Below are 71,771 nucleotides of genomic sequence, written 5' to 3'. Positions count from 1 at the left end.
TCAGTGGCCTCGCCCACCGCACAACCCTCTGGCTCTCCTCCACGGACTCGTCGTCGCTTACGACGGTTGGGCGAGACTTCAACCATAGGGGAGTCCTCGGGCCAGGCGACTGCGGCTGAGGAAGTGCCGGCCGGCCACCCGACCATCAAGACTACCCTTCGATTCCCATCGGAGGAATATTTATTGTCTTCCGATCGGTCATCAAGCCCCATTCATGAAATAACCTTGACGGGTCCGCTCGCCAAACTTTTCGAGGACGCCCAGATTCGGGTGGCCCTCATGACGCCCAAGCAGCTCGGCGATAACCACATGCAGCAGGCCACTCAGGTAGGTTCATTTTTCTTTCGGTGCCATGCTACTGTTTGGTTCCTGACTTTATTATTTCCCTTACAGCATTGGGCCGAGCAAATCGCCACTAGCCATCGGCTAGCCGAGCTGGAGGATCTCATGGAAAAACTCCAAGTCTCGGGGGGTCCATCGGCCGAGCGGGAGAAACAAGCCCGCGAGGCCGAACAGAAGAAGGCCGCCGACCTGGCTACAGAGGTGGCTCGACTTGAAGGATTGGTGAAGAAAAGCGACGCAGACGTGAAGCGCGCTAGTAGCCGGAAGAAGCGGGCGATCGCTGATCTGGACAAGATGAAAGTTGAAGTCCGAGCCCTAGATCAGCAATCTAAGGATCTGGAAGCCCAATTAACTGCCGAATGGGATGGGCGCTCAGCTGAACGCACTAAAGCGGAGGTGGACCAAAAAGTTCTCCAAGATTCACTAATTGCCTCCCAAGCGGCGCTCAGAAAGTACAAGGAGGGAGAGCCGAGTCGCCTAGCAGCAGCACGCCAAGAATACCTCCGTTCGGAGCGGTTCGGCACAAAATTTGGTGGCAACGTCTCCTCAACTTTCGCCGAGGCGGTCAAGGTCACCACGGCGTACTGGAAGAAGGGAGGGCACCTTCCTGCTGACCTGAGCATTCCCTCTTCAGATCTGGCGGCTATGATTGACGATATCCCAAACGCCTTTTTTAATTTTGAGGACCCGGAGTGAGGCGAGTTCTTCCAAGTACTTTCTGTATTTGATCCGCTTTGCGGATGTAAAATTTTTGTACGCGCCGTTCGGCATAGTTGTGTTCCTTTGCTTGTATTTTTGTTTGCCCTTCATTGCCCCTTTTTTTTTTGTCTGTTTGGTGCTTATCCGTAGAGTCAGTATTGGCAAACTGATGGCTGATCGGACTTAATCAATTTAGTACTTGCGAACGCTCGTTATTTGGCGTCCTTAGTTTCGTCCAGTAAGCTCACAGTCGCGGGTTCGACTCTCGATCTTTAACGTCGGAGCTCGACGGCGCGGATATTTATAGTCGGTCGGCGCGACTCTCGATCTTTAACGACGGAGCTCGTCGGCGCGGATATTTATAGCCGGTCAGCGCGGCTCTCGATCTTTAACGACGGAGCTCGTCGGCGCGGATATTTATAGCCGGTCGGCGCGGCTCTCGATCTTTAACGACGGAGCTCGTCGGTCTTCTGCTCGGGGATTTATAAACGCCGGACCGTCTCTCGGTTTCCCGGCTGGAGGGTTTATAGACGCCGGACCGTCTCTCGATCTTTAACGTCGGAGCTCGACGGCGCGGATATTTATACCCGGTCGGCGCGGCTCTCGATCTTTAACGACGGAGCTCGTCGGCGCGGATATTTATAGCCGGTCGGCGCGGCTCTCGATCTTTAACGACGGAGCTCGTCGGGCTTCTGCTCGGGGATTTATAGACGCCGGCCCGTCTCCCGGTTTCCCGACCGGAGGGTTTATAGACGCCGGACCGTCTCTCGATCTTTAACGTCGGAGCTCGACGGGCTTCTGCTCGGGGATTTATAGACGCCGGTCCGTCTCCCGGTTTCCCGACCGGAGGGTTTATAGATGCCGGACCGTCTCTCGATCTTTAACGTCGGAGCTCGACGGGCTTCTGCTCGGGGATTTATAGACGTCGGCCCGTCTCCCGGTTTCCCGGCCGGAGGGTTTATAGACGCCGGACCGTCTCTCGATCTTTAACGTCGGAGTTCGTCGGCGCGAATATTTATAGCCGGTCGGCGCGGCTCTCGATCTTTAACGACGGAGCTCGTCGGCGTGGATATTTATAGCTGGTCGGCGCGACTCTCGATCTTTAACGACGGAGCTCGTCGGCGCAGATATTTATAGCCGGTCGGCGCGGCTCTCGATTTTTAACGACGGAGCTCGTCGGCGCGGATATTTATAGCCGGTCGGCGCGGCTCTCGATCTTTAACAACGGAGCTTGTCGGGCTTCTGCTCGGGGATTTATAGACGTCGGCCCGTCTCCCGGTTTCCCGGCCGGAGGGTTTATAGACGCCGGACCGTCTCTCGATCTTTAACGTCGGAGCTCGACGGCGTGGATATTTATAGCCGGTCGGCGCGGCTCTCGATCTTTAACGACGGAGCTCGTCGGCGCGGATATTTATAGCCGGTCGGCGCGGCTCTCGATCTTTAACGTCGGACCTCGACAGGCTTTTAAGCCTAATTTGGACAACGTTTACCTGGCCGAACGGCACAGGGTCTTCGGAATCGAGCCTTTGGCTCGTACAATATACCTCCGGCTGAGCAGCTCGGGGCCTTCGTCGTCGAGTGCTTAACTCCGATAATTTACCTCCGGCCGAGCGGCACGGGGCCTTCGAAGAACTAACCGTTCGGCTATGAACACAGAATGCCTTGCGAATAATTTGTTTCCTGCGATAAAAGGAGTACAGCTATTTTGAATTTACACAAAATAGAGCAAAAGTGCACCTCTCACCCAGCTCTATATGGCTGAAGGTGATTTGCACTCCATGGCCGATCCAGCATCCGACCTTCCGCATCCTTGAGGTAATAAGCGCTCGAACGGAGCTTCTCCACCACTTCAAAGGGTCCTGCCCAGGGAGTTTCCAACTTGCCGACATCTCCGACTGGCTTGACTTTCTTCCAAACTAGATCGCCTACTTGAAAGGCTCTGGGGATCACGCGTCGGTTGTAGTTCTGTTTCATATGTTGCCGGTACGCCATCAGCCGGACGGACGCTTTAACTCTTTCCTCTTCGACGAAGTCTAGCTCCATGTTCCTCCGTTCGGCGTTATTTTCATCATAATTTTGTACCCGACCGGACTCCACCCCAACTTCAATCGGGATGACTGTTTCGCCTCCATATACCAAGTGAAATGGAGTGACGCCCGTTGCCTCCTTTGGTGTCGTGCGGAGAGCTCATAGGACGCCTGGCAACTCGTCTACCCAGCTGCCTCCTTCATGGTCGAGCCGAGCCCGTAAAATTCTGAGAATCTCCCGGTTGGTTACCTCGGCTTGACCGTTACTCTGGGGGTATGCCACCGATGTGAAGTGCTGCTCGATGCCATAACTTTCGCACCACTTCCCGAGCAGCTTCCCAGTGAATTGACGTCCGTTGTCGGAGAAGAGTCGTCTTGGGATGCCAAAGCGGCAGATGATATTTTGCCATATGAACTTTTTAACCATCTGCTCGGATATTTTTGCAAGTGGCTCAGCTTCTACCCATTTTGAGAAGTAGTCGACCGCCACCAATAAGAACTTCCGCTGCCCGGTAGCCATGGGGAAGGGTCCCACGATGTCCATCCCCCATTGGTCGAACGGGCAGGCCACAGTTGATGCTTTCATCTCCTCTGCCGGTCGGTGGGACATGCTGTGATACTTCTGACAGGATAGACAATTTGCAACGGTCCGGGCGGCATCCTTTTGAAGTGTTGGCCAAAAATACCTGGCTAGCAAAATCTTCCTGGTTAAGGACAGTCCGCCTGGATGTCCACCGCACGAACCTTGGTGCACTTCTCGAATGATGTACTCGGCATCTTCCCAGCTGACGCATTTTAGGAGCGGACGAGAGAAGGCCTTCTTGTAGAGCTGATCTCCTACGAGGGTGAACCGACTAGCCCTTCTCTTCAGCAAATGAGCTTCCTCCCGGTCGGAGGGGGTAGCTCCCGAGCGCAAAAACTCCACAATAGTTGTCCTCCAGTCGCTCGGGTATGTGATGCCCTCCATCCGATCGACATGTGCTACTAAGGATACTTGCTCGATCGGCTTCTGATAGCCGACCGTGTCTAGTGGGCGATCCATCCACGAACACTTTCCACACAACTTCGGGTTCCGGGTCTTGCACCTCCGTCACAAAATCGGCTAAGGCTTGTGCCTTGATGGCCGAGCGGGGCTGATATTGGATATCAAATTCGCTTAGCTCGGTTGTCCATTTGATGAGCCGTCCGGAAGCTTCTGGATTTAAAAGCACTCGTCCCAACGGGCTATTGGTCTTGACGATAATCGTGTGCGCCAAGAAATAAGGACGAAGTCTCCGAGCGGCAAGTATCAGAGCAAAGGCCAACTTCTCGAGTCCGGTGTAGCGGGTTTCAACATCTTTCAAGATATGACTAAGGAAATATACAGGTTGCTCCTCACTTCCCGACCGGACTAACACTGATCCCACTGCCTGCTCAGTTGAGGATAAATAAATGTACAACGATTCGCCGACAGCTGGCTTGGCCAGCACAGGTAGGGAGTTTAAGTACGTCTTCAATTCTTCAAAAGCCCGATCGCAATCTTCATTCCATTGGAACTTTGCAGCTTTGCGGAGGATTTTGAAGAACGGAAGACTCCGGTCGGCAGTCTTGGAGATGAAGCGTGATAGCGCTGTAATCCGACCGGTCAGTCTCTGTACTTCCCTTGTGTTTCTGGGCGGTGGCATGTCCTGAAGAGCCTTCACCTTGCTAGGATTAGCTTCAATACCCCGTTCGGTCACAATATAGCCCAAGAAACTGTTGGTGCGGGTAGCACAAACGGTCTAACCCAGGTTTTGATGAATGACAAATAGGTTAAGTTAGTTGTGTTGTTGTCTGACACTTTGATCAAGTGTGCAGGAAAAGTCCAGCTAGGTCGACGGGCTGACCGGATAGCTGGCAAGAAGTCCAAGCGGGTCGACGGGCTGACCGGACGCTTGGCGAGAAGTCCAGCTAGGTCGACGGGCCGGATAGTGGCGAGAAGTCCAATGGTCGACGGACGCTTGGCGAGATAGGTGGCGGAAGAAGTCAGACGGGAAGGGCTGACCGGACGTCTGGCGGTAAGTAAGGTAAGTCACCGGAGGGGAGTGATTGCGAGGACGCTTCCGGGAAGGGAACATTAGGCGTCGATCCGGCTTAGATCCATTTCGGATATCTAAGTCGAGATCGTGACTAGATTCCGGTCTCGGAAAGACGGAATCTAAGTCATACTCTTTGCTATTACGTTGTTGAACTTTAATTGTGCTAACAATCTGTTTTACAGGATATATATTTGCCTCCGGACTAACGTTTGTCTTGCAGGACGGAAAAATAGGTCCAGGCGCCCAGAGGGATCCGAGCGCCCGGAGGATCCGGCGCCCGGGAGGCAAACTTTATCCTGACGCGGCGTCGCCACGTGGAGCTCACTGGTTGGACCTGCCACGTCTCACCAGGGATCCGGGGCGCCCTGAGCTTCATATAAAAGAAGGGGCAAGGGTGGAGCTATATATCAACTAAGAATCCAAGATCTGCTGCTCTGTGCTCTTGCGACGCTACGAAAAGCTCTCCGACTCAGTGCTGGTTTTGTTTCAATTCTATTGTCGGTATTTTCTTTATATGTCAATTCTTGTACTTAACTCTGTAATATTCGAATTGATAGTGATTGCCCAACGAAAATGGTCAAGGACCACGGGCCTTCGAGTAGGAGTCGTCACAGGCTCCGAACGAAGTAAAAAACAACTGTGTTCGTTTACTTTTCCGCTGCGTTTAAACTCTTGTTTTTTCGAATCGATATTCACCCCCCCTCTATCGAATCTAACGGTCCTACAAGTGGTATCAGAGCCGGTACCGCCCTGATTTGGTGCAACCACCAATCAGGCAAAGGGGAGACTTTTTGAAAGAAAAATTAAATATCGTTTTTTCCCTCCAAAACTGTTTTTGAAAAATACATCGTCATCTTTTCACTATTATTTAGTATCGACAAAATATTACATTTTCAAAAATTTGAGATAATATTTTTTATTAATATTTTAATAATATTTTATTTTTTAAAAAAAAATAGTGAAATATTATTTTTTCCAGCACTGCTAATCCAAGACCAAGTCTTGGGATTTTGTCTTTGTTTCATTGTGTGCAAGAACAATGTCTTTTCAAGAAGGATGGAACCCCAATGAACCACCACCGTACGATGAAGATTTCAACTACTGGAGGCGAAGAATGGAATGCTTCTTAGGAAGCGTAGATATCGATTATATGCTAATATTGAAAAAACCTTCTCAACTCGGAACTGAATAAAACGTAAGTAAAATTATTTGTAATATTTTACCTAACAATATCATATGCAGACTAGAAAAATACAAGAATGCATATGAGTTTGGACCCAGTTGATCAAGCTTCACGAGACGCCAATGGAGCTAGAAGATCAAGTTAAAGTTGAATCCGAACTCGAGTCAAATCCAACGGAGAAGCCTGCTAAATAAGGGGTTACGCTCAAGGTTAGTAATATTTACCAAAACACCCGTGCTAGTAGTATTTTAAAATATGTGCATGTTAATGTGGATATATCTGAAAGTATATGTGAAAATAGTGTACATGACAATACTTACGAAAATACCCCTAGGACATTTTCTGATAAAACAAATATAATTAATTCAGAAAATACAGAAAATACCCCTAGGATATTTTCGGATAAAACAAATATAATTAATTTAGAAAATACAGAAAATCTGAAAATAATTAATAAATCTAAAAATTCAAATTTAAACCTAAACAAATTTGAAAATTCAAACAAAAAGGATGACAAGGTCAATATCAATCTAGACACAATTAATAAATTGTTTAATAATCTAGACAATATCAATCTAGAAAATTCTATCCAAACCCAAGATAACTTAATTAACAAAAAATTAAATTTTAATGATAAGACTTATTTAATAAATTCCACTAATTATATCAACTTAAAAGGTAAAGAAAATATAAGGATAAAATCAAACACTTTGATAAAATCAAAACGGAAGTTAACAAACTTAAAATTAAATGTTAAAGATAACATATTAAACAAAAATAATCTAGAAAATTCAAAATTAACAATTAATAAAAAGTTAAAAGATAAACCCTTAAAGAAATATAATTCAAACAATTTAATTAACTCAAAATTAAATAAAAACTTAAACTTTAAAAATAAGCTACTAAAGAAAGATAAGTCAATTAACCCAATAAAATTAAAATTGAAAGAAAATTTAAATATTAAATATACTCTTTTAAAGAAAGATAATTTGACCAATTTAATTAATTCAAAATTAAAAACTTAAATTTAAATTACAAATTAAACATTAAAACTTAACTAAAACTAACTCTAATTATACAAGAAATCTTAAAAATAAAAATCAACAATTTAGGGGGAGGCTCCAGAATAGCTGGCACCTCCAAAAATAACTTACCCGGTAGGGTACCCAAAAACCAACCTACCTGGCAGGGTAGTTAGGAATAGAATAAACAGGGACAAAAAGTTTAACTTGACAAGTAGTACTGGTGAAGTTTTGGATGATAATACGTTGGGGAAGCTTGGGCATCGCATGTCTAGAAAGATATGGCTTCGATCTAGTGCATTTGGCCAAGTGGAACTGACCGAAGCTACCCCTTATGGATCCTAACTAGGTAGACCAAGGTTTGGTACTAAGCTCCGTGGATAGGACTATTCGGAAAACCTCGAAGGGTTGGTTACTTCTAATGATGTCCAGGTGACTCACCAAGCTTAGAAGTTTATCCGAAGAATGCCTATTTGTTGAGACCAAAGCTAAACCTGAATCTAACACAAGTTAAACCAAACTCTATAATTAAATCTAATTCATCTCACAAAATTATAGGATTCCCTGATTGATAATCTAGATCGGGTGAGATGAATAAGGATTAAATTAAATAATTTTCAAATTAAAATTAATTTTCAAATTTCAAATTAAATTAAAATTAATTAAAATTAAATTTCGAATTTCAAATTAAATTAAAATTAATTTTCAAATTTCAAATTAAATTAAAATTAAATTTCGAATTTCAAATTAAATTAAAATTAATTTTCAAATTTCAAATTAAATTAAAATTAAATTTCGAATTTCAAATTAAATTAAAATTAATTTTCAAATTTCAAATTAAATTAAATTTAATTAAAATTAAATTTCAAATTTCAAATTCAAATTATAATAACTTTAAAAACCATTTTAAAAATTTTTTAAAAACTATTTTTAAAAATTCTTTAAAATCTATTTTAAAAATTCTTTAAAAAAAACTATTTTAAAAATTCTTTAAAAACTATATTTAAAAATTATTTTCAAAATTCTTTAAAATCTATTTTAAAAATTCTTTAAAAACTATTTTAAAAATTCTTTAAAAAAGTATATTTAAAAATTATTTTCAAAATTCTTTAAAATCTATTTTAAAAATTCTTTAAAAACTATTTTAAAAATTCTTTAAAAACTATTTTTAAAATTCTTTAAAAACGATTTTTAAAATTCTTTAAGAATTATTTGAAAAATTCTTTAAAAAACTATTTGTAAAATTCTTTAAAAACTATTTTTTAAAATTCTTTAAAAAACTTTTTAAAAATTCTTTAAAAACTCTTTAAAAAATTCTTTTAAAAATTATTTTAAAACATTTTAAAAATTATTTTAAAAACTCTTTTAAAAATCATTTTAAACTTTAAAAAATTATTATTTTAAAACATTTTAAAAATTATTTTAAAAACTCTTTTAAAAATCATTTTAAACTTTAAAAAATTATTTTAAAAATTATTTTAAAACATTTTAAAAACTATTTTTAAAATCATTTAAAAAAAAAATTTAAAATTATTTTAAAACATTTTTAAAAATTATTTTAAAAACTCTTTTAAAAATCATTTAAAAAAAAAATTTAAAAATTCTTTTAAAAAATTCTTTTAAAACCTTTTAAAAATTATTGTTATTTTAAAAATTATTTTAACTTAAAAATTATTTTAACTTAAAGATTATTTCAAAAATTATTTAAAAAAAAAAACTTTTAAAAATCATTTAAAAAATATTTTAAAAAATCATTTTAAAACTATTTTAAAAATTATGTATGATTTTGAAAAATTCTTCTTATTTTTTCACTATAATAAAATTCTTTTAACTAAAAAAATTAGTAATAATAAATTATCTCTATAGACTATTTTCACATTAAAAATTATTATTTTGACCTTAAACTTATTTTTAATCTTAAACATCATTTTAACCTTAAAACATTTTTTTTACTTACTGAAAACTAGATCTTAAATTAAAACTCATTAAAACTTAATTTAAACATTACTTTTCAACTTAATTTAACCTAACTGAAAATTAAAACTTAAATTAAAACTTAAAAATTTAACTTAAACTTAAAACTTAAACCTAAATTAATCACTGATATTAATTTTAATCTAAAATCAAAACTGAATTGAACGTATATTAATTGTCATTATAAAAATCATTTTAAAATCCTGTTAAAAATCCCTTAAAAATAATAATAATTATAATTCTTTTAAATTCATTTAAAACTTAGACACCTAACTTAAAAACTTAAATTCCGTTAACTTTAACTTTAAACTTAATTATGTAATTAATAAGTAGAACTTAACTATTTAAGTTTAAAGAACTAAGCTTGATTTGATCAGAACCTAGGTTTAACCTTAGCAAAAATATTAAAATTACTCTAAGTCATTTTTCTTAATCAACCTTTAAAATATTAATTATTTTTATTAAAATATAATTAAAGTTGGACTTAAATTGAACCTTACTTTAACTATGTTTAATAACTTTAATAAATTGTACTTGAAATCACTACTAACTTTAAACTAAGTTAATCCAACTTAAAAGGAAGTAAATGAAAAAATCGAATTATAACTAATACTTTTATTAACCAATTCAATTAATTAATACAAAGGTTAACTCATTTTAAATAAATATTAAATTATTAAATCATGTAAAAATTAATCAATAAATTATTGATAATGGTTAACTGTTATTAATAAATTCACTGTTATTGAATTAATAAATTCTTTTCATATTTAACCTTAAGCTTAAAAGTCTGAATCTAAAATTAATTATTGATTAATCAAACTCAAATAAACAATTATGGGGGATAATAAAATAAGGAGGATTAATATATTAAAGGAGTATCAAATTCAGGGGGAGGTTTAATTATCTCCTGAAGTGTTATTTTTTAATCTTCTCTTTAAAATCTCTCTAGAAAATTCTACCTCAATTTAAAAAAAAATAAATATATATCTACTTTGAATATTTTTAGCAAATATTTTCAAATTGTATGTCAGGTTCAGGGGGAGGAATTAATTAAAAATTTTCCTTTATATAAAATATTTTAAATTTTGTTTGAAAAATGTTCTCTTAAAAATTTCTTAAACCTACTTTTGAAAACTAACTCTTATAAAACTAAGTTGTTTTTAAAAATTGGGTTTTTACTTTTTATTGAAAATTGATTTTGAAAATTAGATTTAACTTAGTTTTGAAAATTTTGGAAATTAGATTTTTTAAAACTTAAGTTTACAAACTAAAGTTTCTCAAAATCATTTTTCTTAATTTTGAAAATCAAAGTTTAAAAATCAATTTTCAAAATCAACTTGCTTAAAATTGTGAAAATTTTTTAAATCAACTCAAAATTGTTTCTTTTAAATCACAAACTTTTTATCCATTTTTCTTAGTTTTTGAAAACTCAACTTTTCAAATATTTTAAACAATGGTTTTGAAACTAGTACTTTTGAACTTTAAAATTTTGATTTTTGAAAATTAGATTTAATTATTTTACTTTATCAAAATTAATTCTACCAAACTCCTTTGAAAACTAAAAGTAAAGTTCAAAATCAATATTTACAAACTGAAATTTGATTTGCAAAAACTCAAGTGTTAAAAATTATGAAAGTTAGATTTTTTCAAACTTAGTGTTGAAAAATAAATTAGTGTTGAAAAATAAATTTTCAAACTTAGTTTTGGAATTCTGGTTTTGAAAACTTGTGTTTGAAAATGAAAACTTAGCTAGCTTTCTAAAACTAAAAGCTAATGCTTTAAACAAATTTTCAAAGGCTTAAACTCCCCAAGTCAACTTGACTATTTTTTTGCTGTTAATTTTATCAATATCTTTGAATTTTTTTAACCAAACTTTTTTATTACTCTACACTATGCTTGTTTACCCCTGCTTATTTTTTTATGAATGCCAAAGGGGGAGAAGGGTTAGGTGGTTAAGTTAGCTAAACCAATTTGAAAACACGAACTGACTTTAAAACCACACAAATGCATGTTGTTTCGTACATATGCTTTCACTAACTTAACCAGGTTGTCATTCCATCAAAAAGGGGGAGATTGTTGGTGCGGGTAGCACTAACGGTCTAACCCAGGTTTTGATGAATGACAAATACGTTAAGTTAGTTGTGTTGTTGTCTGACACTTTGATCAAGTGTGCAGGAAAAGTCCAGCTAGGTCGACGGACTGACCGGATAGCTGGCGAGAAGTCCAAGCGGGTCGACGGGCGAACGCTGGCGAGAAGTCCTAGGTCGACGGCTGACCGGATAGTGGCGAGAAGTCCAAGCGGTCGACGGGGCCGGACGCTTGGCGAGAAGTCCACTAGGTCGACGGTGGCCGGATAGGCGGCAAGAAGTCCAGACGGTCAAGGGCGGACCGGACGTCTGGCGGGTAAGTAAGGTAAGTCCTAGAGAGGATTCAGGACGCGTTCGGGAAGGGAACATTAGGCGTCGATCCGGCTTAGATCCATTTCGGATATCTAAGTCGAGATCGTGACTAGATTCCGGTCTCGGAAAGACGGAATCTAAGTCATACTCTTTGCTATTACGTTGTTGAACTTTAATTGTGCTAACAATCTGTTTTACAGGATATATATTTGCCTCCGGACTAACGTTTGTCTTGCAGGACGGATTCTGCGGAAAAACAGGGTCCGGGCGCCCGGAAGGAATCCAGGCGCCCGGAGGCAAACTTTATCCTGATTGCGCGTCGCCACGTGGAGCTCACTGGTTGGACCTGCCACGTCTGACCAGGGCGCCTGGAAGGGATCCGGGGCGCCCTGAGCTTCATATAAAAGAAGGGGCAAGGGTGGAGCTATATATCAACTAAGAATCCAAGATCTGCTGCTCTGTGCTCTTGCGACGCTACGAAAAGCTCTCCGACTCAGTGCTGGTTTTGTTTCAATTCTATTGTCAGTATTTTCTTTATATGTCAATTCTTGTACTTAACTCTGTAATATTCGAATTGATAGTGATTGCCCAACGAAAGTGGTCAAGGACCACGGGCCTTCGAGTAGGAGTCGTCACAGGCTCCGAACGAAGTAAAAAACAACTGTGTTCATTTACTTTTCCGCTGCGTTTAAACTCTTGTTTTTTCGAATCGATATTCACCCCCCCTCTATCGAATCTAACGGTCCTACAGAAACGTCCTCCTTTGGCGCCGAACAAACACTTATGAGGATTTAGCTTGACCCCATATTTTCTGAGTGTACGAAAGGTTTCTTCCATATCTTTGCATAAAGTGGCCGCTCGGAAGGATTTGATGAGGATGTCATCTACATAGACCTCCAGGTTGTGTCCGATTTGCTCGCGGAAGACCCTATTCATCAATCTTTGATATGTTGCTCCGGCATTCTTCAGCCCGAACGACATCACCGTATAGCAATACATCCCGTCCGGTGTAACGAAGCTAACTTTTTCCTGATCCTCCAGAGCGAGCGACACTTGATGATAGCCTTGGTAGGCGTCCAGCATACATATAAGCTCGCATCCGACTGTAGAATCTACGAGCTGGTCGATTCGGGGCAAAGGGTAGAAATCCTTCGGGCAAGCTTTGTTCAGATCTCTGAAGTCGATGCACACCCTCCATTTGTTTCCCGGCTTGGAGACGAGCACCACATTTGCTAACCAGCTTGGGAATTGAACCTCTCGTATGTTACCGGCCTCTAAGAGTCTTTCTACCTCCGCTCGAATGATAATATTCTGCTCGGCGCTGAAACTCTTCTCCTTTGTTTTACTGGCCGAGCATCCGACCGGACGTGAAGCTTATGTTGGGCTATGCTGGGGGAGACACCGGGCAGTTCATGCGTCGACCAGGCGAAGACGTCATGATTCATCCGGAGGCATTTGACCACTTCTTCTTTCTGTTCGTCCTCCAGGTCGGCGGCAATAAAGGTTGTAGCCTCCGATCGGCTCGGATGGATCTGAACCTTCTTCTTTTCATCATAAATTAAAGCAGGAGGTTTCTCGGTTATGGCGTGTACCTCGATCCGTGGAGCCTTTCGCGCTACGCTGGATTCGGCTCGGACCATTTCCACATAGCATTTCCGAGCGGCCAACTGATCTCCTCGTACTTCACCGATCTTGTCCTCGACCGGGAATTTGATCTTCTGGTAGAACGTCGACACAACAGCTCGGAATTCGCTTAACGCCGGTCGCCCCAGTATCACGTTGTAGGATGAAGGGGAGTCGACCACTACAAAGTTTATTGTCCTTGTTCTTCGGAGCGGTTCTTCCCCTAAGGAGATAGCCAGTCTTACCTGTCCGACCGGGAGAACCTCGTTGCCCGTAAACCCGTAGAGGGGGGTTGTCATGGGCAGCAGCTCGGCTTGATCGATTTGTAGTTGATCAAAGGTCTTTCTGAAGATGATGTTGACCGAGCTGCCAGTATCAATGAAGATACGATGGATGGTGTAGTTGGCTATCACCGCTTTGATGATAAGGGCATCATCATGCGGCACTTCAACTCCCTCAAGATCCTTGGGCCCGAAACTGATCTCGGGCCCGTTCGCCTTTTCTTGACTGCAACCCACCTCATGGATTCTGAGCTGCCGAGCGCTTGCCTTTCTTGCCCTGTGTGAATCTCCTCCAGTCGGCCCACACGCAATAATATTGATTTCTCCCCGGGAGGTGTTGTTTCTGTTCTCCTCTTCCCGAGCGGACTGCCTAGGTCGCTCATTGGACCGAGAACGATCTTCATGCCTTGGAGGGAAGCGCTGTTCGGGAGATCTCCTATATGTTCGCCGACCGGACTCTTGATGCCGCTGCCGGCGGTCGGGCGAAGGCGGTCGACGCGGGCCACCCCGTCGTACGGGATGGGTGATTGAAGGCAGGCCCCGACAGTCGCGGGTGTTGTGGGAGTCAGTATTATGGAAAGAGCAAAACATGGGGGTCCATACCCTCTTTTTCTTCATCTTTGACCGCTCGGCCGCTACCTCTTGGACCACCGGGGACTTCGCATGATGTGCCCGGGATGCCTCAACTCTTGGTCCTCTTGGTGGCTGATGGGCAGCGGGCTGCTTCCGTTCGGCATGGGCCGGACGTTCGGCATGAGTTCCCTTCCGTCGGGCAGCCTCCGCCTCTTCCACGTTTATATACTCATTCGCCCGGTGTAGCATGTGGTCGTAGTCTCTGGGCGGTTTGCGAATGAGCGCGCGGAAGAAGTCCCCTTCCACGAGGCCTTGCGTGAATGCGTTTACCATTGTCTCCGAGGTGGCTGTGGGGATATCCACCGCTACCTGATTAAATCTCTGTATATACGCCCGGAGAGATTCTCTTGGTTCTTGTTTGATGGTGAACAGGCTGACGGTTGTCCTTTGATAACGTCGGCTGCTCGCAAAGTGATGAAGAAATGCCGTTCGGAACTCCTGGAAACTAGTGATAGAGCCGTCCGGCAACCTCCGAAACCACCTATGTGCAGATTCCGATAGAGTGGTGAGAAATACCCGGCACTTTACGCCATCGGAGTACTGATGCAAGGTGGCGATGCTATCGAACTTCCCCAAATGATCGTCGGTCGTCCCATTGTAAGCTCCGATCGGCGGTGGTGTATAGTATTTTGGTAACGGATCCCGATGTATGGCTTCAGAGAACTGTCAGTGAACCTGCTCGGGTGGTGCGTTCGCTCGGGGAGCTTTGCCCTTCCTATGATCCCGAACGGGAGGCTCATCGGATGAAGATCCTTGCTCCCCGTGAGCGGGCGCGATTTCTGGGGGAGTACGGAAGAGTGCCTGAGGGAACCCTCCTGTTGAAACATATTCCGGGCGGTCTGCTTGCGCCGCCCGACCTGCTGAAGCCGAGGTTTGCTGTTGCGCTCGCTCAGCCTGTGCTCTCTCCTTTTGCTGCGCCACTATCTTAGCTGCTCTCGCCTCGACTATAGCGTCCAACTCTTCTTTTGAGAGTGCCACGGTATGTATTCTTCCAGCCTCGTCCATTGCCTCTGCTCGGATGCAGGTGCATTCCCACAGACGGCGCCAAATTGATCCTGTCTGAACCGGGAGTCAACGGACGCTGGGGATGTGGCGCTCCCTGCTGGATCCTCGAGTGCTCCGGCGAACCTGCAACAAAACCGAGCCGGGAGGGGTGTCCCGGCGACGGCCCTCCGACGCTCAAGTCAGGCGAGGAATAACAAAGAGGTGGCTTCAGAGATTCAGACCAGCGTCCCTCCGGTGAAGAAATGGAGACCTTATATAGACCTCTCGAAGGAGCCTGGGCGCGCCAATCAAAGCAATCACCTGCTTTCAACCATGCCCAGGTATGGGTCTGTCAGAAGGGCATCCATAAGGTCATACCGCTACTGTATCAACCTCTCCATGATGTGACGGCAAGACCCTCTATCGTGAAATCTTGTGTACGGCATAATCATCAGACATGCCTTTGCTGACATCCCATATCCCGAGCCGAACGAATAGGCCGCTCGGCTAACCTTTGTATCCTCGCCCTTATCCTGGCCGAACGGACCACCCGCTCGGCCCTTCGGTTCCAGCCGGGTAGACACCCGCTCGGCCATTCAGTCCTCCCACCTTAGCGTCGGAAACCCAAGCCTATGGCTAGGTTATCTCTGGCTCCGCTCGGACCTGCTCAACTGCTTGACGCGGCCATTACCCACTTAGTCAACCCTCCATCCGTCCTCAGGCTGGGACCCTTCAGGAAGTGGGTCCCCCATTCTCACCGCCGGATCAAGGTGCATTATTAGCTTTGTCATGATTTAGTTGAACACATCTAGGAAACATGTTGTCCTGATAAGTGAATGAATAATTTATCAATCTATGAAATATTTAGTGATTTCAATTTCATATACTATTTCTTTTAAAATTTGTACATTTCTATTTAAATAAAATATTAATATTAAATTAATTATTTTGAATAATTATATGTGGATAAATATTAAGTAAAAAATATTCAGACAAAATACATTAAATTAAAGAATTAGAAAATATAATTAATTTTATATAAATATAAAATAATAGTATAACACAAATATTTGGTTGGTGAGATATTTGATTATAAAATTTGAGATATTTGGGAGTGAGATATTTGATCAGTGAATCCATAAATATTTGATTTGTGGTATATTTGGTAGGATTGTTATGCGTGTGAGAGGGAGGAAGGATGAATCACGTGGTTTTAAAAGCTTGTCTTTTTAATTTAAAATCAAATTGCAGGGATTAGATAAAGGAGAAAATAAAAAAAATAAGTACATGAGGAGTTACTTGATTCGGAGCCTTTGGTGACTCCTACTCCAACACCCAGGTCCCTCAGACCTATCGATGGGCAATCCACTAAATCCTCTTCAGGAACCATTGTAACAGTGAATCGATTACAGTAATAACAAAATGACAAGTGTAACAATCTACACTTTCCTCAATGCAGTAATTAAATAATTAAAAATAATTTTATTATTCAATACTTTGAAGAAAATCAGATCAAGCTCGATATTGAACGACTTCTCAGCAGTAGTGAGTGCAGTAGCATCATAGCATAGCAGGAGGACGAAGTCGGAGCAGCCGGGAACTCAAAAGTTCACTTGTAGAAGTTGTAAATTGAAGACTGATTGATCCTCCCTTTTAAGGAGCAGTGTCTATGTAGATGGTGATTTCCCCTTTATATAGTTGTCGGGTTTCCTGGAATCCCTGCAATGAATTACAGACATGAACAGTGGCTCCCGTATCTACACACCAATTACCGATAGATAACACCACTAAATATGTTTCAACAACTAATGAATAAAATACACTTTTATTGTTCTCAATTTTGAGAGGACAGTCCACTAGGTGTCCAAGTTTTATTTCCAATAATTATAATTAGGACTACTAAGTCTATTCTTTAGTATAACAGCTAGGGAATTGAAAAACATTTGAAATCCTAAAAATCACAAAAATATTTGGTCAAGACCAATACCTCAAAATCCCCGTGAATTTTGTATGTCACGTCACCTTAGTGTCCAAGTTTTATTTCCAATAATTATAATTAGGACTACTAAGTCTATTCTTTAGTATAACAGCTAGGGAATTGAAAAACATTTGAAATCCTAAAAATCACAAAAATATTTGGTCAAGACCAATACCTCAAAATCCCCGTGAATTTTGTATGCCACGTTAGTGTGGACGTATACAAATTCAAACATTTGTAAGAGGAGATTTTATCTATTCATTTTATTATCTTGTCAACTTATTTTTATGACAAATAAAATTAATAGTTGGTCTGTCTTCGATCAAATATTTTGGTCAAAACTTTAGAATTTAAAATAATATTGATTCCTCAAAACAATATCATTTAAATTCACCAACACCTCAAACACCGTGAATTTTGTATGTCATGTTAGTATGGACGTATACAAATTCAGACATTTGTAAAAGGAGGGTTTTACCCATTAATTATATTGTCATCCTTAAATGACCTCAAACACCATGAATTTTGCATGTCACGTTAGTGTAGACGTATACAAATTCAATTGTTTGTAAGAAGAGGTTTACCCCTTTTTTTTGTCAACCTGACTTTATGACAAATAAAATTACCTCAAACACCGTGAATTTTATATGCCACGTTAGTGTGGACGTATACTAATTCAGACATTTGTAAGAGGGGATTTTATCTAGCTTTATGACAAATTAATAATTGGTATTTCTTTGGTCACATAAATAATAACAGTGACTCCGTTGGAGAGGATACTATTAAATGTGTCTAAGTGTATACCATTACTTGATACTTAGTCCATTAAATATGATTGTGCTTCTTCAGTTGGAGAAGATGACAAGCTCCTAAAGAATTTCCTATAATCATCCATTTAGGAAGTTTGATCTAGTGATCTACAAACAAACTCATCCGTTGTGGAGGGAAACACTCAGAGCCAACACCGAAGTTTGTTTACATCACTTACAAACCAGTAATGGAGACCGTGAAATTTATTTATTAATCTCTCTCCCACTTAGTTTTTTAAGATGAGGATTTTATCATGCAAACACACATCACATGCACACACACACACATCATAGTAAATAAAAAATAATAAATATGGAAAAATAATTTTCCAACTATTATAGCCTCTTCCATCACTGTTCTCCATGTGCTGTCAACCCTAGCAGTCGTCAAAACTAGCCACCAACCCTAGGGCTCATGTCGTTGTGTCCATCGAACTTCCTTTTCCGCTGCGACTCTGGTCCTCAAATATCACCACGCCTCGTAAGGATACGTTCCGCAACAAAATAGAGTTTTACATATATCGATCCTATATTCCTAAAAGAAATGTACATAAAGTCTATATCGAACAAAAATATAAAATCCTAAAACTAATACAGCTCCTGCTGTATTTAATAAGTACAATCATGCACACACATAAAATATCCTCGACATGTCCGAGGGTCCAATCACACACAATCACAATAGGCCATAATAGTTAGAGCCTGCAACCACAGAGTTAATTCTATTTGCACATCCTACTATTATCTTGCCTAAAATATGTATGACATGTGCATAATTAAACTAAAACCAAACACACAGAGATTAAAACCTAGCTCTGATACCAATTGTTAGTTGTTACTCGGAATACCGTCCTAGTTCCCCTGTACAAAAATTTGTACAAGCATAGAACTATCATAGCTACCCATGTGTTATACTAAAGTTAAATTTGGATTGCAAACAATGCTTAACATTATTAATCTAAATTTTTCCTTTAGGAGTTAAACTTGAATTGGGAACGAAACTTAACATTCTTACTTCAAGTTCAACCGATGTGATCTTCCTAAGTTAAACCATATTACAGAAGTTGATCAAATATCTATTTCAAGGATCGGCTTCCAGGGCAAACGTGGTGAGGCATTAGGCCTTCTTGGGTATGAGATCATCCACCACTACCTAGACAAAGTCTTTCAAAGAAATCGGATATTTAAACTTCTCACAGTAAACAAGGTTTAACAATAGAGACCTCAATAAAAACACATTATCGAAATGAAAATCAATAAAAAAATAATAATTAAAATCAATAACCTCTTGTGTTTGGTTTTACAAGATCTATACAAAAGAATGCACTAGTTATGATGCGGAAACTTATAACTATTTATACCTCTTGTAACTTATAGACATTTTGATCTTCTATTGTATTCCTCTTCTTATCTCGGGCGTCGTGTGGGCAACGATCTACCAAGACAAGAATCCACCCAAGACTTCTTCTTCCTTTCAAGTTTCAGCCACCAACTTTCTCCAAGAGATGATGAAGTTCGGCCACCAACTTTCCTCCAAGGGATGCTAGACAAGAGAACCTCCTTCTCTTCTTCTTCTTCTCCTTCAAGCAATCAACCATCAATGGATCTCCACACCAATATGCCTCCGACCACCAAGAGGGAAAACAAAGGAGAAGAGAGAAAGAGTAAGGGCCGACCACCACCAAGGAAGAGAAGAGAGGAATAGAAGATGTATTGTTGTAAGGTGAGGCACCTCTACCCTCTCTTTTATATTCCTTGGTTTTGGCAAATAAGGAAAGTTTTAAACATAATTAAAATTTCCTTATATTCCTTGTCAATGACTAAAAAGGAAAGTTTTAAAACAAAAAATTAAAATTTCCTTTTCTTCTTGTCATGGCCGGCCACATCCTTGTTCTCCAAGAAAAGAAAGATTTTAAACAAAAATTAAAATCTCTCTTTTAAAAATCTCTTTTGTGGATAGTTCTAAAAGGAATGTTTTATAAATTAAAATCTCTTTCTCTTAAATCTTTTTATGGATATCTATAAAATATAAGATTTAAAATAAAACATGGTTTCAAGAAAAGGAAATTTTATCAAAAAATTAAAATCTTTCTTTCATAGATAACTACAAATAAGGAAAGATTTCAAATCTCTCTTTTATTCCTTTGTAGAAAGCTATAAAAGGAAAGATTTTAAAATTTTAAAACTATCTTTTAAAACCAACATAAAAGGAAAGTTTCAACAAAATAAAAATTTCCTTTTATAACTGATCTAAAAAAGGAAAGTTTTATATTAAAATCATCCTTTTAAATCCTTTTAATGGATCTCTATAAAAGAAAAGATTTTACAAAATAAAACTAGCTTCCTTTTGAATTCAATGTGGCCGGCCACCCTTACTTGGGTTCTAAGCTAGGGTCGGCCACAACTTGAACCCATCTAACCTTGGTTTGGTCGGCCCTAGCTTGGGCTCCAAGCTTGGCTTGGCCGACCACCTTAAGGTGGGTAAGAAGTTAGGTTTGGGTGGATATAAGACTTTATAAATTAGAGACTACAATAGAGACTGAGAGGAGGAATTGGTTTTGGTCTCCCGATGAGCTTGAGCTCCCCGTGTTCGCCCCGAACACCCAACTCAAGTTCATCAATAATATCTCATTCCACTAAAGAGTTATTATTGCACTACCGCACCAATCTCATATTACTATATGAGCTCCTTCTTATCATGAGTGTGTTAGTCTCCCTGTGTTTAAGATATTGAATGTCCACTAATTAAATGAGTTACTGACAACTCACTTAATTAATATCTAGCTCCAAGAGTAGTACCACTCAACCTTATCGTCATGTCAGACTAAGTCCACCTGCAGGGTTTACATGACAATCCTTATGAGCTCCTCAAGGGGACATCATCAACCTAGATTATTAGGACACAGTTTCATTCTATAATCAACAACACACCATATAAATAATATCATTTCCCAACTTATCGGCCTATTGATTTAACGAGCTAAATCGCACCCTTTGATAAATCAAAGAAATAAATACTAAGTATATGTGCTTGTCATTATATCATGATTAAGAGTACACACTTCCATAATAACAGAGGTATTGTTCTTTTATATAGTCAGTATAAAAAGTTACTACCTCAATTGGTCCTGCTCAATACACTCATAGTATACTAGTGTAATTTATTAGTCAAAATAAACTAATATCTAATTACACTACAACCACTCCAATGGTTTGTCCCATTATATCTTGGTTGTGAGCAACTGTTTATAATTTATAAGGATTTAATAACATGATCTTCTGTATGTCTCCTCACACCATGTTATCTATAATATAAATTAAATGGATAACTACACTTAGCATAAATATAGACATTTGACCAATATGATTCTTATATGTTTATACAAAAGCTAGACTTTTAGTATACATTCTAACATTCTCTACAATCAAAAAACCTCAATACAACTTTTTTTATGGATCTTGCATTACAAATCGTAGATATTTATTTATTATTTTTCATTTAATATCTCTATATAATTTTATTTAATATTTTAATTAATTATAATTATAATTTAATTTAATTTAATTTTTAATTAATAAATTAATAAATTAATGATTTTCAATTTAATTAAGTTTATAATTTTTATTTAATTAAATTTATAACTTTTATTTAATATTTATTAACTAATGAATTCTAATTTAATTATAATCATTTGTATATTTTTTAACTTATCATGAATATGAGTTAAGCAAAAATTAATTCTCTCTCTATTGATTCTAAACCATTTTTTAATTGAGTTAAGTCTTTCATTTAAAGTAAAAATTCCTACAAATACATCATAACTAAAATTCAAACCATGAATACTTAGATGACAACCTGAATATCCTACCACGATATCATAATCTCGAGACAACAATTTATGAAATAAAGTATTATAACTAAATGTTTCATAAAATAATTTATTTTAAAAGGTCAAACATGCAATTAAATGTCATTATTAATTATTAGTTCCAAACCAATTTTAAGGGGAAAAAAAAAATAAGTTTGAAAAATTAAACCTCTCTTAAAGTAATATCCCCAAACCTCATCTACACAATCATAAAAACTTTTTGGTTGAGATTTTTTCAATTTTACAAACCTTTTACAAAGCTTCCATCACACCGACTATTTACCTTATTTTGCTTCAATTTTCTACGACCATTGCAAGAAGTGAGATGAACATTTATGAGCCTCCCTATTATTACAGATAGGTTGAAAAGTCGTCGGCGCCTTCAGAAAACACTAACTGGGAGGTTGAAACAAGTAACAGCAAACTGCAAAGCTTGAGTTGACTTGTGTCTTTTCAGTCAATCGCCAAAGTGAAATATATGAGAACCATGGTCCCTACGCTTGACCTGTTCATTGTTGCAAGATATAGCATTTGGTTGAGTAAAAAAGAAAAAAAAAAAAAAAAGTGAACTTGATCACATGACTGCTCTTCTGAAAAGATGCCATTTTTTCACACAAACAAAGAACAAATGCAGTTAATGCATGAAAAAAATGCAAATAATGCAATCAGCAATCTCAATTTGATGAGAGACTAAAGATGAAATTACTGTCGAGCAAATGTGATAAGAAGAACGGGTGACAGTACCACAAACAATAACTGCTGGTGATCTCCACCAAGTTGAGATGAATCTAGCAAGAATATCAAGTTTCTAGTTCAACAATAACATGCTAATAATTTCTCATCTACTGCAACCACTTGAATCCTTGCTTTAATGAAGAGTAATGCCTCTGAGTTATTACAACTGCTTTTCAAAGGCCCACAATGGCTGCCAGACAGCACAAAGTATGCTGCTAAGGGTACTATTACCTCATAGAATGAAAGTCTGTGCTTCCAATTTTGAGTAGATATGAAATTTATTCCAGAATTGCATGTCAATGTAAAACGGATGGGAAGTAAGGTTGTTGGATATATTCTGAGTAGGTTAAATTTAGAACATAGGACAAAATAGATTGAGCTTGAAAGTATCTTCTTTGTCTTATCAGCATGGGTTGCACAATGCACAATGCACGATAGAAAAGTTTAATCCCTGCCTAAAATTCATCTCAGTATTTACTACTCTGGTCACTTTCATATTGAAGATTGCATCAAGAAAAGCTTCCACAGTACTTACAAGGTTGCAAAGAATAGAAGAATCTTTCGTGGATGGATGAAGGTTAAGCGATTTAATCTTTTGTTCTTTCCTTCTCCAGAATCTGGGGGAACAGGGCTATTAGGTACAGATTGAACAGCATGGAGGGTTTTGAAGGGCACAAGGGGCTGTTTCAGTTGCTCCACCTGAGCAGGTACAACTAGGAAAACAAAAGGAAACAAAAACATTTTAACAGAAAGAAGTCAAAATTTATGAGAAAAAACCAAGCTATAACTGCTTCAGTCCAAGAATTCATATAGAAAACTTGGGGAAAAGACAAGTTTAAATCACTAATGACCAACAGATACAGGGAGTGGAAATATGCTTGAAAAAAAAAGCTATGTATATCAGCATTTCAAAATTTTTTAAGTAATCTATATGATTTTTATAATCCACAAACAACAACCAGTCGTGCATGCTTCTCAGAATAATGAATGAACTAACAGTTAATAGGAAAATAAATATATCATACCTTTCACAAGAAGCCTTTTCAATGTTTCATCTACTTCTAGCTCCTCACCATTATGTCTTTCCGGGCGCATTGAACTCTTGCGAGAGAGGGCCTTCTGTGGGCACAAATTTAACTCAAAATTTCACATTTGACTATGAATGAGAGGAGGTTCCAAAGCTTGTATTTATGTTGTTCATGCAAAATCAAAACTCACTGGTATCTTTGGACTTCCAGAGCAGCATTCGTCGGGTGATTGTGCAAGACTTTCCATATCCACAACTGCATCGCCAACTTTCTCCATGACTATGTTTTTGTTAATTTTGCTGGCAGATGGATTTGATGGATTCAGCAAGAAACCCATACTAAGATAGCCACAGTAGAATGATTTCACTAGGCAATCAAGGTTTGTAGTTCTTATCGTTTTAAGTACATTAACTTTGTAATGGAATGTATGTCATACCTTCCCAACGCACACAATAAAGAACCAGTAATGTATAAGGGCTATCATACTATTATGATGTCTGAACTCTTTTCTCAAACCAACCGAACCAAGTATCTATAAGGATCTTGTAAATAGAACGTAAGAGGTTCAACATTTTAACTACTTCAATTAAACAATGGTTTAGAATCAATAGAGAAAGAAATAGCTTTTGCTTAACTCAGATTCCTAAGTTCGAAATATAGGAGAGTCTTGATTTTTTTTGTTTTCTATTCTCATTTCCAACTTCTATAGAATCCACTTTCAGCCCCAAGCTCTACCACAGCTGACTAGAAATCCTTCTCGATCCACTTTTATGTCCCAGATGATAAAGTAATAGATATATCTATTCCCTTCTCAAATTGCAGGAAGCAGAAAAACTGAATCGAGAAATTATTTTATTATTTTGGAGCAACAACGAGACACGACAATCCAACTTTCGAGAGAATCGATTCAGTCCAACTCTGAATCTCTGGTCAACTGATAACAACGGCAATGAAGGAGAATCATTCAGGCATACAAAAATTCCATCACATAAGAAGGAAAGAAGATTTTTGTTCCTTTTTTCTTTTTGAAGAAGAAGAAAAAGAAAGAAAAGCACGAAAGGAAGATTCTAGGGAAGAAAGGAAGAATCCGATAAAAAAAATCGTCCATTCCCAAATCCATCCAAGAAACGAACGGAGATCAAGAATCCTTCGACTTCTCCACTAAATCGCAAAGAATGGATAATGCGAGAGAAAACCGCACCTGATTTTGCGGATACCTCGAGAGAACAGGCGAAAGGCGGCAGCTTTCTTCGTGGAGAGTTGCAGCTGTCTCCGTGGAGAGAAATAAAATGGGCTTGCCGACTATTGAACGAGCGTTAGTCTTCTAGTGCACACCAATTTTTTTATCTAACCCCTATTATTTATGTCCTTCCAAACGTCCCTCAAAAGTCCAAAAAATATAAATGGTTATTAATCAAAAGGGTCCGTTGTTATTGAGGGCGTCCTTTTTTTTCATTTTTATTTTTTAGGTGTACAATTTAATATTATTATCTTGTAACACACGTATTAAATTCTAAATATATCATATACATGGTAGAAGCCACAATTTTAAAACTATCATAATCTTCTCAAATTTTTTTTTATCAAAAGGACACCTCACTCCATATGTCCCTTTTAAAATGACACAATTACCCTTACTCAAGTATAATATTTGACGTTCTTGACACATGTATTAAATTCTATATCAGTCAGATATATTGTAGAAGTTATGAAATCATAATTGTTAAAAAGTTATAATGACTATTTTTTCATAATTGATATAATACATATTTAACATCCCCTAGATGATAGCATAGACGGTGAGCGTATGACATCGTAATTACTAAAAGTCAATTTTCAAAAATTAATGATTTGAAATTTACCCAATCATATACCTAACGTCTATGTATCTGTATTTATTTCTCACTTAATATTTACATTATAGTAGTTGTAAAGTTATAGTTATTACAACTCAGATTTATTATGTTTAATAATATTCAAGTTATAATTTTGTAGTTGTTATAATGTATTCAACTAATTCACAATTTAAATATGTGCGACAGAAATTAATAATATTAAATAGGGTACTTAAAGATATCCGTGTTATTTTATATGGGATTGAGAGGTGGAACATCCTGATAAAAAAAAAGTGTGCTCACATGATGATTCTAATAAATAAGGTGCTCGCTTGATTTTGTCCCAAATTGAGTTTAATTTCTAATTTCTTTTTTTCCTCTCATAGCTATTTATTGTTACAGTAAAAGATAATTATATGCATATATTTCTCGCAATTTATCTTAAATTATGTAATTATACGAAGAAAGTTAAATCATAAAATTAATTTATAATCGACGACTAAGAATGAAAAAAAAAATTCTCAAAATTTATCCGTCCAAAATTGAGCTTTTAATTCAAGTTGCGATTCACACCATTGCACGACCATACCCAAAAAAACACGTGCTCGCCACGTGTCTAGCAAGAAGACGAGTGAAACAAGGTTATCAAACAAGCTTTATCAAATTATAAAGCTCTGCAATCACAATCATTGTCTTATAGATGGACATGGCCAACAAACAGCATCTTCAATATAATTCAGATTTTGTATTCTATCGTAAATTAATATCCATGACGTAAAACTCGTTCGAAGACAGCCCTGAGAAGAGTCATGCATGGTGAAGAGAAGCTGGAAGCCTTCAAATACACTGTAAGCACGTTGGCATTGCTGTAAGCAGCTGTAAGCCTGTGACTGCACTTGCACGCCGTTTGCGAAAATCGGGGAGCATTTTGCGAAGATGTTAAATTACGGGAGTAAAATGAAAATCTCGCGTTATTTGCATTATAACGCGCCAGCCGTTTTCTCTCTCCGTGCCGGTATTAACGCTGTCTGGCTCTGCGCTTGATTATTAGTCGAGTTCGACGGATCTCTCCGCCTAACCCTCGACTTCCAGATCTGAGGTGAGTCTTCCGCTCTTCCTTGATCTGTTTGCGTTTCTCTCGCCGTTGTTCTTCCCGATGTTACTAGATCTTCAGGTCCTTGGTCTTTGTTCGTTAGATGGGAAGATGCCTTGGTGGATCTGATACACTTTTCGGTTTGGATGCTAGGAAGCGGAATTTTCGATTTTCTATTTCCTTTCACGGATCCTGCATTTGTGCTCTTCTTACCGCTTATTTGTTCTATAAGACTGAGTTCGTATGGTTTTGAATCATAGAAAGATTATTTTTTCTTTTCTCATCTGGAACTGCTCATCTCTTTTCGTAGATCTGCTGAATCTCGTCCTGTGACGAAGATCTTCCTCCGCTGTGCTTGGTTCACAATGGTATGAATTTCAATTTGATAACTGTTTTTGATTTCTTTTGTAACTTAAGTGCTCATTCTGTTCTTGCTAATTGTTTTTCATGCTCATTTATCCTGTCAATGCTGACTTGTTTTTAAAGAGAATCGGCAATCTAATCAAAATAACCTTGCACATGTCATATCTATGAGTGACTGAGTGCGAACTCTTATTATTGAAACATATATCATTCAAGATATGGAATTTAATTCATTTATTGACAAATCACATTTATATATCTTCAAATAATGGAATCAATACCAATCATCAGTACCAACTCCCATAGCTGATATGGGTTCAAGTATTAGTAACACCTACGTAAAAGAGGAAGGAAAACAAGAGGAGTCACGCAGAGGAGAAGCTATAGAAGTAGAGAAATAGGGAAGGGAAAAGAGAAGAGACAAATGAGAAAAACGAAAGTAAAAAAATAAAAAAAAGACTAGAAAAACACATGAAGGGGAAAGGAAAAGAGAAAAGTGAAAAAACAAATGGAAATATTGGTTATCACCAGTCCAACCGATATTAACTGGCTAGTACTGTTTATAACCTATCAAAAATTTACGCAGATAATGCTTTCTAAATTTTTTATATACTTTAAAAAAAAATCTGAATCACATATGCTCTTCTCTAATTATTTGAGCACTTATGTTTCACTTCTAGATCAGTTTCATTTGTATTCTTCTGAGAATAGAAGATTTCAAATTTATAAATGAAAAGTTCAAAATGGATGACATACCTGTGAAATTAAAATAAATGGCATTTGCACTTGACAGTGTTCAATGTCAAAGAATTTAAATAGAAAAAGATGTGTGTATTCCTGAAAGAATGCACAGTACTGTCTTCCACTGAGGGGCCAATTGCTTATTTTCACTCTTTCATGAGTGGATCCTAAATAACTTCACTTCTTTCCTTCATCGGTGAGTAGGGCATCCATGTCTCATACAATTGCTCATAGCATCATCAAAGTGTCTGCATGAATAAACACTCCTATTGATTAAGAGGACCTACATAGGCAATGAACATGATTGATGAGATATTATATATATACCATAACTAATATTTAGGAGTAGCATGATTCATAATGGTGATGAAATAAGAAGCAGAATATCCATGATGGCTGTAATCAATCTTCAGTATGTTAATAAATCATGTGGATAGGATTATTAATTGGGACTCCTTGCTAAGTACTTGTTTGATTTGAATCAGGTTGTTCTTGCTGCTTCCATCGTAACTAAGTCAGGAAAAGGTAAGTTTCTCCAATTTTAATTCAACAGTTCCAGTTCTATCATTCAAATGCAGAATGGAAAAGGTTGTTGATTTAGTTTCCTTAAACATCTTGGATAATATGTTGACAACCTATTATGTTACAATCTTTTTGTTTATCAAATGAAGAATTAGTTTCCTTGCCCTGAAGTTTTATATTTCAATTACACTCTCAGCTTTATTTGGTCTTTGTTTTTTTTCTTGTTTAGCATGAGAATCCTATGGTTGACTTAATATCCTAATATGTTGCACATTGCAAAATTGCCTGTTAACTTTGTATGCTTTCTTGTTAGCTAATTATTGACACTGCATATTCTCCTTCAAGTTCAAGACCTGCATCCATTGTGGACTTGAGCTAGCTAATTGCAAGTATAAATTCATATAAATTGATCTTAAACAAGTCTGAACATCATATATAGGTCATATGAACTCTTTCTTCTACCTTAGGCATGGTTTCCATATCTTATTCAACTTCTTGAAGCCGCCCAATTAAATGCTGAAAGGCATCCTAGCTCCATGGTTCTTGTGTAGTTTAGCCTTTTGCTAAGCTTAGGTATACAAGTTTATTTATTCTAACTTACTCATCATTCCCATACTTGAGTTTAATTGCAACTTGGAAGTTTCAATTTCGTGTAATTTGGCACTGAAGTCATGATTTTCTGTCAGCATAACCTATTGTGATTTTCCTTGCAGCTGCATCTATAATTTCTCCCCTTTTTTTCCAATTATTATTATTATTATTATTATTATTATTATATGTTCTACACTGGTTTCATTGATCGCAAAAGGTGAGATTGTTGTCTAACATTTTCTTTTCCTTCTATCTTAATTGCAGTGTTGGTTTCAAGGCAGTTTGTGGAGATGTCTCGAATAAGGATAGAAGGACTGCTCGCTGCCTTCCCTAAGCTGGTGGGAACAGGAAAACAACACACTTTTGTTGAGACTGAGAATGTGCGCTATGTATACCAACCAATAGAAGCACTTTATCTCCTACTTGTGACAAACAAACAGAGTAACATTCTTGAAGATCTGGACACACTAAGACTCTTATCCAAACTTGTATCCTTCTTACAATCAAGGACTTGTTTATCTTCATACTATTTCAGTATTAGTGATGTTGCATGCCATTCTTTTTCTTGACTTAAGCGAATATGCTTCGCTGTTATCACCTTTAAATTTGTTTCCTTAAATGCATATAGGTGCCTGAATATTCGCCTTCACTAGATGAAGAAGGTGTATGTAAGATGGCTTTTGAGCTCATTTTTGCTTTTGATGAAGCCATCTCACTGGGCAACAAAGAAAATCTGACTGTAGCACAAGTTAAACAATACTGCGAAATGGAGAGCCATGAAGAAAGATTGCATAAGTTAGTCATGCAAAACAAAATTAATGAGACTAAGGATATCATGAAGCGGAAAGCTAGTGAGATTGACAAAAGCAAGGTATATTTTATATCTATACTGCATGATGTACATGTGTGCATAAAAAAAGTACAAGAGAACTAGTTAGTGAATAGACAAGAGTCACAAGACTGATACATATTTATAAAATTCTCTATGTATGATAATATGAAGAGGGTTTTTGGGCTTAAGACACATGCTCATAGAGTTCATATACTTTTATATTCTTGTTATGGTCCGGTGTAACCCTCAACCAAGGTTCTCGAATCTAGGTTCAAAATGTTAATCATTTTGGTGATTTTGCAAATCATGAATTGTCATGAACATATAAATAAGTCAAAAAATTCTACCTTACTAAAATTTGTAAAAATATCTTATTTAACACTATAATATGATTAACAAAATAATAAATACAGCAACACAATGCCAAATAACATAACCATTCTTGAAAATGAGAGAAGAATAACAGCAAGTGGTAGATGCTAAGCTACTAAAGAGAAAATACATGTAATTAATCTTCGATTATTATAACCAAATCCAAAATATCTCCAGAATTGTTAACTTTTAACTTTCTAAACAAACAAAACAGAGTTGGATGAATCAATAGTAAAGGATGAACAGAATAATAGCCTGTTGCCTGCCTGATAGTAATGGAATTTGGATGCTAGAATTTGAATTTTCTTGTATTCTGGTAGTGATCTGGATATTAGAATCTAGATTTTTCTGGTGTTCTGGTTACGTTGAGAATGTAGTGGTCGACATTGTAGTATGTTGTCGAAAGTCGTTCACTGACGATGATGTTGAACCACCTTATGGGAGACATTTACCGAGGACAAAGATATTGCTGGCAAGCTGTATGGACACGAAGCCAAGAGACAAGCGGGCAAAGAGGATGCTTCATTGATTATAAAACACATATGGAGTTTTTAACCCTAACTCACCTGAGTAAACTTATTTCCTGAATCATGAATCGCCTATTCCGAACTGTATCAGCTCGATTCAAACTGAATCCGTCTGATTCTTGGACGATTCAAATTGGGCGATTTGCAGTACGATTGCAGTGCAAGTCAGACGGTTTGAACCACAGATCAGATGATTCAAACCGTGAATCAAATGGTTTGAACCACAAAATTTGACCCATTTTGATAACCATGCCCTCAACCTTTTCTCATTGGTGCTTGATGTTGAAATTGACCACTTTAATTGAAGGAGAACTAAATTTGAATGTATGACTTGTAGTTTCAATAATAAGAAAAAAACTGAGAATATCTAAGTTTGATGAATTTGAAATTGTAACTAGGAGTGTTAGATATCTTAGAGCTATTATTCACAAGGAGACACTGACAAAGATATCATTAAAAATAGTGTGGTGGTTGAATGGAAAGGAAGACAATTTTGCAATCAACTAATGTGTGATTATCATATGATTGTTGTGTGCACCTTAGAGTAAATGGAAATTTTTATAACATTGTAGCACAATCTGTTTCTACTATGAATAATGGCATATGAGAAAATATGTTAAGAAGATATAAACATCATAAAAAATAACCAGGAGATTCTATAGTTAGATGAGTTAGCCATTAAAGGTGTGAGAGATAAGATCTATGTAGCCAACCCGATATAGTGAAAATTAATATGGTTTATTGTCATGGTTGTCATTGTTATAAATATTCAAGTGAAGCCAATTGTTTACTAGCTTTGTTTATGATACTAAAATTCTCTTTGGCTCACAGACCTCTTACCTCTGGTGTCTTGTTTTTCTATTCTTTATAACCACAAGTAAATTATTGTGAATAGACACACTGTGAGTGCGGACTGCAGAATTTTAATTGTCATTTTATAATTAATACAGTTACTGTTTTGCATAATCTTATGAACTTTAAAAATCTTAGCCTTTTTAAGGGATCTTGCACAGGCAACCCAAATCACAAGCATCCAAAATGTTGTGTGGAAAAACATGACAATTATGATTTTTTGGCCATAGTTTATTGGTTTTGTGGCTAGTGGTGCTGCTATCCTTTGTTAATAGTTGGATATGCGAAAGTTGAGGTATCATATAATATAGCTAGTTTCGAAATCTGTCTTGTTATACATCTGAACACTGCATTACTATACTACTTTATAATCAGCTCCTTAGAGTTAGAGATAAACTTTTTTTTTTTTTAAATTTTGTTGCATTTTTGATTAATTTCTCTCTATGAAATATACCTTTGCAGATAATATTTCTGACAATTTGAAATTCTTCATATCCATATGTTTTATGCTTTGTTGAACTAATCCCAGATGCTATCTTCATGAACCACTTTACTGTACTTTGTTTTCACAGATTGAGAAAAACAGAGGCGATAAAGGAGGATTGATGGCTTTGTCTGGTCCTCGAAGAATTGAAAGTAGCTTTAATGACATGAGCATTTCCAATTCTGGAAGTGGTTTTGGTAGTGGATCTGGAATTGGATTGAGCAGTGATGTGGAATCCTTCTCTATTAAGCCCAAAGGTATATGACATATGTGCTCTCAAAGCAACCATGTTATATATATATATATATATATATATAATGTTTGAGTTGAAACAATACTTTGTTATGCATAAGGTGTTGTCTTGAATGATGAAAAGTTATATTTGGTTGTTTGTATTCTTATATTCATGCGTAAACACGTTTTGATGAAGCGGATGATGATGCTTTATACAAAGTTTTAATTCATGCAATGCATATGAAGACTTTATAAAAATACGATTATAGATCATGATGGTGATGCTTACTAAACTAGTATCAACTTTATGTACATCTATGGATAGTCCAAGTAATAAAAATAACTTGAATGAAGCATAATCCATGTGGAAATGTTTACCATTATGTTAAACTGTTTCTATTTTACTTACTGAAGATTCTGCTCATTCAGGCCGTCCATCTGCATCTGCTACTGCTCCCTCAAAAGGCCTTGGTATGAAGTTAGGGAAAACACAAAAGACAAACCAGTTTTTGGAGTCTTTAAAAGCTGAAGGAGAAGTTATTCTCGAGGATGTGCAACCAAATGTTGCTCAGTCAAAATCCTCTCTTCCATCAACTGACCCTGTCACATTGACCATTGAAGAAAGATTAAATGTTGTCATCAGGAGGGATGGTGCTCTTAACAACTTTGATATCCAGGGAACTCTTTCCCTGCAAATTCTTAACCAGGAAGATGGATTTGTGCAACTTCAGGTTACTTATTTTTTCCACCCTTCATTTTTTTTCCTATTTGATTATGATTGATTTTTCTCCATCTATCTAGAGTCAGTCTACCAATCAATTTCTAATCATGCTGATACGTAATCAACTACTAGCTATTAATGTGAAAGTAGATTGCAATAAAATAAACCAATAAATCTATTTAGTAAACACTAAACTTAGCACCCTAAAAATCTAGTGCAGCCAATACAACTGCACCCCTGAAATTGGAGGGAGAACAAATATGCCACCAAGAGAAAAAAAAAGAGAGCATATGCAGCCACCAACTTTATCTGTAGCAGTTAGGCACCTGGAAATAATTCCCTATTGATTCCCCACGTAGACCTAAAAAAACAGGAATATGAACATATAAACATAACTAAGCCTAACAATAAAGATGTACCATCAATGCTTTCAGTAAGCATCCAAGTCACCTTAATGCAACAATAAAACTAACAAATGCAACAACACTAAGCAGTGGAATAGACACCATCTGCAATATAATGCATCTGAAGCCATAATGTAACCATCGACACCCAAATTATACAATATACATTAGCAAAAATGCAACCAAACAACATGCCTACATAATCAATGAAACAACCTATGAATGCAAAAACAGAGCAATCACTGGGATTTTATGTATAAAAAGTAATACCTGTGTCATCATATCTAGACTTTGACCCTTATTACAAGGCATCTATTGGTACTGCCTAAATTAAGTGTTTTGTTGTTATGAATGGATTGCAATTCTTCCTTATCCATCTGGTGTTCAGATTCAGCTATCCTACTCTGCCATTCGATCTAAGTTAACTCAGTCAAATACTTTTATGAGAATTTTCTTAGACCTGTTATACCCAGTGGTACACTCTATCCCCCATCTGAGAACATGAACAAATGCTCCAAGTGGCTTCGTATGTTATATTTCCTTTTGATGGATTTTTTTTTTACTTAACGCAGTTTGTAGTCGTTTGTGATGCCTTATTTTATTTTTTTTTTTCTTAGAGCAAATAGATGAAAAATGTTATTATGGCCACACATTGTCATGGCAACTGTAGTTTTAGCAAGTAGATTGGAAGGAAAGCAGTTCATGGTAAAGTCATTTGGTAGAGATTGGTGCTTGCGTTGCTTCGCAATACCTGTTCATATCTTCTTTCAACTATGATTGTTTGGAAATTCTACACCCAAAAAATTAAGCAAATAACCATCCTTTTCTAGAAGGAGGTGTTTTGTTTCCAAGTTGATAAAGACCTTGTAAGTTGATGCCAAGGTCAATAGGGATCATCCTAGCCTTCAGCTTTCCCTTTTCTTCAAAAAAAAAAACAAAGGGGGGGTGGGGGACGTATTTTTCAACGAATTTAATTTCTAGTTAAACTCACAGTTGTGATTGGAAACTTGTTCTTTTTCCCTTTTGTTTCCAGATTGAAAATCAGGATGTTCCTGGCCTTAGCTTCAAAACCCATCCTAATATCAACAAAGAGTTATTCAACAGCAAGCACATTGTGGGATTGAAAGATCCCAACAGGCCATTCCCTGCAGGTCAAAATGATGTTGGTCTCATGAAGTGGAGAATTCAGGGCATGGATGAAGCTTCTTTGCCTTTGACTGGTTGGTATTGGCATTCCTTGTACTAGCCCTCGTCAATAAAGTGCATTGTATAACTATAACCTCATTTATCTACAGTCAATTGCTGGCCCTCTGTTTCTGGTGGTGAAACTTACGTGAACATAGAGTATGAAGCATCGGAATCGTTTGACTTGCAGAATGTTGTAATCTCCATACCGCTCCCTGCACTTAGGGAGCCACCAAGTATAAGGCAGATAGATGGAGAATGGAAGTAAGTACTTGATTTTTCCCCCACTAAAATGGATATAATCATGCTTCCCCTGATGTTTAGAAATTTCTCACATAGTGGGGTCTCTTTTAGTAAAGATAAACAAGCTGGCATAACTCTTCCAAAAGTTACCACTTCATGTTGTGCAATCTCTGGAATCTTGGTAATTTCCTTTTTCATTAACCTAATTCTACAGGATAATTGAGGGAGTTTCTGCAAATTGAATTAATCATTCAAAACTCAAATTATCAGAAATATGTTTTACCTGATTGGATATGATGCTCAATCTGCTTTTAAGTAATCACTATGATTATTTGCTCGGCTTTGAAGATTCTTGATTCTTAGACTTTCAGAAGGATAGCTATGAAACCTCCTGCTGGTGATTATTTTATCAGGCATACAGGAGGTCCAAGAAGTACTATCTCCTGGTACTTTGGGAGCTTAAAACAGATACGTCAATGAAATTACAAGAGCATTATGCTAATATATATCTAGATTACTAGAGGGATATATGTGAAAATGAGTTAAAAAAGTAGATCTGATGTTGGACAACTTTTTAGACTTGAAGATGGCACGAAAGCCCATCCTGATGCTGTTTTTATGTTCAGCCAAAGTTTCCTTTGGTAGAACATGTTTAGCTGTGGATCGTGTTTTTTTTTTCCCATTTTGCTATCTTTAAGTTATACTTGTAAAATCCAGTTATCTTGTTTCTCCGTTGACCACTTTCTTTCAAAATTTATGTATAGGTATGACTCCAGAAATTCCACATTGGATTGGTCCATTCTTCTGATTGATCATGCTAACCGCAGGTTGAAGAATCATTCTACATTCAATTAATTTCAACCATCCTGCCCTCTCTGGGTTCATCTAACTGTTTTTCCTTTTTATCCACTGTTAGTGGATCGATGGAGTTTGTTGTGCCTCCAGCTGATTCATCAGTATTTTTCCCCATTGCTGTCAGATTTACTGCCGCAAGCACATATAGTGATGTTAAGGTGAGTAAACCAGTGGATTAATATCTTCACTTTTGTTATGCATGAATTATTGGTTGTTGTTGCTTCACAACCTAATACCTCGGAAACATGTCAGGTTGCAAATGTCATTCCACTCAGAGACAATGCTCCTCCAAAATACACACAAAGGATTCAGTTGATCGCAGATACCTACCAAGTTGTTTGATGATGACAGATATTTGCTGGTAGCTTGAACCATTCTGCTCTCCAATATTTTGCTTGCCCAAAAGGACCTCTTTATTTTAACAAAAAAACAATTTTGCTTCGGTTGCAAATATTGATGATTGTTGATCTGGGAAAAAAATTCGGAAGGGGAGTCATGCATGAGTGTGCATACGATTCATGGATCTCATAATATTCCAGAATTTCCCTATGCTTGGTGATTTCATATTATATTGGAACCCCCATTGCACGAAAAGAAAAAAAAAAATTGTATTTTTTTGTGAAACATGACTTCAGAACGTTTGGTAGGGTGGCTAGACAAGATTAGTTATGTAATAAGGTCATGTAGTAATTGCTAATCATTGAGGGTCAACTTATTTGCCTAAATCATTTATAACATGTTTAAAAGGACTAATAAATAGATCGTTGTCTTATTTATTGAATTGAGATTCACCTTACATATAAGCTCGACTTGTTTGTCATTGAGTTATTTTGTGGAGTATTATATATGTTTGTTTTAAAAAAAAACAACTAAAAAGTGAAAAGATAAAATTAGATTCGAAAAATTCAAAAATATCAAAGTTGAGATTCAATCTTTAAATATGCACTATTGCCTTATTTCTTCAAGTTTTTTTATTATTTTTATTTTTAATTAGTATTCTAAAAGTAGGGATAAAGTTTTCATCCAACATTACAATAAATCAAAAAGTACTTATGATAAACGACCTATCAACCTAAGAGTAATATCGTCTTGTCTATAAAAACATAGATCAAGAAATAGACCACTAGCAATTATAATAAGATTGTAACGATAATTTAACTGTAATTGATTGTGATTCGTTTTTGGATTCATCGTTCCTCATATTATAATTTAGATTAGGACGGATAGCCAGAGACGACCTGAAGTCCACAAACAGTGGACAAATGGCCAGACAGTTGGATCGTGACTGTGATCCAACCATAATTAATTGCGATCCCTCTTTGAGTTCACCGTTCCTCATATTATAGCTTAGGTTGAGACGAATGACCGGAGACAACCCGAAGGCCACAAGCAATGGACAAATGGCCAAATAGCCTAGCGCAAAGTGGGGGACGGCCTCCGGTCATCCACCCCAACATAAATTATAACTTGGGAGAGACGATAAACCTAAGAAGGGATCATAACCAATAACGACCAGATCGTAATCAAAATCCAACTATAATTATAAATGATCCATTCCAATTAGACCATAATTATAAATAATCCATCTCTCATCTATTTATTTATAGACCAGGTGCCCCCGCGGGCTGGATCAACCGGTTAAGGCATGACATCCTTGCACAATGAGTCGTAGGGTTGAAGGTCCACGGACGCGCACTGGATGAATAATATGGGCCGGCTGTGTTAAATTCCGGAGACACCACGCTTTACCCGGGCCAACATTCACCACTGATTTACCTCCTCCTAGGATTCCTGTGGGGCCAGGCCTAGGGGGCCGCTGGACGGCGAGATCCGCCTTTTTGCACAATTTATAGACCAGGTGATCTAAGCTCTATTAACCTAACATTGATACACCAATCACCAATTCCGAGAAATTCAATAACTATTTTGTTTAATTCTCTAAATCATATTCTATTTCTATTCTATTTAATTTCATAAAAGTTTACGAGCGCTGGAGGACTTGCAAGTTACAACGGCTAAAAGTGAAAACCTCATAACCAGCGAGCCGTCACGATCTCATTTTGTCCTAAATATTCATTTTTTTTTTGTTACTGTCAAGGAAAAATTTCCTGCCACTGCAATTCTTCTATCATACAAGAGGAGAATTTCAAGATACATTTTCCTACGAACTCTGTCAAAACAAACGCTGAAACCATTGTATCTTGTCAATTAAGAAATTGTATCTACAATATTTCCCTAAAAAAAAATCAAACTATGATGTCTAGTCATTCATATATCCTACCCGCTAAAGAATATTCAGACACAAAAAATGATATGATACAATTCGATGAGCTTTACAAATAAGCCAAAGAAGATGGATATTTAGTAGTCAATGCAAACGTGAAGAAAACAGATCTGTTCCTGGATTGGGGTAGCTTGCTCACGCATTAGAGATGGGCTTGATCACCTTGTAACTGGATATAAATAACCTAAACACCCTGGTTATCTGATTGGTTGTTAGCTAGGCGAGACACAAGTTTCGAGAACTCAAAAATGGCATTACGAACCTGATCATTATCTGGCTCAGAATGCAGACAATGCTGGTGATTTTAAACTGGCTAGTTTAAGGGCCTTTGGAGAGATTAAGAATGCTTTCTCCAAGTCTGACTGTTTGAGTGGTCTTGGACCCTGCTGATAAGAGTAGATGGAGATTGTTATGATGCACTCATGGTTTCTGATTATAAAAAATTTCAACTAGCAACAGCAATTATATAGGAACAGGGGGTAAACAAAATAAACATGCTATAAATAAAGAGATTACAATTTTTTTTCGTTGACTTGGAAACCCTCAAAAGCATGGTTTTCAAATAAGAATCTCTTTAGTAAGTTGTAGTATGCAAGGTCCTCATTAAGTTAGACAAAAGGGAGGGGAAAAAACCTGATTACTAATTTTGTAGAAAGATTTTGTCAATACGACAGGTTTAAAGGCCCACAGAGTAATGAAGATACAACATGACATGAATAACAAACACAATCATTGACTGGCGGCCATTAAACTCTAGTGGCTGGAAGAGAAAAGTGCTTAGAAGCGCATCTTATATGGAATGGATATGCCACGAGAAGATCACTTATGAAATCCTAAATTACGCCCAAATTTATCAGGCATCAAGGAAAAAAATTAGAGGGAGGAACTTGCATTGTTCAGGGGCAAAATACGGATGCGTTTCTCAAGGCCACATGAACACAGGTTAATTTCTCAACACAGTACTGGAGAATAATTGAGACAAGTTGACATTTGCAGATGTATGCATTGGTCAATGCTGAATGGATACCCAAAAGTTCTAAAAACGAACTACTTATTATAATCAAACTTTTGAAGAGTTGAAAATAAAAAACTATCTCACTTACTGAAGAATTATTGATATTAATGAAATATACTCACTCTGGATGCCATCCCATTCTTCTCATCATTGAGTAACTCTCTGACTGGAAAATAGGCTGCTTGTTTGCACAGATCAAGCAAATCTGAACCACTAAAATCATGACACAAGGTGGCTATGTACTCATAATCAATGTTTTCTTCAACATTTTCACCCTTAACTATCACCTTTAGTATTTTGGCCCTCTCACTTTGATCAGGCATGCCAATTTCAAAAGTTTGGGTAAACCGCCTCTGTATTGCCTCATCTAGTACTGATGGCCGATTTGTAGCAGCAAGAACCATCACACGAGCATTCCCTGCAAAGAAAAGAAAAGGTATATTGATATTTGTCTCTAGCAACCAGCATTGTAGACGCACAAGGTTAAGCAAATATATCCATAAAAAAGAAGAGTGCAGAACATTCTTAATTAGTGGTGTCATAATATTAACAAATTTAAACGCAGCATTTTCCTGTCTCTTCTTATATGGCATTCCTGTATTATCTTTAACAATCAGTTATTTTTGAAAGCTAGGCAAATGGATTGATATATCCTGCATGGAATGGACACAGGAATGCATCTTCAATTTGATATGACATTGCTGAATAACAATCAGTTGTTTTTTTTTTCTCTGAGAGCTAGGGAAATGGAATCGCTAAATCAAGCATGACATGGACATAGGAATGCAGCTTGAATATTATGGTTTTTGCTTGGCAAAACAATGAATCTAACTGCAACAGTCGGACAAAATCACAAGAATAATAGGGCATACTAGAGGATTAAGATACTCTAACTTGATGAATGAACAACTTAACTAATAAAACTAGATTATTTGATATGAAACATAGTTGCATTATAATGTTTTGAGATATTGAGAGCATAAAGGGGGTTTTCCTCATCAGATAAATCATATAAAAGAAAAACATATCAGGTAAACGATAAAAGTAAAAGTAGGAAACTAGGAAAACTGTTGGTTAAGAACAAGCATCATATATTCATATGGAAGGAAATGAAGCATATATTCACCAGATAGACTCAAGTGAATTTGTGAAAATGCCAAGGAGAATCTGAAACTTACGGTCGGTAGTGAAACCATCCCACAAGGACATGAACTCAGTTTTCATGCTAGTCAATGCTTCAAGATCTGTTTGCTGTCGCTGACCCAAAAAACTATCCACCTCATCAATGAAAATGATAGCAGGTTGTAGCTTATAAGCAAGGGTAAAAACAGCAGAAACTGCAGTAAAACCAGTGTAAATGCAAGCAAATAATGATTTAGAAAAATAGGTGAAAGTAAATCTTAGCAGATGTTGTATTCCCATATAATGTAAAATCAATAGCCATTCAGGATTCAGATTTAAAGAATCTGAACATTCTTGTACCATACAATAGTTATGTTCATATGGTATGCATAAAACTCATATGGTATGATCCAGCCAGAGGCACTTAATAATGTTAAATTAACATATTTGTGATCCTAAACCTAGAACCACGATCAAGATGTATCAGTCTGAAGCAATGATTCTATTCATGTTGGAACCATAATGCATTAGAAAGATGATGTGGCACAAGGCGCTTCTGCTGGGAGATCTGATTAAGGTTGAAGCACTTACACTCTTAAGCTTTGGCCCACTAACCGCCAATCAGCCAATCAACCAACCACCTCCACTACATTTTTAATACTTTCATAATGTTTTTTCTCAAATGAATAAATAAATAAAACTCTTCCTTCTTCACAATTAATATTTCTAATGTCATTTTCCATCTTTTAAATACAACTGCTTTAACATCAAGAAAAAAGGAAATCTATCCATTTCAAAGAATGACAAGAGTGTAGTGACAACATTGTGAGAGAATTATGAATAGTTAGTTAATTTCTGCAAATATTGTTTTGGAACTACAAAAGATGTCAGCTACTTTTTCTTTGTTTATATCACAAAATAAAAAGGTGCAAAGGTTTGTATCTTCACTTATCTTGAAGCATGATAAATTTTTCTTCTTGAAGTGTTATCATAACATATTCTAACAATCGGTTTCAACATGTCATGAAGTAGACACAATAACCACAACAAAAGAATTAACAGTAAATTACTTTAAAAAATTATTAATCGATATAACCATAAGGCATGTCAATAAATAATATGTAAATACACAAAACATTAAGCACACTTAACAGAATAATAAAAACTTGACTTACCAAGTTTCTGAGCATCCCCAAACCATTTGCTCATCAAATTTGAGATCCTCACATTAATAAAAACTGCACCAGACTCTTTTGCTAAAGCCTTGGCTAACATTGTCTTTCCTGTTCCAGGTGGACCATACAACAGAACTCCCTTTTGTGGGCTAAGAAGTTTTCCTTGTGAAAACAACTGGGGTCTACGAAGTGGAAGAATGACCAATTCAAATAGTGCTTGCTTGACATGTTCTAAACCACCAATACACTCAAATTCAATATCAATGTTATCAGGATTTATAACATCACAAGCTATTACATCCTGCAAAATAAATATAAACACCATCATTAATTTTTTTACTATCCAACAATAATTTTAAGAGTTTGAGGTACTAGTTAATAGTTCCTACCAAAAATTAAGGATCTTATGAGTAGCAATTGCCATTATCTACTAAAAAATTGTTATTATTTGCTCAGATATGAATTCCAATTACCTTATAAAAAATAAGTTAGTTTGTCCACTACAAACTGTACATATTGACTATAAGAAGGCAAACCAGTTAATGAAAATCCTATTGATATGTCAATAATCTTATAAATAATATGTTAGTTTGTTCACCACAGACAATACATATTGACCATTTAAAAGGCCAACTAGGCTCCATGAAAATCCTACTGATATGTCAACTAGCTACATATTTCATCACTTGTTTCTTGATCACCTAGGAAGCACCTTGAAGAATCCTAGTACAATGTCTTCTTTAAAAAGCATATACAACATGCGGTCAAATGACAACATAGTGCATATGTGGTATCAAATAGAATATGTAGGATGCATAAGTGGGCATTATTAAAAAAATATTCAACACCAACTCTATAGATAAAATACAATAATAGTTGTTGACAATTTTTTTTTATCAAAAAATATATATCCCATAATGAACAATGAAGTTAGCAATAAAATATGTTTACAGAAAGACTTGAAATCTCGTTTTAAGCGAAGAAATCGGTCTCCTACTACAACAAGACAATGGCATGCCATATCAGATCATCCTGACATAGTGTGCCAAGGCACCAAGGAGGAAGAGCAGAAGACAAAAAAGAAAAGGAAGAGGAGAGAGAAGAAAAGGAGGGATAATAAATCCCAAGCCAATCCCTTTGTTATGTCATTCCAAAGTTGTTTTGACATTCAAAATAGTGTCATTTTGTCATTTACGACTAGGGAACAAGGGTTAGAGCTTGAGCATTGTTGGCTCAGGCAAAGGATGAGCTTGCAACAAAGATAAGGTCAAGAAGAAGAAGACCTTGTGCCGAATAGGCGAAGGATGAGCTCACAACTGGAACTCATGAATGACGTTGCAAACAAAGATTGAGCTCATGAATAACATAGCAGATGAAGGATGAGCTCATAGACAACGTGGACAATGAGAACAAAATAATAACCCATAATATATATCAGGAGCACAACCCAATATATTACAGGCCAAGCAAGACCCAACAATCATTGGACTGTGAATGATTCATCTTTATATTTTCAGATACACGCAAGCGAGTATTGCATGGGAAGGGGGAAACATATCATGATAACTCAATATAACAAAGCTGACACGAACCTAAAGCTAATATTTGACATTGAACAGAGAAACACAGAAGTGTTGTGGTAGAAAGTAGAGGAAGCTAAAGCAAAACAGATAGAAAGCTGGAGAAAAATTATCGTTAACATGACAAACCATACTACAAATTGCGACTACAACAACGGGGATGCTCAATATGAAGTAATTTATAGTAGATTGGGCGATGCTCAATATGAAGTAATTTTTAGTAGAATCTACTGAAAACTCATTAACTGAATTATCTTAATATTTTAGACCAATTTCATTAATTACAGGTTGCAGCCAAAAGCATAAGTTTGACATTAAGGTCTTATTTATAATAAAGCTCTTCATACCTTCTTTTCAAGGTAATTAGTGTTATTTACATCCCCATTGTAAATTGGGTATGCAAGCTTATTTTATTTATAGAAGGATAAGTAGCATACTTTACCATTTATGCAAAATGTGAAATCCGTCACCACGGCCCCTCACGACTACCCCACACCATTGGGATGGAGTAAATCAGGCACCAAGCAGACCCCCCATGTGGGAGGATATTTCTACAGCTTTTGCCGAGATTTGACCCTTGCTCAATTCTAGAAATATAAGTTACCGGCTCGGCTATGCCCTGGGGGCAGTATCATACTTTACCATGGATTGCTAAAAGATAGCTCAAGACTTAGCCAACATGAATTTCAGTTGCAGAAGTTACTAAAGTTTCCAATTTCATCAAATGTTTACTAGAACAAACTTTAAAGTTCAGTCTCACATCACACCTGTATTTTTCTTACAGGTTTGTCATAATGAAACGACTTATAAGGCTACAACACAAAGAGCAACTAGTTGAAAACGATACTGGAGAAAATATACACAAGCTGGCACGATTATAAACTTGAAATTCACTAACGGAAGGACCAAAATACCTACTTAATTAGAAAGTGAAAAGCAACCCAAAAAATCACTATTTCAGCCAGCAGAACAAACCCTAATCGGTTACCTCCCGTGTAGCTGTCTAGGCTATAGACACATTAAGGTCCGAAAGAAGATAAATTTCATATACAAATCCATCCACTAGATGCCGGACGCCAGGAAAGCTACAAATGTAGCCTGAATAGGATCCAAAACCATCTTGGAAAGGGGGAAGGGATAACGAGAAACGAAACAGACCAAGAAGAATACCTCGTATTGGTTCGTATGGATGAGAGGGCGGCCGAGGCGCTTGGCGATCTCCTTCTTGTGCTTGAGGGCCTTCTTGCCGTCGGCGCGATCAGGGTCAAGTTGCCGCAACCCAATGAAGATGACAAGAGAACTCAGCACTGCACTCGCTGCATAGAGTATGAGCTCCTGGAGGAACCTCGACTCCGATGACTGCATCTTATTGCTCCCCCTTCCGATTCTCCTGCTCTCTCTCTGCCTCCCTTCGCAAGATTTCTGCGATTGAATTGGGCAACTAGGTTAATGGTTACCCATTCTACGCTATTTATAGCTCCAAAATCTAGGTCCTAAGAATTTTGTTTTTTACCATTTCAAATATTATTTATTTTTAACAAAAAAATTTATTTTATTCTTCTGAATTACTTACATATTAAAAAAATAACATTTCAATGATAAAAAAATTTTATACAGAATTTAAAATATTTTTTTAAAAAGGGTAATGATACGGTGATAAGGCGGTCTCATCCCGCAGAAGATAACTGCCATGGTAGAGGTCAAAGTTAAGGCAGTCAACGCTCGGTCGGATGATCAGGTAAACACTCAGATATCATCGGTCGGTCGGAGGCTACCACACTCCAATGGGTGGAGAGTGTTCTGGTTCGATCTCACCTTTGAAACGGGGAGGTGTCAAAGGACCGACGCTTAATGGAGTATTGAACGCTGTACGAAGGAAGAAACAGTGTGCAGAAGTCGGGCCGAGCAGCTACCCCACTCGGCCAGTCAGCAAGACTCGACAGGCAGAGTGGAACGTCAGCCGAGCGGACGAGGACATAGGAACAACGAAGTTCTGGTCGAATGGTCAACAAGTTCGCCCTAGTAGCATACTCTCTCTGGTATCCATCGATATCCTTTGGGAATTAATATCGCCAACACCGGGCACAAACAACTAGAAGATCGTACGACAAAAGCTTCCACTGTCATTTCAGATATATGCTCAGGCCTGTTGAGGTACTGTGTCAGATACACTTTACTAACAAGTCTTTTTAGGAGAAACTTTGGGAAATGTGCTTGTCTTGGGGAGTGTGCATGCGTGCTACATGAGCTCTATATAAAAGGGGGTCCAAGCATTGACGGAGGTACATAATACTCGGTAGACACTGTTCTTGCTACTGTTCATTTTGCTCCGCTTTCTACTTCATCGTCGGTGACTGACTTGAGCGTCAGAGAGCCAACGCTGAAATTTCTTTCTTGACTCGACAGTGACGTAATTTGTATTGTAGATTCGAGTGGAGTACACAGGAGATCAGTGAAAGCGTCACATCCTTAACTTCCCCATCTCATTGACTTTTAGACAGGATCGATAAAAATCTACCAAAATTATCAAATATGTGCCTTACAAAATAAGAACTATCAAAAATACCTTTAAAATTTTTTAGCTAATATAAACTTTTATTTTTATACCTTATTTTCAAATTTAGGGGTTGAAGCATAGTATTTACCTACACGTTATAATAACAATTATTTGTTAACCGTTAAATAGTGGATCATATTTAAATAGTATTAATTTTACATTTAGTGGGTCTATAAAATTCATTTTTTAAAATATTTACATACTAATTTTATTTAGGTTTTTATCCGATCAAAAAGTAAAATAAAATAAATGGCATTATTATAGTAACTAAAGGGTAGCTGTTATAATTTATAACAACATGGTTGATATTTACATTTTAAATTTAAATTGTCTATTTCGATGATGTGATGATTAAAATATGAAATATTATCATATGAGATTTTAAAATATATGTAATGGGAGATTTGTAGCATGTCATTTTTACTATAAACCTTTTATTATAAACATTTCCGCCACCACATAGATGGAGTTTATAGTTTTTTTTTAAAATAAATTTATATCAAAATCTTGAGATCATGTTTGGAGAGAGGATTTTAAAAGAAGTGAGATTTTTAAAAGAGAAACATTTTATGATACTGAATAGAGGTTTTTAAAAGAAGTGAGATTTTTAATTTTTGATGTGATAAAGTATAAACCTCTTCGAAAAATTTATGATTACAAATGTCCTTAAAGCATCTCTAATAGTTAGAGTTCTACGAAAACTTTTTTTTATGATCCCAATATACCACATCAATATTCTAAAAATCTATTGAAACATCTATAATAATCAGAGATAATTAATAACATGTAATTACATGACTATATATATATTACATCAATTTTAAAATAAAAAATAACTTTAAAGTTTTACTAATGTTCTTGAAATATAAAATTCAAACCTTCCACCCACAGTGATTAAAACTTTATTCTTGAGTTTTTTTATTTTATAAATCCCTCTAAAAATTTTGGATCGAAGATGTTCTTAGAGTTAAAATTCAGTGTATATATATATATATATATATATATGTATGTTTAACTATTTATACTAATGACTAATAACCTAGTAATTGATTTATACGAGATAGATATATCTAATAAAATAATTGTTTATACGGTTGAGGATTGGACTAATATAACAAATATCCATGTGTGCCAATATTCGAGGTTAGGGTAAGATTTACCGTCCGTCCCAGTTTTAAGTTTCATCTGATCCGTCCATTTAGTTGTCCTGGGCACCTCGATGGAAACGTACGCCACGAACTGGTAACAAATTGCGTGCGTTAAAGCCCTCGTTTTGGCCCCTTCTCTCCCCTTCCGTCCCACCAACTGGAAATCGTGAAGACGAGGAACCTCCTTCCTCAACCGCGAAAATTAGGGTTCTTTTTGAAACCCTAGATTTGGATCGACCCGATCCATGGATGAAGAAGTAGGAGAGGGAGCTTTGGCCTTGGTCGAGCCCCATCCCTCGGACGATGAGCACACGCACCCGGAGGCCGTCGAGGTCGGCCTGAGACAATGCGACCAGGCGGAGGGCGGAGTCGAAGCGGGCTATTCGCCCGTATCTAAGAGTTCCTCCCACGCGTTGCCCCTTTCCGGATTTGATGCGGGTGCGCCGGTTCTTATCGAGGCGCCGGAGGCCCTAGCCGATGCTAGTCCTGCTTGTGATGGTGGCGCCAAGGATGGGCGGGTGGAGATGATCGATGTGGATGGCATGTCACATCCTCAGAGTGAGCAGGCATCTGATTGTGTGACAGAGCTATCAGTGCCCCAGGGCTCCCTTGCTTCCCTATCTGACGAAGGAGCTGAGAAAGCTATCGTCTTTGAGGTTGATTCTCCCAACACCGCTGTGGATGATGCTGATATCCTTCAAGAGGAGGGAAAGACAGAGAACAATCATATTCTGCAATCTCATAAAGGGAAGAACTGCGAGCATGAAGAAATTTTTATGTCTCAGGGCCCACCTGATGCGTCCAACTGTGATCTTGATGGAAGTAATTCAAGCATCCCCGCCTCAGAGGCTGCCACGATCATCATTTCCAGCCATCACACCGCTCCTGTTGTTTCGTCAGATATGGATGTGTCAAACATGGAGGTGGATGCAGCTACGAGTTCTCAGCATTGCAAGGACAGTGTCCAGGGAGAAGTAATTCATTCTCAAGGATCATCTTCTGTTCTTTCCTTCGATTCTGATGTCCAGAAATTTGCAGCCTATGTAAGTGATAATGTCACTACTGCCACAGGGAATGCTGATGTTGTGGAAGAGGTAGTTTTAAAAACTGATATGGATAGGTTGCCAGTTTCTGAATTGCTACAAGGGAAGGAGGAGGACAGTATTAAAGAGGCGTCTTCTGTGCCTCAGAGCTCTTATGCCGTGCCTTCCTCTGGTTTTGATGGTGATGTTTTGAACTTTGATGGCACTGAGATTGTTAATGTTCCCACCACTACAGTTGGTGATGGTGCTGTTCACTTAGCAACGGTGAAGATGGATGTTGATACTGCACCAATTGTCGCAGGCGAGCAGGTTGCTTGTGAAGAAGCTGATGTTTTGATGTGTGTACCATCATCCTCCATTAGTGATAGTGTACTTCAGAAAGTAGCGTCATCTGTGCCTATCACTGCTGCTCAACCAGGTGATAATGGTGCTATGAAAGTGGATATGACATTCACAGATATGGATAAACTGGACAATGTGACACTTCCCATATGTGAACAGATGGAGGATGTTGTGGTGGCAGATATTTCATTGTCCAAAGATTCATCATCTGAGTTTCCCTTTGATTTTGATAGTGGACTTCAGAACATTACCACACTTGAGCCTGATATGACCACCATTTCACATGACAGTGCTGATGTTGTGGGTGATGAAGCAACACAGATGGATGCAGATGCTGATGCAGATGCAGATGCAGATGCAGATGCTGATGCAGATGCTGATGCTGATGCTGATGCTGACGATGCACCAGCTGTTGCCCGAAGAGGTGGACGAAGGAAGAGGGGTCGACCATCAAGGACTCAAGTTGTTAAAATTTCCTCAAAGCAGAAAGAAGATGAAGAGGTGTGCTTTATTTGCTTTGATGGAGGTGATCTTGTAGTTTGCGATCGTAGGTTAGTATAACTCATCTTTCATTTCTTCTTTCTTTCCCTTATTTTGTTGTTTTATATTCCTTTTCGGTTTCTAGGGGTTGCCCAAAGGTGTACCATCCTTCGTGTGTCAATCGAGATGAGGCTTTTTTCCGTGCAAAAGGTCGTTGGACTTGTGGTATGTTTCTTTGCCCCTTGTGCTCTCTCTTATGTTTCTTTTCTTTGTTTGTGTGCTAGGATATCTTTGTCGATTATGGAATTGAATATCTCATACTACTTTTAATAAATGAACCATCATTTTCATATATATCAGACTAGTTTTTTTGGACCTTAAAGAGCAGGCTTTTGGTGCGTATTTTGTGTTTCTTACTATTTGTATGATAAAGTATACCTTAACTAATTAAAGATAATATTTTAGTCCATGCCAAATAGTACATAGCACATTGGTTATAAAAAAATTGGAAAATTGGATAAATTTCGAATTTATTGATAATTTTTAGCTATCCAGTATCTGTTCTTTGAAGAATTTATAGGAAAATATTTGATGTTGTAGGCCAACCAAATATATCCAAATCCGACGCCATTCCTACCTGAAGATACATTGATTGACCACCCTCTTTTTAGGTCTGTCAAAAGAGTTATCCCCTGTTTTGATTGATTATACCTGGCCAATAGAGCGTGGAATATGTTGATTTGTTTTGGAGAAAGAAAAATGACATGGAAATATTGAGTAACTTATGTGCTGAACTTGTTATTTGATTTATCACCCCCATGGTGTAGCCGAGTTCGTACTTAGGTGGCAGAGTTGCATCATTGTTATTTGATTTATCTTTTTTATTTTTTTTTCTTATTCATGTTTGGTCAATTTGATGAATTACATGACACCTATGTCGTTGGCTAACTGATATATTGACCTTGTTAACTAATTTGCTTTGACATGGTCGGGCCTCAAGGGACATTCAATTTGACAGTTCTTTCTTGATGGTTTTTTTAATTGATAAATATGGAATAAACAATCATAAGAGAGAGTAGAGATTTATTAGTTATGTGGTTTATGAAAATATAGATCACTGCAGTAATCTGGCTAGCATGAGAATTCATTTGGGACTTGGAAATTACATGAAACAAAGACACGAGCATATAGGGAATCACATGGCATGACAAAACCATAGATATCTATAGAATTGTTGCAAATACTCTATATGCATCACACAAAGTCTATATTTTTCAGTTTTCACTTGTGGAAATTTATTCTTGACCCCACTGAAAACAATGAGCTTCATCTATTGGGGTTGATCATGCAAATCTTAATATTTTTCTCTGTATTGAGTTGTGTATAAGGCTATGCCACAAGTAATACCATGATCTTTTAGATCACTTATAAGTTTTAAGTATCACAAATAGTACCGATCACTTTTAATTATGTTAAATGAATCTTTCTTCTGCCTCCCTGTATCTCTTACACTTTTTACTCTAGTTTATTCAACTCATCTCACTTTAGAATCTATCGTCTTTGAGAATGCCCATACCACATTTATTTTTTCTCAATTTTTTCATAGATCAAAGCCACATTAAATGCATTTAGACCATTAAATTTATTATTATTATTTTCTAGTAGCCTTACTATCATCTTAACAACATTTTTTGCATGATTAAGTGTTGCATCTGTTTTTCAACTATCCAACACACTAATCCTCAATATATGGTTGATTAATGTCATAATCTTTCATTTTTTTGTCAAAGGGGCATGCTATAATTTGACTTAGCTCTAAAAGCTCTTCTCCAATTTGACATCCTAATCTTAAAACTATTTATGATTTCATGATTCAATCCTTCCCATCTCTCTATTTGTACACTAACAAAGATAAGTGTAGAAACTATGACAGTGACAACATGGTTTGAGCTACCCACTCAATCTGAAAATTTGAACAAAGGTTGGTAATATATGGACACAACATGAACATGACAGTCAATTTCAACTCTGTTCTAATACATCACACTTCTTATCACTCAATTGAAATGAGTACATATGACTAACTCATTATGTTGGAGTTGATTCCTAATGAACCAAAATTTCCAAGTATGTTGCTTGATGATTTGTTTGGCTCAACTGATTTAAGGGTTAGTGATAAAATGTGTTTGCTATGATTGTGTTACAGAATGGTACATCTATTAATTTGTGAATTGACAAGAATTGGGAATGGCCATTACAGTATTTCTATAATTGTCTGCTGAGGATAGTAAGCCTTGGAGAAATTTTGAATTTTGATTTTTTCAGACCTGTAAAATATTGTAGTGGCCAAGGTTTAAAATTTCGACCCGTGCTGAGGTTTCGGTCTCAGACCGGAACGATACGGTTTTGGTATCGTATCGTGCCGTGCCGTGCCGATACAGTTTCGGTGTTTTTTATTTATCTATAGTAATTATAAGATAAATATTTTATTGTGTATATAAAAATAAATTGTATATTGATTTATTATAACTTCTCAATTATTGAATAATTTAATAGTGTTAGAAAAAATAATTTAAAATAATTTTATTTAAATAGAATTGATATATCAATAGTTCAAATTAAAATGGAAGTATCTATAATAATAATAATAATGATAATAATAATAATAATATAAATTAATACAATATATTACTTTATATTAATAATAATTATATAAATTACCTATTTATTCATTTAATTAATTATTAATTAAATAATATATATTTTAAATAGTAAAAAATATCAAGTAATTTTTTTAAAAAAAATCAGAATATAAATATAATTTATTAGATTTTTTAAAAATTTTTTAGATTTTTTTTTAAAATTTAAATGAAATTTAAAATAATAAAAAATATATTAGAATATAAATAAGAATTATTATATATTTTTTAAAATTTTTAAATGAAATTTAAAACATTATTTTTTTTCAGAATATTAATTAATAAAATTTATTTAATTTATTTTAATTTTAAATATATATTTTTATATATTTTATTATGATAATTTAATTAGGGTTTATAAAAGCCTCTTCGAACTATCACCACATCCTCCTTAGGAATTGTTTAAATTAATTAAATAAAATAAATTATTATTAAAAAAGGAAAAAAAATCGCGTACCCGCGTCGCGAGATCGCCCGCGATCATCGTGGGTGATCTCACGGGAGGCGTCCGGCGACCCTGCTGAACACTTTCGGCGTCGCAGAAGGTGTCGCGGGACGCCGCCGGAGGCGTCCCGCGTCTCCTCCGACGCCGACGGAGGCGCCCCACGTCTCCTTCGGCGCCGCCGAGGCGGGACACCTCCCATGCCGGTTTCGGCCGCCTGGCGGAACGGTGAAAACCGTCCGTGCCGCTCGGCATTTCAAACCCTGGTAGTGGCTTCTATAGACCTATGAAGTTTCTCTCTGTAATGAAAAAACAACTACTTATGTAGAAATTTAATGAGAAGATCTTATGAGAAATCAGATTTATCTATAATATTGGCTTGTTCTTTTAATTGTCTTTCTTTTTTCTTAAGAACCTCTAATTATAAACAAGATTCCTTATCATGTTTGAATGTTTCTTTTCTTGCTTAAGAATGATTTTCAATTTCCTGTACTGTGTCATATTTCTAATTTATTTAATTGAATTGGAATTCTAGGTTGGCATATATGCAGTAGCTGTGAGAAAAGTGCTCGCTACATGTGCTTTACCTGCACATACTCTTTGTGTAAAGGGTGTATGAAGAACGCTGGGTTTATTTGCGTTAGAGAAAATAAAGGGTTCTGTGAAGCTTGCATGAGCACTGTGATGCTGATAGAGACAAAGGAAAACGGGCATGGACAAATGGTTTGTTGTGTTTTTCTTATTCTTCTCATTCCTCCCAATTATTTTCTGGAAACAGTTTGTACAGAACTCATCATTCAAGTGCCAACTTGTTCATGTAATTTAATATTTGAATATATATATATATATATTTGAACTTAACAAGTTTATTATGCTATCTATGTAACAACACATATTTTACTAAAAAAACTTTGGAAAGTTTCTGTTTGTTTTTTCTTTCATCTTTCTCTTCCTTTCTCTTTCGTTCTCTATCCCACCAAGTAAATATGCTTGTTAGTTATTTTAATTTTGGCCTACATTTATTGGACAAAGGTTGCATAGTTAAAATGGAGAAGTACTCATAATCTTGTGTAATGGCCTTTCTTAACAAGGTAAAAGGTGAATGTCTGCTACTCGCTATCGGGTGATTGTATAATTCATATATTTCAAATGTACATGGATTTGTATCCCTTTTTATTAAAAAAATAGTATTTAACATTATTTTCACTTATATAAGTATATTCAAGCGTAGTTAGACAATAAATCCACAAGAACCATAATTTATGCTCAAATGATGATTAATAAAATGCAAATAGTATCCTAAATGTTAATGTTATATCAAAGATGTTTTAAATCATCAAATGACTATTCTTTGATACTAATGACAATGTTTCTCAGTTAAGAAATCTGCACACTTAGAATAAATTAAACTTAAATTAGATTGATCATCTTCTTGTCTACCTTATTCCAAGATATTATGTTGTGATGTAATTATGAACTTATCTTGATATAGGATGTAAATCAATTGAAAATTAAATCAATATGGGGCAACACACACATATATGCAAGCATATGCGTCTGGTGAGGTTACACATGCAAATGCATTGAATAAAAGAAAATTTTACTGCCATGATACTGTGTTTCTAATCAACCTAAGCAATCTATATGGAAGAAAATTCCACATCTACTACACATATAAACCAAAGAAATTCACATCTAGTAGAACAATACATATACGGCTAAAAATGCTTATTGCTTATGACTATTAAGTATTTGGGGTTTACAAATTCTAAATTGTTTATTGAAAAGATTTACAAGTATTTTATTTAATAAAATGTCATTCATCAAATTCCTCTTCATCACATTTTTAGCTCTTTTTCTACATTATGTAATAAGGTTGATTAGATCAACTACCATCTTCTATTTGATTGGATTTGAGTTGATCAATTTGTTTCAGATTATGTATTGACTTGATGCATACATAACTCAGACTCATCCATCTATACCACATATTGAGCATTGCCTCATTTTGGATCATTATTGGATAATCAATGCAATCCTCAAGTATACTAGTTATGCAATAACATAGAAGGCTTTTTGAAAAAGAGTGGAAATGAACCAATTAGACTTGAACTTGTGAGGAATGAAAGAAGATTGTACCTAATAGAGTTAAAAGAGAAGTCTACTAGATTGAAGAATTGCCAACTGTATATCCTTATATTATATATAGCCCAATGGAAGGATAAGATCTAAATAGCTACTCATATGTTTTTTTTTGCTTCCACCATCCATTATAGCTATTAAAATGTTGGTCTGGTGAAATGGCATAGTGTGTTTGATTTGGTAAAAATAGTTCCAAGGGACAATTACTCATTGTTTTCCTAAATGTGGTTCCTCGTTTCTTACTCATTGTTTTCCTAAATGTGGTTCCTCTTTTCTTACTCAAATAAGACGGACAATATCCAATTATGTTTTGTTAGCTAAATCGCATCATCAGTTTTTCTTAGCCAAAATTTAGTAATGAGTAATAAGTGGGATTAAGAAGGAACTTGTCAGCTTTTCTTGCCATATGTTTTTTACATACAACATTGTGGTAATTGATGTGACTGTATTTATTAAATAAGAAGCTTGAATTGTGGAGGACAAACTTTAGAAACTAAATGGTTTAAGATGAGTAGTGTTTGGGTAACAAGATAGAATTGATGGAATAACCAAGGTAGATGAACATACACATCTTTCAATATTTTGAATCTATGATCTAACAAGGAGGAGATATTGAGGAACATGATCATCACATTCCTCATAGGCTCAAAGGAAACTTTTTTAAAGTAATGATACATCATACTTATGGATGGAAGTATTGGGACGTTAGGAAGTTGCATCTACAAAAAGTTAGTAGTTGAATTGAGAATGGTAAGATGTATGCATGAATTTACTAAAAAGGATAGATTAAAGCAAACTAGTATTTGAGAGCAATTAATTGTAGTTGCAATAGATGATAAAATGAGAGAATATATTAGAAGGTACGGACATGAAAAATAATCAATAAAAGATTCTATTGTGTGAAAAGTTGAACCTATTAGTGTGAAAGGTGCAAGGGTGGGGTGAGAGATAAAAAATAATATTGGTCGATATAATAAAAATTATTTGATTGCTTTATATAGTCATGGATTGAGCTCAATAGAGGGATAAGATTGTAACTGATCCCAAATAGTTTGGGACAAACTAGGTTTGATGATGAGAGGCTTTCATGTGTATTCTTTTTCTTCTTTTTTCTTTGGTTTGTTTTTCAGGATTCTTATTTCTTTTCTTTTAAACTTGATATCAGGGAACCATAATAGTATTGTAAACATTGACTTGGATGCTGTATGTTGTTTGAGGCATGACACTCATGCACCTCTGTTAGGTACTTAGGTACACCAATATATTCCATTCCTTTTTGCTATGGTGTTTCGGAAGATGATATCACTTGCCATTTTTTTGGTAGTATAGACTTTCAAATTGTTATATTGTGTGCTTATAAATCACTTTGTTTGTATTTACTATAGTTTCATCTATCCACTTCATATCCTTTTTTGATAATATTGTGCTATACTTATTGGGTCTATGCAGGTCACAATTGATTTTGATGATAAAAGTAGTTTTGAATATTTGTTCAAGGACTACTATTTGACTCTGAAAGCAAAGTTGTCATTGACACTCGATGAGTTAATGAGTGCTAGAAATCCAATCAAGAGATCTGATGTTGCCATACTAAATGATGATTCTGGTAAATTGCTTAATCCTAAAGAACAGCAGGTGGCATCTTCAGACAGCTCTTCAGACCATAAAGAAAGAACTTCTAGGAGGAAAATAAGGAAAAGAACTAACAAATTTATCAAGGAGGAAGGGTCAGTAAAATTAGATAATGCAGGATCAGTAAAGGTAGATAATGTTGGTACATCTGCCTCCAGGAATTCTGAATGGGCTACAGATGAACTTTTGGAGTTTGTAGCACATATGAGAAATGGTGATACATCTGCTTTATCCCAGTTTGATGTTCAGGCTCTTTTGCTTGACTACATAAAAAAACATAATCTTCGTGATCGCCGTCGAAAAAGTCAGATTGTTTGTGATTCAAGACTTGGAAATCTTTTTGGGAAGGAGCGTGTGGGGCACTTTGAAATGCTAAAACTTCTCGAGTCACACTTCATCATAAAAGAGGTATCAATGCTAGATAGCGAAGACAAGCAAGGAGGCGTAGTAGATCCCGATCCTGACCCGACGGATGCTAAAGCAAATAGTGATCCATCCACAAAGTTAACTCTTGATAAGAGACGCAAGGCTCGGAAAAAGGTGGAGGACAAGGAACTTCTAAACAACCTTGATGATTATGCAGCAATAGATGTTCACAACATTAGCTTAATGTATCTGCGTCGCAATTTAATGGAGAACTTGATTGATGATGATGAATTTGAGGAGAAAATAATTGGAACCTTTGTAAGAATAAGAATTTCTGGGTTGGGACAACGGCAAGATATGTACCGGTTGGTACAAGTTGTCGGTAGGCTTTACTTTCTGCCTAGTATAGATAGATATATACTCTTGCATCAGTAGCATTAATTTGTGCTTCTTATATTTTCTGTTCAGGTTCGGGCAAAGCTACAGAACCGTACAAAAGTGGAAAGAGGACAACTGATGTAACTCTTGAGATACTAAATTTAAACAGGAAGGAGATTATTACGATTGATATCATCTCGAATCAGGAGTTCACCGAAGTAATCTTTTCTATTTACCTTATTTTTCCTTGCTTATGCTCTGTTGATATTTTTTTTTTTGCATCCAGGGGCTTTTAGTTTCTCATTATTTAGTAATTAGTACTATGTAAAACATGTGTGACTATTGACAATGTGTCTATGGTTTCTCCTATTATGGACCTTTTATATGGAAAAAAGTGCTAAATTCATTCTTGACTTGTTGCCAACATGTGAGTTGGCGTTCACCTAATTACTTTCTGATTATTTAGTGCTTATTTTTAGAAAAGTTGGATTGATGTGATTTAAAGGTGTAATAGTAATTGGAGATCAAAAATCTAGTAGTGTGTCTGTATACTATTAGTGATATATTATTGCATAAAATTCGATGGAGTGATATATTTTTAGTAATTTCATTGATGCTCTTGTAGTTCTGTTTTAAAGCTCCCTAAGAATCAAAGAAAGCCCAAATTAAACTATATCATAATTCCCAAATGGTTTTTTAAATTGATGGCTTAAAATAGTATAGTTATTAATAATAACTTAATCTTATACTGACCTTAGATTCTGATATTATTTGTTAGTTATTATATATTAAGTTTTGTCATGCCCCCATTCTTGTTATCATAATCCAAGATTCCTTTTTGTTGAATTTTGCATCCTCACTTTTATAAAATGATGTATTGAGCACCTAAATCCTACCCGTGTCGCACTTATTTAAATTCATGGTGTTCTGACTAGAAGATGAGCCATGCATGGATCCTCTTTACCAAACTTTGCTACAGTTCCTCTTCTTTCAGATGTTGGTGGTCTCCATTGGAAAAGTGTTCTTTATCTTGGCCTTGGTTATAAAAATGACTGTTATTCTCCCTAAACAAGATCATTCCTCTTCACTTGACAAGAAGGAAGAGCGAGTGATACTTTTGCTTCTTTTGATTTGTTATATAAAAGACAAATGTGTTACTATTTGGCTGAACAATATTTTGCCTGCCATGCCTGACAAGATCATGTTCTTGTAGGAGGAATGCAAACGTTTAAGACAGAGCATTAAATGTGGGTTTATTGGGCGACTAACAGTGGTATATCTTGGTTGGTCTTTGTTGGGTTATAGATATCAAACAGAATAAATGTCACGGTTTTTGTTTTCATCATTTATAGGGAGAAGTTCTGGAGAATGCAAGGTCTCTCCAACATGTAAGAGTAAATGATGTAAGCATCTTCCTCTGAAATGTTTTTTGTGATGTTCTAATTTTTTTTCTTATCTTTTTTTTTTTGCTTTTCTGCTATGTTATATATATTTTTAATGTTCTTTCAGTGGTTGGAAAGTGAGAAATCAAGGCTTGGTCATCTTCGTGATCGTGCTAGTGAAAAAGGTCGTCGAAAAGAATATCCTTTTGCTATGCTCTATTCTTATTGGGAACTATATCTGCTAAATCCCGTTGCTTTTCATAATAATAATAGTTCTCATAGTTCTTTGAATTGTTAAATATGTTCATGTATCTGCACTGGTCAGGCTGATCCAGTTATGGGAAAGAAAATTGCTAAATGGTTTGGGCAGAACACAATGTATGCCCAGAATCATTAACATGTCTCATTGGACACTTTAGCTTATATCAGATGTTACTCTGCAAATTTTCTAATTTGATTTCATGTTTGATGTTGTCTATCATCTGATCACAGTAACTCTATTTTAGCAATGTGTATGTTGCTACCACCTTAACTTTCCTCCACGCTTAGAGAATGTGTGGAAAAGTTGCAACTGTTGAATACACCTGAAGAGCGTGACCGTAGGCTAAATGAGGTCCCTGATATACACACCGACCCACGTATGGATCCAGACTTTGAGTCTGCAGAGGAAGAAGAGCCAGATGTGGGGAAACATGGTATAATACATCTCGGTAGCTCATATCTTTAATTTCAAGCCTCATTCAGTTTTTTGTCCATTGACTATTATTAACTTATAAATTGATTGTTGAACATACAGATTTCTATGACAAGTCAAGAGGATCTTCCTTCACTAGGAATGGGAGGGATGTAAAGTCTCCTGGAAAAGGAGGTTCAACTGAAAACTGGAATAGTTTCCGGAAAAACTCGAACTCTTGGGAGTCAAACAGAAGTACACAAATCCAAGTTGGGTCTTTGTCAGATTCCTTTTCTGGGAGATGCGCTGATGCAACTGATTTTTCTTCGAACAAGTCTAGTGACATAGTCCGACCAGTTAATTCTGAGGCTCCAAGAAACCATGCACTTGGAAGTGGGTCGGATGGCAGTCTGTACAATGAGAAACATCTTTCAACAATACAGTTAACTGAGGGTTCACTTGGTTCTCAAAAAGCATCTTTCCCAGTTGGAGTTGTGACAAAATCAAACCCAAGTGAATCAGAAAAGATTTGGCACTATAAAGATCCCTCTGAAAAAATCCAAGGACCATTTTCAATGATTCAATTACGTAAGTGGAGTACGACTGGTTACTTTCCTCCTAATTTGAAGATTTGGAGAACTTCTGATAAGCCAGAGGATTCTATATTGTTGAGTGATGCACTGGCTGGGAAATTTGAGAAAGACTTACCGGAGTGGGAACCTCCCTCTAAGAACATAGACCAGTCAGTTGATGTTTCCTCTACTCCATTTAATGCGGAAGGAAATTCAGAAAGCATTAAGAGAGGAAGTAATGTTTCTAATTTGCCTGATAGCACACAAAATTTGACACTTTCTTCCTGGTCATCTACGAAAATGGATGTCTCTGCTGGGGCATCATCAAATGATGCCAATATTAAGATTGAACTTGGGCAAAGACAAACCAAGGCAATTGAGTCACAGTCTAGTAGTCAGTATTATGTAAATTCTCATCTCAATAGGAGCTCTACAAGCAATCAATTATCTAGTACACAAATCTCACTAAATGAGTCGTATCAGTTGAGAGAGGATTCTTCCAATGTGCTTACTCTGACTTCACAACCAAGTAGCGAAGGCTGGTCGAATGTCAAAGGCTTTGCAAACAAACATATGCCAACTGATGCTTCTGACCATGACAAGGCTTCAGGCTGGGTTACCACTACAAGGGGGTCAGAAGAAACAGTGTCTTTAAGAAATACCACAAATTCATCAACAGAGTTGGGCACGGGCTCTGCACAGTTTGTGCATGATCAAACTGTTAAAGATGGTGGAAAATCTCTTCCTGTTGCATCTGCACCAGCACCTGAAATGAAGTTGCACCAGATCCAGCAAGGAGCAGCAGCAAATGAGACAAATTTTTCTGAATATAATCAAGTAACCTCCTCTCAGTTGTCTGACAAGAATCGTATTCTTCTCTCACACAATCAAAATGACTCTGGTAAACATTTGCTGGCAATGCAAATGCAAGGTAGATCATCTGATGGTAGTGGACCGACTACTGATTCAGTTGCTCGTGCCCAAATTGTGGCTTCCCAAAAGTCTGAAGCACCTGATCTTAGTACACACTCAATTGATACAGCTAGAAAATTATTTGTTCAAGCAGATGCTTCAGAATCTAGCTTAAGTCAGAGATCACAAGCATCAGTAGCTCCAAATCCTGAGCGTATGAATTCCGCAAACTTTGAAGTTCCAATATATATGAACAACACTAATAATCAAATGCCATCGTCAAACATGACACCTTATGGTTGGAGCCCTGTTCCAAAGTCTACTGCAGCTACCGTTGATAATACTCAATTACTCTCTTCTAACAGTTCTAATCCACCATCTTCTCAGTTTGGATCTAACAATATTGTACCATCACAACCAACGCAATTGGGTTTTGTTAATGGATCAAATATCCAGAACACAGCTTTTCCAGTGGCTTCACAAAACCCAACCACAAATCCAGTTTCCACACAAGCAACTGGAAGTTGGACACCAGTGCCTCAGGGAAACATGAATGCTGGCTGGGGAATGGTAGCCCAAAACAATATGAGCATGCCCTGGAGGCAGACCACACAAACAGTTGCAGATTTTAACATGGGTTTGGGAGTTCAAAATCAGGTAAATCCAATGGTGAACCCTGGTTGGGTAGCTCCTCCACAAGGAAACACAAATATGAGCTCAGGGTGGGCGGCCCCAGCACTGGGTAATGCAAATCAAACTCCTGGATGGGCAGGTCAATTGCAGGGAAATTTAGCCGTGCATCCTGTTTGGGCTATGTTTATGCCAGGGCAGCCAAACCCTAGTCCTGGCTGGGTAGCTCCTGTACAGCCAAACACAAACCACATTTTGGAAACATCTGCACAAACAATGAACATGAATCCTGCTTGGGGACCAGGGCAAGGGAATATTAACCCGGGGCAAGGAAATATTAACCCATCTACGAATCAACTAGTTGGTAATCCTCATAGCTTTGGTAGTCAACCACCACAGACTGGAGACCTGCAATCAGGCCAAGGCGATAACTCAAGGGCCAACGACTCAAGACAACCAAATCCAAGGTCATCATGGAACAGGACGCAATCTGGAGGATCATTAGCTCCCCCGAGAGGAAACGCAGGCATATGCAGGTACTATGAGAACGGGCACTGCAGGAAGGGTGCATCATGTAACTATTTCCATTCATGATTCGAGAAAGGATCTAAAGCATCTTTATCTTATCTTGTTTTGTTTAGATCTATTTCTGTATGCATTTAAGTTGTATTTTGTGATGCATGTAGAACTTAAACGAAGCTGAAAGATCCATTACTACCCACCCTTTAATTGATGTTCAATATTTTGGCATGTTCCATGAATCAAAATGAATCCTCTGATCACCCAAGTGGTCCAAATTACACATGCTGAAGAAACAAAGGGCTCATGACAGCCGGGTAAGTGAAACGTACAGTTCATAAACTAGAACGATGTGAATCTTGTGTTTAGAGGCTGCCTGGTTGTGAGCATTCTATTTTGAGTATTTGCAGTGTTTGAAAACTGTCTCGGGAAATTATGTTGAATCGGAACAGGTTCCAGTTTAATATTTGAACTGGTAAAAAGTTCAAGTTAATCATACAGTATGACTTGGATCTCTTAATTTTCTTGTTTCATTCTGACTCTTTGCTTGGTTAATTGTACTGTTTATAAATTAGTGGGTATAACAGTTTGATAATGTATGTTTGTCGATCAATATGTGTGCTTTCCTGCATGATTCTTTCTTATTTATTTATTTCTTCATAAAATGTCTTTCTTGTGTCTGAGAAGATTGTCTTAACGTCTTCAGCTAAAATTGAACATATATATATATATATAAATTACACTTAATTGCTTGCGAATATTGCAATATTTGTATTTCCAGTTCTATTTTTTCTAATAGTTTTACACAGCCATTTCATGGTACAAATAGTCTTATATATCCATTTGGCTAATGGCTATGACCTATGAATGAAGAATCGCATCCTATATTTATTAGCACTTCTTATTATATGAATAATGTTGTATCTCAAGTGTGTGTGTGTGTGTGTGAGAAAGAGAAAAATTGAGACAAAAAAGTTGAGACTGTGCTTTGCATACATCACATATAGCTCTAACCTTCCAAATAGAATAAATTTTGAGAAGAGAAGAATTTCCAGGTACAAAAAAAAGAAGCTGCAGACAGATAAAATGAACAATCGACAAGCTGATTAGATTAAGCTAACTTAATTTTCGAAAAGGGGTTAGATTACGTGATCTATTATTATACGTAGTTTTATCTGTATTAAAAAAAGTTATTTTCACGATTTAAATCCGTGATCGGTTATACGTCAATAATTTTATTGCAAGACAATAGAAAATCAACTAAAATTTAAACTTTCTGTGCAGGTAATATATAGGTGCTGGAAACACCAGCTTTCCAGCATCAGTTAATCGAATTTATATTTTAATATCGATAAAAATTCAAAGTTAAGAACTATTATGATATATAATGAGGATCGTTCTACTCGAAGCTAGGTAAAATAGTTCTGGTCAAGTGGATTAGATAAGGAAATCTTGGACGAGTGGACTTGCAAAAGTCTTGATAGATCGAATATATCAAGCAAAAATTCTAAGGGTCAAGGACACTAGATGGGAAGTCCTGGGTCATAGACATCAGACAGAAATCTAAGTGGATTGAGGATCGAACGTGTAACAGAAAGTCTCGAAAGTTAAGATCGGATGTTGAGCAAACGTCCAAATAAGTCTGGAGGATCAGATGTTTGGCAAACAAGTAAACTCTTCTAAAAGGTGGGTGAGGATGTGTTCCCCATGAGAGAACAATAGACGTTGATCAGACTTAGGATTTCATTGAAAATCCAAAAGTCAAGATCAGATCGTCTAAATTGGACTAACTCTTTTTATGCTAAATATCATTCTTATGTTTTTCTGTGCTAACTTTGTGATGCAGGAGAGAAGTTGGATTGAGGGGATTCTAGGCATCCTAAAGAGATCCAAGCGCTTAGATGTCTGAGCAATTAGAAAGGATCTAGGCACCCGGAATACCCCTAACCTAGTTACGCATGCAGTAGAGTTGGCTCACTCTGGTTGGCTGTCACACGTTAGACTCTAGGCGTTTGGAAGGGATCTATCCGCCCAAGAATGAATAGAGGCGACTGAGACAAAGCTTTGCTAAGGTGTAGCCATGTCAACGGTCCAGGCGTCCGGAAGGGATCTAGGTGCTTGGAGGTGAATAATCGCTGATGGAGTTGGATCGGATCGGGTTGATTCCAAGCACCCGGAAGGGATCTAGGCACCCAAATTGCCTTATAAAAGAAGGCTTCAACCAATAGCTCAGAACACTCATATGACTTTCATTCTTGCGGCTGCTCTAGAACCTTCGTTACAATACCAAAACGTTGCTTCGACAACCAACGTCTCATCTTCAATTCTTGTCTGATGTTCGTATAATTTATTTATTATCTTCCACTCAATCCTACAATTAGTATCAAAGAGGGGGCCACTTTGAAGTGGTGCAACCAAATTGGACATGCCTTTTTCTATTTTTGCATTTTTAGTTTGTCTTCTTTAGTCATAATTGGTGCAATCACCTCTTCTAACATTTTTTTTAATTACTCAAAATTTATACAACACCACTCGAGCCATTTTTTTTAAAATTTTTTAATTACTCAAAATTTATGCAACACCACTCGAGCCATTTTTCGTGTATCTTATTTAGTTACTCCTGTACTACTAATCCAAGACTAAGACTTGATATATTTTTCGTATTTTAGTTGTGCAAGATATTTTAATGACCCATCAAGAAGGCAACAACACTGCCCGACTACCTTTCTTCTCCGGTGAAGATTTTGACTGTTGGAAGAGCCTGATGGAGTTTCATCTCAACACCCAAGTGGAGATGTGAATTATAATCTAAACTGGATTCATCATCTCCATTGAAGATGGAGAACCCATTGCCTATGACAAATGAAACGCACCAATAGAGAAGAAAATCAAGGTAGATGATAAAGCGAGTGTGACTATTCGGTGCAGCTTGACCAAAGCTAAATTGAGTCAGACCCTTCAACGGTGCCAAAGAACCGTGGAACATATTGATCAAACTATATGAAGTAACCACTGACACCAAGGCCCTGAAAGAAAGGTTGTCCAAGTCATCGGAAGAGTCAGACTAAGAAAAACATATAGGATCTTAGGCACGTGAGAGGGGATGGGGATGAATCATGTGATTTTAAAACTCATTCTTTTTTGATTTTTTAAAATTGAGTGCACAACGGAATAAAACTAAGTATAAAAATGAAAAACAGAACACGATTGATTTTTTACTTTATTTGGAGCCTTTGACGAATCCTACTCTATGACCCAAGCCCTTTGGATCTATCGACGTGTAATCCACTATCAAGTCGTAAATCAGATATAAAGTACGAGGAAAATGTAACACCTACACTTTCCTTTTATAAGTATGTAAAGTAAGCACAATTAAAAAGTAGTTACCAACACAAAGATGTCGAAATGGATGCGTTGGTGTGTTGGTGTCGATCTGTTGGCAGCGGTTGGACGTAGTCGAGTGGTAGCACAGCAGTATCGCAAAGATAGAGAAGTCAGATGATCAAGAATGAGTGTTGAAAAGTTGTATATTGAAGGCCGGTCGAATGCTACTTTTATAGGCATTTCCAGGCACTTAGACCACCCCGGGCGCTTGGACTGAGGCATATTCAATCCAACTTCATCGCTGGATTATCCACCTCCAGGCACCTGGATCATTGACGTGGTTGCACCTCGGTGAAGCTCTATCCGATAGCCTCTCTATTCACTCCTGGGTGCCTAGACGCTGACGTGCGTCGGCCAATAGGAGTGCACCAATTCATCTACATGATTAGCTGGGTTCGGGCCAATCCAGGCGCCTGGACCCACTCGGGCTCTCAGACCTTCGGGTGCTTGGACCCTTCTCGGGCGCTTGGAAGCTCTTTTTCCAGCTTTCAATTTCCTGCACCATAGAGTTGCTAGGATATGCTCGATGAAGTGTGGCCTAAAACACGTTTCATAAACATGCACTGCGGAAGACTAAACATAAATAAATCTAATTTATTACAATACACACACCACACACATGTATGATGCAATCACACTGAACAAGATCATAAAACAAAATGAAAAATGAATAACAATTATTCTAGGTATATATACTTTACGGATGACCTATAACGAGAAGGGCATTAACCGTAGTGATGCTGTCAAACCTCACCTCTATTCGTATCCATGCCAAGCTTCTCAAGACAACTCCGTGAATACAAGCCTCTCCTTCGGAAGTTACTAGCTACGAGCGAACAAGTGGGATCAAGAGAAGAAGAGGAAGCAAACAAGGAAGAAGTTGACCTTCCTTGGTGGCTCATGGTAACAAGAGGAAGAGCCCTCTTGTTGGCGGTAGTAAGGAAAGAGGGAGAGAGAGAGGAGAGAAAGATTTGATTTCCAAAAACTCAATCAACCAAATAATGAATTGATGTATGTTTCTTTCTTAACCATATCAATATATATCCCTCATTAATGAGTTGGATTAGAAAGTTCAAATTCAACCCATTATCCCTTAACCAAAAATTAACTCATTAACCCCTTGGTTTGGATCACAATTAAACTAAGTTAGTTTATGACTAATTCAAATAGGGTCTAACTCTTTCATAAGAGATGTGACCCATCCGCTCTTCCATTTCTATAAAATTTTTTAAATTTATCTTATGTATGATCCGACCAAATATTTATCTCTTGATTTAAGAATCTGATTCTTTAACTTGTTTTACGTCTTTTAGAGACTCGCTAGTGTGTGTGACCCAATAGGTTTCTGGTCTATCTTAGCCGATCATAATTAACTACTTAATTATAGAACGATCATAAGTGACACCTAGTAGTACATCATGATCCCCAATTAGTTAGAAAATTATAGTTGATCTTAGAACTAATTCTAAACCCTTCAGGAGTTACAGTGAGTCGTGCCTTGTTCCTTTCACTTGTCTTATACCATTTGGTTCAGGACATAGTTTATGTGTCTGTCTCCACTAGACTGACTACGTCGCACCTAGCCCAAGTAATACTTCATCGTTCTACGGATTCAAATTACTTGTACATGTGTCTAAGAATCTCACACTCTTAGCATGTGATGCTTTGGCAAAAAACTTTGAGTAATAATCCTAACGAGTGACCATAGGGTATACGCCTTCTCGCAAGGAACGGTACATCCTCTATGGGCTATTCAAACACCTTCGAGCACTTCAACTTTTACTCAATCATCATTGGCCTACACCTCGATGAGATGATTGCTTAAGATGTCAAAGTATAAGTCTCCATGACCAAGATGACTTGTATACCTCAAGTCGAAGGAAACTTGCACCAAAGCTACAGTAAGAGCTTCACAGACATCCATATATGTAGATAACCATATGAAGTCTTATAGCGAGTCACTCCAATGAACTAGTTACCATAACTAGTATCCATGTTTAACTCTCGACATCCCAATGTCTCTAGTCAGTGAGAAAATAGCTGCTTGGCAAACCATGGAGTATAACCCGTGCTAATCTTACAGAATTGATGATGCCCGAATGCATCAATTCGACTAGGGAAATTCCAATACGTTCATAATTGTACATATAGAGATAATCACTAGTTGTGATCCAATCACAGTTTCTCTCATGATATGAATTGTATTGTAGATATTCAGTAAATGAGTTTTAAGACAATCAAATATATAATATATACTCAAATAGTGAATCGATATTGATCCAGCAGTAAGAATGGGGGACCCCATTTAGCAGAGTCAATGCCGCGAGGAGGGCCACAGGCCTCGGCCGAGCGGATAAGGAGGGCGACGACCAGCTGAGGCTTCCGAGCGGAAGCAATATACCTTGCCGGAGGCGGGGTTCCGACGCTCATGATGAACAGTAGGAAAGGCAGAGCAGAGGGCCTGCTCGGCCGAAGGAATAAAACATCAACGCTGCGAACAGTCCAGAGCACATGACCCGGAAGCTCCCGTGCGGATCAGAACATCCGATCGGCCGGACGCGAGGAAACGGCCGACCGGTCGGACGATTGACGGGGAGTAAGAAAAGGCAAGGATAGGAACATCTTCTGATAGCAGATGATATGCAGGATCCTAGGACATGGGCTCACTGTCCCATCAAGGACATGGGCTCACTGTCCCATCAAAGACATGCTCACTGTCCCATCAAAGACATGCTCACTGTCCCATCAAAGACGTGCTCGTACTGTAGCAGTAAGGAGTCAGGCAAGCTCCTCTGACAAGCCCATACTGGGTATGGGTTGAGGACACGTGTGTGTGCCTCGGTATATGTACGTCAGCCTCCTCAGAAGTCTATATAAGGCCTCCACTTCTTCAACCGGAGGTACACGAGTCTTCTGCTTCTAAGCCACTTCTTTGTTATTCCTCGCCTGACTTGAGCGTCGGAGGGCCGTCGCCGGGACACCCCTCTCGGCTCGATTTTGTTGCAGTTTACCGAAGCACTCGAGGATTCAGCAGGGAGCGCCACGTCTCCAGCGTTCGTTGACCCCTGGTTCGGACAGGATCAATTTGGCGCCGTCTGTGGGAACGCACCTGCATTCGAACAGAGACAATGGACGAGACTGGAAGAATACACAATGTGGCACTCTCACAAGAAGAGTTGGACGCTCTGGTCGAGATGAGGGCCGCCAAACTTGTGGAGCAAAAACAGAAAGAGGCAGCCGAGCGGCCGGAGCAACAAGCAACATCTGCGTCAGGTGGCCGAGCGGAAGCACCTCAAGCCACCGTTGCGTTCCATCGGGCCTTATTCCGCACCCCTGAAGCCGTACCAGCTCGGAAAGATAGGGGATCTTCTTCCGACGAAATGCCCAGGCGAGACGCTAGAAAGGGGAAAGCTCCCCGAGCAGATTCATCTCCCGAGCGGATCAATCGCCAATTCTCGGAGGCTATTCTACGAGCCCTTTGCCCAAGCATTACGTGCCTCCGACGATCGGCGAGTACAATGGAACAACAGACCCGGATGATCATCTGGGTAAGTTTGATAACACAGCTACGCTCCATCAGTATACAGATGGAGTAAAGTGCCGAGTCTTTCTTACCACTTTATCGGGATCGGCTCAACGGTGGTTTCGGAGGATGCCGGACGGATCTATCACTAGTTTCAAGGACTTCCGAACGGCCTTCCTCCACCACTTCGCCAGCAGTCGGCGTTATCAGAAGACAAGTGTCAGCTTGTTCGCAATCAAGCAAGAGCCGAGAGAATCGCTTCGAGCTTACATCCAGCGATTCAACCAAGTGGCGATGGATATTCCCACAGCCACATCGGAGACAATGATGAATGCCTTCACGCAAGGCCTTGTGGATGGGGACTTCTTCCGGTCGCTCATCCGAAAGCCGCCCCAAGATTATGATCATATGCTGCATCGGGCCAATGAATATATCAACGTGGAAGAAGTGCAGGCAGCCAGGAAGAAAGAAACACCAACCGAACGGGCTCCTCCTGCCGAGCGGAGACCCTTGGCCGCTCATCAATCGCCAAGAGGACCAAGGGCCGAAGCAATCCGCTCCCCTCGTATGAGGTCCCAAGTATAAGAGGTAGCTGCCGCTCGGCCCAAGCCAAAGAAGAGATGGACCCCTATGTTCTGCTCCTTCCACCAAACGGATACGCACAACACGAGGGATTGTCGAAGTCTTTCCTTCGTGGCTAATCCCGTTCCCAGGAATGCCGAACGACGGTCTCCTCCCATCGACAGGAGACAAAGAACCCATGAAGCCGACCGGAACCGCACCGAGAGGCAACATCGGCATACACCCGATCGGCACCGGTCTCCAAGACAGGAGAATCGACGGGCATCCAGAGAACGGTCCCGACCGTCCGCTCGGGAAGAGGAGAATAGAAGCAATATTGCCAGAGGCGAGATCAACGTTATTGCTGATGGGCCGACCGGAGGAGACTCCAACCGAGCCAGAAAGGCAGGCGTCCGGCAGCTGCAGCCAAGAGCGGGCAAGTGGACCGGAAATCACTTTCGGGCCCGGAGACTTAGAAGGAGTCGAAGTGTCCCACGACGACACCCTGCTCATTAAAGCGGTAATAGCAAATTACACTATTCACCGCATATTTGTTGACACAGGGAGTTCGGTCAACATCATATTCAAGAAGGCGTTTGACCAGCTGCAAATTGATCGAGCCGAGCTGCTTCCCATGACAACCCCGCTCTACGGGTTTACGGGTAACGAAGTTCAGCCGGTCGGACAGCTCGTTGGGAGAGGAGCCGCTCAGGAGGACCAGGACAATAAATTTTGTGGTGGTCGATTCTCCCTCGTCCTACAATGTCATTTTGGGCCGACCGGCGCTCGGCGAATTCCGAGCAGTCGTCTCAACCTTCCACCAGAAGATGAAGTTCCCCGTCGAAGACAAGGTGGGAGAGGTACGGGGAGATCAGTTAGCAGCTCGGCGGTGTTACATAGAGATGGTCCGAGCAGAATCCAACTCCGCTCGGAAGGCGCCTCGAATCGAGGTAAATGCTATCACTGAAAAGCCACCCGCCTTAATTTATGAGGAAAAAGAGGAGGTGCAGATTCATCCGACCCGATCGGAGGCCACGACTTTTGTTGCCTCTGATCTGGAGGAGAGGCAGAAGGAGGAGCTGATCCAATGCCTCCGGCGAAATCATGATGTATTCGTCTGGTCGACACATGAATTGCCTGGAATCTCGCCGAGCATAGCACAGCATGAGTTGCATGTCCGACCGGACGCTCGGCCGATAAAGCAGAGAAAAAGAGATTTCAGCGCCGAGCAGAACTCCATCATCCGAGCGGAGGTCGAGCAGCTTCTGGAGGCCGGCCATATACGAGAAGTACAGTTTCCGAGTTGGTTGGCTAACGTAGTATTAGTCTCCAAGCCGGGCGGCAAGTGGAGAGTCTGTATTGATTTTCGGGACTTAAACAAAGCATGCCCCAAAGATTTTTATCCCCTGCCCCGGATAGATCAGCTGGTGGACTCTACGGCTGGCTGCGAATTAATTTGTATGCTCGACGCCTACCAAGGGTATCATCAAGTGCCGCTCGCCCGGGAAGATCAAGAAAAAGTAAGCTTCGTAACGGCCGACGGCACATATTGCTATAATGTGATGCCGTTCGGATTGAAGAATGCCGGGGCCACTATTCAGAGAGCAGATCGGGCGGAATCTGGAAGTTTATGTGGACGACATCCTTATCAAGTCCGCCCGAGCGGCCGACCTCTTCAAGGACATGGAAGAAACCTTCCGAACGCTGCGCAAATATGGAGTTAAGCTAAATCCTCAAAAGTGTCTGTTCGGAGCAAAAGGAGGGCGTTTCTTGGGATACATAGTGACCGAGCGGGGAATCGAAGCCAATCCCAGCAAGGTGAAAGCTCTGCAAGACATGCCGCCTCCAAGGAATACAAGGGAAGTGCAGCGATTGACCGGTCGGATAACTGCTTTATCCAGATTCATCTCCAAAACCGCCGACCGGAGCCTACCATTCTTCAAAATTTTGCGCAAGGCCACTAAATTTCACTGGGACGAGGAATGCGACCGAGCATTTGAAGAATTGAAGACATATCTTAATTCTTTGCCTATACTAGCCAAGCCGATCGGGGGTGAGTCACTTTATATTTATCTGTAGGCTCAGCACTTGTGAGGGCGAGCGGCGAAGAGCAACCGGTGTATTTTCTAAGCCACATTTTAAAAGATGCTGAATCTCGTTACACCGGGCTCGAGAAGTTGGCCTTTGCTTTGGTTCTAGCCGCTCGGCGCCTTCGACCATATTTCTTGGCTCACACCATCATCGTCCGGACAAACAGTCCACTAGGAAGAGTGCTGTTGAATCCAGAAGCGTCCGGACGGCTCATCAAGTGGACGACAGAACTAAGTGAATTTGACATCCAATACCAGCCCCGCTCGGCGATCAAAGCGCAATCCTTGGCTGATTTTGTGACCGAAGTGCAGAGGCCAGAGCCGGAAGCTATGTGGAGGATATATGTGGATGGGTCTTCCACTCGGCTCGGAAGTGGGATTGGAATACTGCTACTCTCACCCCAAGAAGAAAAGATGCACTTATCTGTCCGGCTGGACTACAAAGCCACCAACAATGAAGCAGAGTATGAGGCCCTCATAGCCGGACTGCAGGCAGCACGGCATGTAGGAGCCGGTCGGGTGACACTCTATTCGGATTCACAGTTGGCCGCTCAGCAACTTTCTGGCACCTTTGAAATCAACAGCGTTCGGCTTAAGCTCTACGCTGAAGCCTTTGAAAAACTCAAAGCTACTTTCCGAGAGGTCCTTATTCGAAAGATTCCCCGAACGGAGAACCAGGTAGCCGATGACTTGGCCAAACTAGCAAGTTCTATAGTGCCGGTCACCATTCAGCAACCAATTGAAAAAGTATTGCTGGTAGCGCACGTCGACCGGATGGAAAGCCTCACGTTTCCAAGCGACTGGAGGACACCCATCATAGAGTTCCTCCGCTCGGAAGCCACACCGATCGATCGGGATGAAGCCCAGCTGCTCAGGAGGAGGGCCGGTCGGTTCACATTCATCGGTGATCAGCTCTACAAGAAGGCTTTCTCACGTCCGCTGTTGAAATGCGTGAGCTCGGAAGACTCGGCTTACATTCTCCAAGAAGTACATCAAGGATCGTGTGGAGGGCATCCGGGCGGACGATCATTAGCTAAGAAGATCCTGCTAGCTGGATACTTTTGGCCGACCTTACAAATAGACGCCGCTTGGACAGTATCTACATGCTTTTCGTGCCAGAAGTATCACAACTTCTCCCACCGACCGACAGAGGAGATGAAGGCATCAACCGTCTCATGTCCGTTCGATCAATGGGGAATGGATATTGTGGGTCCATTTCCGATGGCGACCGGGCAGAGGAAATTTTTGCTGGTGGCGGTCAATTATTTCTCCAAGTGGGTGGAAGCCGAGCCACTAGCCAGGATCACCGAACAGATGGTCAAAAAATTCATATGGCAACACATCATCTGTAGGTTCGGTATCCCTCGCCGATTGGTTTCCGACAATGGGCGGCAATTCACAGGGAAGGTGCTAGAAGATTGGTGCAAAAGCTATGGCATTGAGCAACACTTCACGTCCGTGGCTTACCCCCAAAGCAACGGTCAAGCTATTCTCCGTATTCTGCGCGCTCGGCTCGACCACGTGGGAGGAAGTTGGCCGGATGAAGTGCCGGGCGTTTTATGGGCCATCCGGACGACTCCTAAGGAAGCGACGGGCATCACACCTTTTCATCTGGTGTAC

General features: G+C 38.2%; 4 protein-coding genes across 14 annotated transcripts; 2 read left to right on the top strand and 2 right to left on the bottom strand.

Moving 5' to 3' along the window:
• Positions 1–22,057: 22,057 nt before the first annotated feature.
• On the bottom strand, positions 22,058–24,979 carry LOC122053168. The gene is made up of 5 exons (XM_042615093.1): positions 24,848–24,979; positions 23,837–23,945; positions 23,644–23,737; positions 23,154–23,331; positions 22,058–22,388 (listed from the first exon to the last, which is right to left on the bottom strand). Exons 2-5 carry the CDS (start codon positions 23,921–23,923, stop codon positions 22,337–22,339), a joined length of 411 nt encoding a protein of 136 aa, XP_042471027.1. The 5' UTR covers positions 23,924–23,945; positions 24,848–24,979; the 3' UTR covers positions 22,058–22,336.
• Positions 24,980–26,449: 1,470 nt separating this feature from the next.
• On the top strand, positions 26,450–36,225 carry LOC122053167 (coatomer subunit delta-1-like). 4 transcript variants are annotated; one of them, XM_042615092.1, is made up of 12 exons: positions 26,450–26,580; positions 26,885–26,942; positions 28,164–28,203; positions 29,056–29,279; positions 29,420–29,662; positions 31,947–32,115; positions 32,522–32,823; positions 34,251–34,437; positions 34,513–34,666; positions 35,410–35,472; positions 35,562–35,658; positions 35,753–36,225. In XM_042615092.1, the coding sequence occupies exons 2-12, from the start codon at positions 26,940–26,942 to the stop codon at positions 35,840–35,842; spliced, it is 1,572 nt and encodes a 523-aa protein (XP_042471026.1). In that variant the 5' UTR covers positions 26,450–26,580; positions 26,885–26,939; the 3' UTR covers positions 35,843–36,225. The 4 variants fall into 4 exon arrangements, with proteins under 4 accessions (XP_042471026.1, XP_042471023.1, XP_042471025.1 ...); XM_042615089.1 differs by lacking the exon at positions 26,450–26,580 and adding an exon at positions 26,663–26,811; XM_042615091.1 differs by lacking the exons at positions 26,450–26,580; positions 35,410–35,472; positions 35,562–35,658; positions 35,753–36,225 and adding exons at positions 26,663–26,811; positions 34,757–35,280.
• A 1,450-nt stretch (positions 36,226–37,675) lies between these two features.
• Positions 37,676–44,113, bottom strand: LOC122053165 (outer mitochondrial transmembrane helix translocase-like). 8 transcript variants are annotated; one of them, XR_006132159.1, is made up of 7 exons: positions 43,847–44,113; positions 41,097–41,397; positions 39,978–40,136; positions 39,087–39,217; positions 38,922–39,004; positions 38,047–38,170; positions 37,676–37,985 (listed from the first exon to the last, which is right to left on the bottom strand). XR_006132159.1 is itself a non-coding variant. In XM_042615086.1 (6 exons), the coding sequence occupies exons 1-5, from the start codon at positions 44,039–44,041 to the stop codon at positions 38,063–38,065; spliced, it is 1,059 nt and encodes a 352-aa protein (XP_042471020.1). In that variant the 5' UTR covers positions 44,042–44,113; the 3' UTR covers positions 37,676–37,985; positions 38,047–38,062. The 8 variants fall into 8 exon arrangements, 4 of the variants coding, with proteins under 4 accessions (XP_042471020.1, XP_042471019.1, XP_042471021.1 ...); XR_006132158.1 differs by having other exon boundaries at positions 37,676–37,977; XR_006132160.1 differs by having other exon boundaries at positions 37,676–37,968.
• Positions 44,114–46,506: 2,393 nt separating this feature from the next.
• Positions 46,507–60,814, top strand: LOC122053164 (zinc finger CCCH domain-containing protein 19-like). Its single transcript, XM_042615084.1, has 10 exons — positions 46,507–48,317; positions 48,392–48,471; positions 51,923–52,110; positions 54,979–55,909; positions 55,996–56,123; positions 57,119–57,178; positions 57,258–57,308; positions 57,415–57,485; positions 57,831–57,982; positions 58,084–60,814. Exons 1-10 carry the CDS (start codon positions 46,627–46,629, stop codon positions 60,666–60,668), a joined length of 5,937 nt encoding a protein of 1,978 aa, XP_042471018.1. The 5' UTR covers positions 46,507–46,626; the 3' UTR covers positions 60,669–60,814.
• The last annotated feature ends 10,957 nt before the right edge of the window (positions 60,815–71,771 follow it).

Source organism: Zingiber officinale, chromosome 3A (assembly GCF_018446385.1).
Source record: "Zingiber officinale cultivar Zhangliang chromosome 3A, Zo_v1.1, whole genome shotgun sequence".
In the NCBI taxonomy this organism is placed as follows: Eukaryota; Viridiplantae; Streptophyta; class Magnoliopsida; order Zingiberales; family Zingiberaceae; genus Zingiber; species Zingiber officinale.
The sequence above is the reverse complement of the archived record's forward strand: the minus strand, read 5'-3'. Positions and strand labels throughout refer to the sequence as shown.

Excerpts from the sequence above, each read along its gene's own strand:
- LOC122053165 (XM_042615086.1), bottom strand. The coding sequence starts at position 44,041 with ATGCAGTCATCGGAGTCGAGGTTCCTCCAGGAGCTCATACTCTATGCA. Across the intron at positions 41,398-43,846 it reads TCCATACGAACCAATACGAG|GATGTAATAGCTTGTGATGT; the intron begins GTATTCTTCTTG and ends TTTATTTTGCAG. Across the intron at positions 38,171-38,921 it reads AGAATGGGATGGCATCCAGA|CAGGGTCCAAGACCACTCAA; the intron begins GTGAGTATATTT and ends TACTCTTATCAG.
- LOC122053164 (XM_042615084.1), top strand. The coding sequence starts at position 46,627 with ATGGATGAAGAAGTAGGAGAGGGAGCTTTGGCCTTGGTCGAGCCCCAT. Across the intron at positions 57,309-57,414 it reads AACATGTAAGAGTAAATGAT|TGGTTGGAAAGTGAGAAATC; the intron begins GTAAGCATCTTC and ends ATGTTCTTTCAG. Across the intron at positions 57,983-58,083 it reads GCCAGATGTGGGGAAACATG|ATTTCTATGACAAGTCAAGA; the intron begins GTATAATACATC and ends TTGAACATACAG.
- LOC122053168 (XM_042615093.1), bottom strand. The coding sequence starts at position 23,923 with ATGGAGAAAGTTGGCGATGCAGTTGTGGATATGGAAAGTCTTGCACAA. Across the intron at positions 23,738-23,836 it reads CTGGAAGTCCAAAGATACCA|AAGGCCCTCTCTCGCAAGAG; the intron begins GTGAGTTTTGAT and ends TTGTGCCCACAG. Across the intron at positions 23,332-23,643 it reads GAAAAGGCTTCTTGTGAAAG|TTGTACCTGCTCAGGTGGAG; the intron begins GTATGATATATT and ends TTGTTTTCCTAG.
- LOC122053167 (XM_042615089.1), top strand. The coding sequence starts at position 26,678 with ATGGGAAGATGCCTTGGTGGATCTGATACACTTTTCGGTTTGGATGCT. Across the intron at positions 26,943-28,163 it reads GCTGTGCTTGGTTCACAATG|GTTGTTCTTGCTGCTTCCAT; the intron begins GTATGAATTTCA and ends GATTTGAATCAG. Across the intron at positions 34,438-34,512 it reads AGCTTCTTTGCCTTTGACTG|TCAATTGCTGGCCCTCTGTT; the intron begins GTTGGTATTGGC and ends ATTTATCTACAG.